The sequence below is a fragment of the Narcine bancroftii genome, chromosome 1, assembly GCF_036971445.1.
Source record: "Narcine bancroftii isolate sNarBan1 chromosome 1, sNarBan1.hap1, whole genome shotgun sequence".
In the NCBI taxonomy this organism is placed as follows: domain Eukaryota; kingdom Metazoa; phylum Chordata; class Chondrichthyes; order Torpediniformes; family Narcinidae; genus Narcine; species Narcine bancroftii.
In genome coordinates, this window is record NC_091469.1 from 216,542,045 (window position 1) to 216,614,133 (window position 72,089).

A 72,089-nucleotide genomic window follows, 5' to 3' on the forward strand; every position below is an offset into this window, starting at 1 on the left:
CAGTGTGTAACCATGTGGTATCTTAGAATAAAGGGGTCTTTTCTGACTGTCTGCTTGTGACTAGTGGTGTTTTGCAGATCATACAAAGTTAGAGGGCGAGGCAGGTAACGTCCAAGAAGTAGGGATTCGGCAGAGGGACAAAAAGGTTGGGAAAAGGGGGAAAAAGAGTGACAAATGGAATATAGCTTAGTAAAGTCTATGGTCATGCACTTTTGTAGAAGAAATAAAGAAGCAGACTATTTTCTAAATGGGGAGAAAATACTGAAAAGAGAAATAGAAAGGGATTTTGGAGACCTCGCACAGGATTTCCTTGCAGCCTGAGTCAGTAGTAAGGAAGGCAAATGTAATGTTTGCATTCATTTTTGAGAGGACTTGAATATAAAGGCAAAGATGTAAGGCTGTGGCTTTACAAGGCATTGGATAGGTCATATTTGTAATATTGTGAGCAGTTTCGGGCCCTATTTCAAAGAAAAGATGTGCTGATGTTAGAGAGGGTCCAGAGGAGGGTTAAGAGAATAATCCCAGGGTGAGTTAATGTGTAAGAATCATTCAATAGTTCCTGGCTTGAACTCACTGGAGTTTAGAAGAATGAGGGGATCTCATCGTATCATCCTGAATGTTGAGACTTCATTCATCACTTCAGCTCGCAGCTCGTTCCACACTCCCACCATTTTCTGTGCGAAGAAGTTCCCCCTCATGCCCCCCATAAACTTTTCCCCTTCACTCTTAACCAATATCCTCTAGTTTTTATCTCACCTATCCTCAGTGGAAAAAAGCTCATCTACATTTACTCTGTCTATTGTTAGGGGTCCAAAGGATCCCAAAACCAAGCAGCAATAGATATTCACGAAGACAAATGGCTATTTAAACAAAAGTTCCATTTAATTAACTTTAAACATGAAAACAGGATCAAACTTTAACTTATCACTATTAACTAACCTCATTTAACCCCCCCTTTTAATTATAAGTGCACATGTATGTAATGTGTACACAAGTTCAAAAAAACTTCTTTTGTTACAGTCCAGAGGACCCCAAAAACCATCAGCAATAGATATGCACAACACAAAGGGGTATTTAAACAAAAGTAGTTTTTAATTATATTTGAACAAGAGAACATAATGAAACTTTAACTTATTAATATCAACTTACTTAACCTACTTAATCCCCCCGCCCCAATACTAAACTCAGGTGTGTGTAATGTTTATATAGACTTAGAAAAGTTCTTTGGATCACAGTCCAATCTCACTGGTTGCAGGCAATTCTTGTACTGTGCACAGAAGTTAGCATTAATAAAGTTCACCAGGCTTTGGTGGTTAACAGGCAAATGGTTACACTCAGGAGGGTTCTGGTTGGTTTTCTGAGAGAGGTTCCTTTTGTTCCAGGACATCCACACATGATTCCTTTCCAATCAGTTTTGCTGACGAAACTGGCCCCTTTCAGGGTTCTCCAGATGATCAGGTCACCTTTCAGAAAGTTCGTCTTCTCCTTTGACCAGGCAGTCTTCCAAAGTTTGCCAGCTTGACCCTCTGGAACCAATTTCTGTGTCTCTCCTTCTCTCTCTGCTCCTTTATTCTCTGACAGAAAAGCTGTTCTCCCTTGCCTGCAAAAACCACGTGCTCTTCCAGGCATGCTATTGAATGTTGCTACTTTGTTACATTTTTACAAAAAGTACTTTGCAAAAATCCTGCAAAAATTCTGTGTTTTTAAATGTTTGTGTGCAAGTTGCTCTAATAATTCCTCCCAAACCACCTCTAAATACTCTGTCACACTTTGATTCACAGACCAATCTTGCTTCTCATTCCTCCAAGTTCGCTGGTTTCAGGCAATTCTTATACTATGCTCAGCATTTAACATTTATGAATTTCACCAGTCTTTAGTGCTTTAAAAGTAAATTGTTACTGCTCAGGAAAGTTCTTGTCGTTTTTCAGAGGGAGATTTGTTGCTCATTGGGCACCTACAACTGATTCCTTTTGATCAGCCACTTCAGTATTTTGCTGAAGAAACTTGCCCCATCAGGGTTTTCCAGATGATAACCTCTTTCTTTCAGATCACCACAGAGTTCATTTTTGTTTCCCTTATTTTGAGTGAAATGCCACACAGCTAGCCATCTCCTCTTGTATGGACCACAAGGGCTTTGACCAGGCTGAACTAAGAACTCACAACCAGTCTTCAAAATGGGGTTTTTCCACAAGCTTGCCATCTTGTCCTGTTCCAGTACCTGCTGCTACTGCTGCACTGTAGAACTGAATTCTCTCTTTCTCATTCACACACACACACACACACACACACACACACAGAGAAAACCACATGACCGCCTTAGAAGAGCAAAGTGCACTCAGACTGTGGCACTGGACCCAATCATCTGAGTTTGTTCATCTGATGCTTTCCAAAACAATAATCTTTTACTCCACAGCACGTCAAATTAACACCTGCTTGTAAAGTCCTTATAGACATTCTTCAAAGTTTTTGCAAAGACACCTGGAGCCTGGACTGTCTGGCTTGAGCAGAGCTCTGGCATTTTAAATGAGATCTGTTTGAAGTGTTTGTATGTGACCCACACTAAAACAAAACCTGTCACAATTTATCTCCCTAAAAACATATACTATATAAAATATAACATAATCTGTCACACTATCCCCCTCATAATTTTAAATACCTTTATGAAATCTCTCCTCATTCTATGCTCCAATAGATAAAGTTGAAACCTGTTTAACCTTTCCCTGTAACTTGATGTCCATGCAACATCCTAGTAAATCTTCTCTGCACTCTTCCTATCTATTGATACCTTTCCTGTAGTTAGTTGACTAAACCTGTACATCATGCTCCAAATTTGGCCTCACCAATATCATACCACTTTACCAAAACATCCCAGCTCCTATACACAATACTTTATTTATTAAGGCCAATATGCCAAAAGCATCAATTTTTTTTACAGCCCTATCCATCTGTGATGCCACTTTCAGGGAATTAAGCATCTGTATTCTCAGATCCCTTTGTTCCACCACAGTCCTCAGTGCCCAATCATTTTCAGTGTATGTCCTTTCTTGGTTTGTCCTTACAAAAACCTCACACTTGTCTGCATTGAATTCCATCTACCATTTTCCATCCTATATTTCCAGCTGGTCCAGATCCCTCTGCCAGCTTTGAAAAACTTCTCAGTCCACAATGCCAACAATCATAGTGTCATCTGCAAATTTGCTGATCTAATTTACTACATTATCATCCAAACCATTTATATAGTTGAGAAAACAACAATGGTCTCAGCTCCGATCCCTGAGGCACACCAGTAGTCACAGGTCTCCAATCTGAGAAGCAATTATTCATCACCAGTCTCTGGTTTCTCCGTCCAGCCATTGTTGAACCAAGTTTACAACTTCACCATAAATATCCTGACAAATCTCTCATGTGGGACCTTGTCAAAGGCTTTACTAAAGTCCATATAGACAACATCCACAGCCTTTCCTGGTAACTTCCTCAAAAAACTCTATAGCATTGGTTTAAAATGACCTATTTTGCACAAAGCCATGTTGACTATTGCTAATCAGTCCGTGGCTATCCAAATAATTGTATATCCAATCTCTTAGAACAGTATGAGATAATTTATCTATTAATGATATCAGGCTCACTGGCTTATAATTTTCAGGAAATTATTTGCCAGTTACTGGCAAATAATACTCCAATTATTTTTGGAGCATTTTTTTAAACAATAGAACAATGTGACCTACCCTTCAATCCTTCTGCACCACCTGTGTGGACAAGGACAATTCAAGAATTTCTGCCAGAACCCATGCAATTTCTACTCTAACCTCCCTCAAGGTCCGAGGGAATATCTTGTCAGGCCCTGGAGATTTATCCACCCTTACTTTCTTTAAGACAGCAAGCACCTCCTCCTCTTTAATTTGTATAGGTTCCATGTCCTCACTGCTTGTTTTACATACGTCCCTCAACTCTATGCCAAGTTCTGATGAAATACTGATGAAATAATTAAACATTGAAGATCTCCCCCATCTCTTTTGGCTGCATTCATAGATGACCATTTTGATCTTCGAGGGGACCAATTTTGTCTCTTACTATCCTTTTGCTCTCAATATACCTGTACAAGCCATTAGAATTTTCCTTCACATTGTTTGCCAAAGCAACCTGATGCCTTCTTTTAGTCTTCCTGATTTCTTTCTTGAGGTTTTTCATTCATTTTTTATAATCCTCAAATACTTCCTTTGCTTCATCTTGCCTACACCTGCAATACACCTCTCCTGAACCAGATCCCCAATATCCCTTGAAAACCAAGATTCACCATGCTGGCTAACTTTGTTTTTAATTCTGACAGATTACAAACTCTGTACTCTCAAAATTCCACTTACCTTACACATCTTCATTTGAAAAGAACTTATTCCAATCCACACATTTTCGATCCTTTGTCATTTCCTGAAAATTGGCCTTTCTCCAATTTATAATCTCAACCAAGGCCCAGACCTATCCTCAGAGCTAGATCTCACACATTTAAGTCCAGAGACCCAGATCACTACAGAAGAATTATGTATGAGCTGAGGAAAGCAATCTCCCAGGCAAAGTTGAGTTTGCGGACGAAAATGGAAACCACAAGGATACCTGACAGCTATGGCAAGGCCTAAATTAAATAACCTGCTCCAAAACATAATTTGGTGCAGTAGAAGATGGCAAAGCTTCACTCCATGACAAACTCAGTATCTTCTATGCCTGATTTGATCACAAGAGCAAGAGAGGACCACTACTGCTCACGCCCATGTCCCCTGATGATGCCCTCCTGTCCACATCTGAGGATGATGTGCGGGCTGCCTTCAGGAGAGTGAATCCGAGGAAATCATCTGATCCAGATGGAGTACATGGCTGAGTATTAAAACTCTGTGCAGATATCTATTACAGATATCTTCAGCATCTCACTCTGGAAGGGCATGGTAGCCACCTGTTTCAAACAGGCATCAATCATACTGGTGCCCAAGAAAAGGATGGTAAATGGCCTTAATGACTATCGATCAGTGGCACTCAAATCAATAGTGATGAAGTGTTTTGAAAGACTGGTGTTGAAGCTTATCAGCTCCAGTCTGAGCAGTGACATGGATCTGTTCCAACTTGCCTATCATCACAACAGGTCTAAGGTCTCACTGTCTCAACACAAAGCCCTGGAACACCTGGACAGCAAAGATGCATACATCAGGGTGCTCGTTATTGACTGCAGTTTGGCATTTAACACCATCATTCCCTCAAACTGATTAGCAAACCCCAAGACCTGGGACTCAACCCCCCGCTGTGTAATTGGATCATGGATTTCCTCACCTCCAGACCACAATCAGTGAAGATTGGTAAGAGCACCACAGGACTGTGTCCTTAGCCCCCTGCTCTATTTGCATTAAACCCAGGAATGTGTGGCTCAGTATGACAATAACACCACCTACAAATTTGTAGTGGGTTGTACAACAAAGATGCGATGAGTCAGCATATAGGAAGGAGATTGAAATATTGGCAAAATTGTGCACCAACAATAACCTCTCACTCAACATCAACAAATCCAAGGAAATGAATTGTTAACTTCAAGAAGGGAAAACCAGATGTGTACAATCCAGTGATCATTGGGGGATCAGAGGTGGAGAGGGTGAGCAAATTTAAATTCTTGATGGTCTCTGTGTAAAGCCAACACACCAATGGCACCATGAAGAAAGCACGTAATTGCTTCTACTTTCTCAGGTGTTTGTGGAGGTTTGGTATGATGTTGGAAACCTTGGCAATTTTTTAATGGGTGTGTGGTTGAATGTGTGCTGACTGACTGCGTCATGGTTGACACCAACACCCCCGAAGTAAATCGTTGCAAAAGGTTATGGACACCAGCCATGATAGAGCTTTTCACCATTGAGAACATCTACAGGGAACACTGCCATCAGAGAGCAGCAGCAAATTGGCTAATTGATATTTATAAAATTATAAGGGAAAAGATGGGTGAGGTAATTGAGAAACTTTTGCCTTTAACCAGAGGACATACATTTAAGTAAAGGAGAAGGAGATTCAAAGGAGATCAGAAGAATAATTTTTTTTTAACCAAGAGAGTGTTTAGATTGTGGAATGCATTGCTTGAAGTAATAGAGGAGGGAGCTACTCATACAATCTTTATTTAGATGAATCTCCAAGACACAGGTAAAAGCCAAGCTAAAAGCCAGGTATTGGAAAATGGTACTAGTATCGATCAGTGGTTCTCAACCTTTTTATTTCCACTCACATACCACTTTAAGCAATCCCTATACCATCGGTTCTCTGTGATTAGTAAGGGATTGCTTAAGGTGGTGTGTGAGTGGGAAGGGAAGATTGAGAATCAATGTTCTAGACCCAATTGTTACAGAAATATTTTGCTTGAGAAAAAATGACATTGGCCAATTTCCTTTGTAGTTATGAAACTGTGCACATAACAAGTTAATTAGGTACGATTAAAAGAGTTGTTTTCAAACTTTTCCTTCCCACTCACATACCACCGAAAGCAATCCCTTTCTAATCAAAGAGCACCAATGGGGTAGGGATTGCTTAAAGTGGTATGTGAGAGGAAAGAAAAAAGGGTGAGAACCACTGGTATAGATAGAGATTAGACAACGAGCATGGACACAGTGGGCTGGGGGCCTACTTAGATGATGCAAATCCCTGTGATTCCATGAAAGATATTCACAAACCTCCAAGTGTGTTATATAAGCTCACACTATGCTAAATAGCTCAAAGGTTGTACTGCTCAACCATCAAATTTCCCATTTTTAAATCAGCGAGCTGGGTCTCAAGGAGCAAGACCATGTTGTCAATTTTCCGGTCACAGCACAATGTGATCTTTGTGTGCAAACTGATTAGGACTTACACTGATTTTACTGGGCAGCTGCCAATCTGCCTCAATGTGTCTAATTTTAGTTTTGTTGTTATTAAATACAACTTTCCAACTCCCCAGAACTATTCCAAAATAAGGTGGGCTTCGGAATATTGCTACCCATTCATCACTTACCTCAGGATCCAACTCATCTTGAATCACCAGTAGTTTTTCTTTGCTAATGTTAGTTCATTTAAATTTGAGATTCCATTGAACTCTTGATTCCTCATTACTTCAGGTATGTTTTTCATTGAAAAGACAAATGAAAAACATACTTGCCTAACACAGTGGTTTTCAATCTGCTCCCCAAAACTCACATTCCACCTTAAATAATCCCAATCCTGTAAGTGCTCTGTGATTAGTAAGGGATTGCTTAAGGTGGGATGTGAGTGGAAAGAAAAAGTTTGAAAACCACTGTTTTAATCGTACCTCATTGACTCGTTATGTGCACAGTTTCATAACTCCAAAGAAAATGGGCCAATGACAATTTTTCTCAAGCAAAATATTTCAATAACAATTGGGTCTGGAGCAGTGATTCTCAACCTTCCCTTCTCACTCACATCACACCTTAAGCAATCTCTTACTAATCACAGAGCACCGATGGCATAGGAAATACTTAGTGATATGTGAGTTTAGGGGAGCAGTTTTAAAACCACTGGTCTAACACCATAGCTTTTCTTATTCCCAACTATATATTTTATTTGTCACAGTAATCAAAGGAATACTGTTTATTTTTATTGTTCTCTTTGTTTACTCATATCTTGGAAGCTCTGGCAAGGGCTTCTAAAATTCTCTTGATCACATATTTAACTTGATCGTACATTTTGTACTGAACTTTTTTTATTTCATTATTCACTGATATGACTGATATTCCATAACTGTGTGGCCAGGCACCATTCCAATGTCATCTAAAAATGTGCTGATGACACCACAGTTGTCAGCAGAATCACAAATCGCAATGACAAAGCAAACAGGAGGGAGATGGATCAGCTCGATGAATGGTGTAACAACAACAACCTTGTGCTCAACGTCAGAAAAACCAAGGAGATGATTATGGACACCAGAAGGAAGTCAGGGGAACATAACCCAGTCCTTATTGAGGGCTCAGTAGTGGAGAGTCAAGAACTTCAAATACCTGGGTGTCAACATCTCTGAGGATCTGTCCTTAAGCCTCCATGTTGATGCAATCACAAAGAAAGCTCACCAGCAGCTATACTTCGTGAGGTGTCTGAGGAGATTCGGTATGTTACTGAAGACTCTTCTCACTTAGTTTAATGTCTGGTTGTTTCTTCTCTCGGCCGTCACCTTCTTCTGCCCGGGTTTTAGCTCGTGTAGCTTTTCCTTCAGTCATTTCTTCAAAATTTTCAGACTCAAGTATAAATAGAGAAATAATAAAGATCTTTCTGACTTCTGTGAAGTTAGTTCAAAGGTGGATACAGGTTAAAAATAGTATATTTTATGGAGCAAAAACCAAAACGTGTTCACTCCATGAGCGCCACCTGGAGACCGGCCTGTTACTGAAGACTCTTGTCAACTTCTACAGGTGTACCATGGAGAGCATTCTGGCTGGTTGCATCACTGTCTGATATGCAAGTGTCAACTTTCAGGACAAGAATAAGCTCCAGAGGGTTGTTAACTCGGCCTGTGACATCACAGGCACCAGACTTCACTCCTTCGAGGACATCTACATGAGGCGATGTCTTAAAAAAGCAGCCTCTATCCTCAAAGACCCCACTACCCAGGCCAAGCCCTGGTCACTCTGCTACCATTAGGAAAAAGCTACAGGAGCCTAAATAAGAACATTCCGCGGGACAAGGACAGGTTCTTTCCCACTGTCATCAGTTTCCTGAATAATCAATTAACCAAAGACACTGCCTTACTTTTTGTACATTATTATGCTTTTTTTATTGTAATGTTGTAAGATGTTTATAATATGAATGTTTGCACTATAATACTGCCATAAAACACCGAATTTCTTGACAATAAATTCTGATTAAAGTTGCAACAAAGAGAACACGACCTGCAACATAATAATAATTTGCCATTTCTAAGAGAATCATGTTTATATTCAGAAGAGACGCATTCATTTATTACATCAAACATTTCTTGTAGAGTAGTGAAGGAAACTACTCCAGTTTCCTCGTCTACATAATCACAAACTCAACTTCAGCTGTTTCTTTACTGAATCATTTGTTATGTTCAGCAATGATAAACCTGCCAATAAGATGTTACTGTGCTTTGCTTCCAGCTGTACAGTAAGTCAACAGTGGGTTTGCAAGCAATGGAAGAAACAAAACCATAAGTCAAAATTACCATAAATTAATTGCATTAAATTTGACAACAGTGGCCAATGCTCCAAAGTCACAATTCAAAAAGCACCCAATCTATCACATTTTTGTCATTCTGAAATTACCATGCACTGCTTTATAATGTATGTGTATGGACCTTGAGAGGCCTTAGATTATTTGGCAAAATTACAATTCATGCCTAATTGTGAATTCCTGCCTTTTAATTTCTAGTTTATTTCCTTAGGTTTGTCCCTTTCTCTTCTCCAGCTCTTACCCTTTGCCAGTCATTCACATTACTGGTGTTTTATATTTCTCTCCATATTGCAAAGCCCAAAATGAAACAAATCACTCATGGAGACATTGCCAAAAGTTTGTCAGTTCTTGAATATTTTTGGATCAAGTAGAATGTCAGCATCAAAGCCAATGTGATTCAGCCCTAGGTGTTGATTTGAACAGATGACAGAGAAAGTAAGGTTGGGTTACCAAAGACAATTACTTAACTGACTTTAACCCGATTGACACTCAAGCTATGTTGGCTACACTTTCTTGCACCCTGTTACCTGTAAGTGTTCCATTTCATTTTCTTATTTTCTCCATCTGTTCTGATAATTCCCATTTTCTATATTAAAGCCTTCTATGTGTTCTTATTTCCTTAAATGTCCATTCTAGTTCCTGTGCATCAGGCCCAACTCCCTCACAAAGCAACGAAAGGGCTCCCTTGATCCCCACCAGTCTATAGGTCTGAGTACTTCACTAACCTCCTGTATGCGTGTGAAACATGGACTGTGTATCGAAGGTATGCAAGACAGCTCTGCGCAGAACAGCAGCTTGTCATTACAAACATCTTTTTTCAGCAAAGGGACAGCCTGAAGACTACCTGGATGCATCCCCGATCCAAACACTGGCACCTCCTGGACTACGTCCTGGTGCGAGAAAGAGACAAACGAGATGTGCTCCACACCAGGGTTATGCCCAGCGCGGAATGCCACACTGACCACCGGCTGGTTCGCTGCAAGCTCAAACTTCACTTCAAGCCAAAGCCCAGGAACAGTAAAGCCCCCAGAAAGAGGTTCAATGTTGGAAACCTGCAGTCAGACAAAGTGAGAGGAAACTTCCAGGCAAACCTCAAAGCAAAGCTGGAGGATGCAATCCGCCTCACGGACTCGTCCCCTGAAACCCTCTGGGAACAGCTGAAGACTACCATACTGCAATCCACTGAAGAGGTACTGGGTTTCTCCTCCAGGAAAAACAAGGACTGGTTCGATGAAAACAGCCAGGAAATACAGGAGCTGCTGGCAAAGAAGCGAGCAGCCCACCAGACTCACCTTACAAAGCCGTCCTGGCCAGAGAAGAAACACGCTTTCCGTTGCGCATGCAGCTATCTTCAGCGCAAACTCCGGGAGATCCAAAATGAGTGGTGGACTAGCCTCGCCAAACAAACCCAGCTCAACGCGGACATTGGCAACTTCAGGGGTTTTTACGAGGCTCTAAAGGCTGTGTACGGCCCCTCACCCCAAGTACAAAGCCCGCTGCGCAGCTCAGATGGCAAAGTCCTCCTCAGCGACAAGATCTCCATCCTCAACCGATGGTCAGAACACTTCCAATCTCTTTTCAGTGCCAACCGCTCAGTCCAAGATTCCGCCCTGCTCCAGCTCCCTCAACAGCCCCTAAGGCTAGAGCTGGATGAGGTCCTCACCCGGGAAGAGACATATAAGGCAATTGAACAACTGAAAAGTGGTAAAGCAGCAGGTATGGATGGAATACCCCTAGAGGTCTGGAAGGCTGGCGGCAAAACTCTGCATGCCAAACTGCATGAGTTTTTCAAGCTTTGCTGGGACCAAGGAAAACTGCCTCAGGACCTTCGTGATGCCATCATCATCACCCTGTTCAAAAACAAAGGCGAGAAATCAGACTGCTCAAACTACAAGGAAATCACGCTGCTCTCCATTGCAGGCAAAATCTTCGCTAGGATTCTCCTAAATAGAATAATACCTAGTGTCACCGAGAATGTTCTCCCAGAATCACAGTGCGGCTTTCGTGCAAACAGAGGAACTACTGACATGGTCTTTGCCCTCAGACAGCTCCAAGAAAAGTGCAGAGAACAAAACAAAGGACTCTACATCACCTTTGTTGACCTCACCAAAGCCTTCGACACCGTGAGCAGGAAAGGGCTTTGGCAAATACTAGAGTGTCTCAGATGCCCCCTAAAGTTCCTCAACTTGGTTATCCAACTGCACGAAAACCAACAAGGTCGGGTCAGATACAGCAATGAGCTCTCTGAACCCTTCTCCATTAACAATGGCGTGAAGCAAGGCTGCGTTCTCGCACCAACCCTCTTTTCAATCTTCTTCAGCATGATGCTGAACCAAGCCATGAAAGACCTCAACAATGAAGACGCTGTTTACATCAGGTACCGCACGGATGGCAGTCTCTTCAATCTGAGGCGCCTGAAAGCTCACACCAAGACACAAGAGCAACTTGTCCGTGAACTACTCTTTGCAGATGATGCCGCTTTAGTTGCCCATTCAGAGCCAGCTCTTCAGCGCTTGACGTCCTGTTTTGCAGAAACTGCCAAAATGTTTGGCCTGGAAGTCAGCCTGAAGAAAACTGAGGTCCTCCATCAGCCAGCTCCTCACCATGACTACCAGCCCCCCCCACGTCTCCATTGGGCACACAAAACTCAAAACGGTCAACCAGTTTACCTATCTCGGCTGCACCATTTCATCGGAAGCAAGGATCGACAACGAGATAGACAACAGACTCGCCAAGGCAAATATCGCCTTTGGAAGACGACACAAAAGAGTCTGGAAAAACAACCAACTGAAAAACCGCACAAAGATAAGCCTATACAGAGCCATTGTCATACCCACACTTCTGTTCGGCTCCGAATCATGGGTCCTCTACCGGCATCACCTACGGCTCCTAGAACGCTTCCACCAGCGTTGTCAATGCTCCATCCTCAACATCCATTGGAGCGACTTCATCCCTAACATCGAAGTACTCGAGATGGCAGAGGCCGACAGCATTGAATCCACGCTGTCGAAGATCCAACTGCGCTGGGTAGGTCACGTCTCCAGAAGGGAGGACCATCGCCTCCCCAAAATCGTGTTATATGGTGAGCTCTCCACTGGTCATCGTGTCAGAGCTGCACCAAAGAAGAGGTACAAGGACTGCCTAAAGAAATCTCTTGGTGCCTGCCACATTGACCACCGCCAGTGGGCTGATATCGCCTCAAACCGTACATCTTGGCGCCTCACAGTTCGGCGGGCAGCAACCTCCTTTGAAGAAGACCGCAGAGCCCACCTCACTGACAAAAGACAAAGGAGGAAAAACCCAACAACCAATCCCAACCAACCAATTTTCCCCTGCAACCGCTGCAACCGTGTCTGCCTGTCCCGCATCGGACTTGTCAGCCACAAACGAGCCTGCAGCTGACGTGGACATTTACCCCTCCATAAATCTTCGTCCGCGAAGCCAAGCCAAAGAAGAAGAAGGCTTCAAAAGGCAAGACAAATTACCTGACACTGAAGCCATCTCCAGAGCAAGTCTACCATCAGTCAACACATTGCTGATGAGAGCACATATCCAGTGGGCAGGTCATGCCAATCGTATGCCGGATGAGCGCATACCCAAGCAGCTCCTTTTTGCGGAACTCTGCTGGTAGAGTTATGGAGGGAAGAAGAAGAGTTACAAAGACACATTAAAGGCCTCACTGAAGCCTGGTCTTATCCATATAGGCTGTCAACCTTATGAAGCAAGACACACTTCTGAAGCACCACCTAAGTACCATCTGCGCAAGTCCAGAGCCAACAGTGCAACAACTGCAGTGCCTACACATGTCTGTTCAACACATGCCAGGACATTCCATGCCCGAATTAGCTTGACCAGTCAATCTTCGGACACACCACATCCAATTTTAAAGTAACTAATGGCGTCGAGGTCTTCATTGACGACGATGGACAAATGACAAGTCTACATGTCTCAGACCTCAAATGCGATGTATAACCAAACGTATCTGCTCTCTCCCTCGCAGCATTCTGAAGTGACTGAATGCTCCATAATGCACTGATTCATTATTCTTTCTTCATCAAATGCAGGACCTTCGCATGCAGCCACAAAAGCTGTCCTTCTGCTTCCTCCATTGCCCTTGTCCAGGGACCAAATTATTGTTTCCATGCAAAGTATCAACTGACTTAAATCTACTACACCAATGGAGAGACCAAACATGGTCCAACACACAATGGAACACATCTACTCAGTCTGCAAAGATGGCCCCAGTTTCGTCCAATTATCTTGCACCAAATCCCTAACCTCCAGCATATTGTATTGTTCGAGTGAAATTCAATAATGAAAATCTCATCTTCTGACATCACATCATTAGCCATTTTGCACGTAGTATTTCTACCATTTTCTGTCTCCAGAGACCCTGCTTCCACAGCATTTTTCTTCAGAATTCCAGACGTTGGAGATGATCGTGTGCTTCCTGGTGATCACAGGTCATCTTCTCCGGGGACATGCTACCTCTGCCGACGTGTTCTAAGCCACTCTCTTTTACTGGAGGCCTGGCTCATCAGAAAGGCCCACTCCAACAGATGGCCTCTCCCTCTCTGATGGGTCAGTTATGTGACCAGTTAAAAAAATAAGAATTTGTACAAAATGTACATAATCAAAAATTTAAATTCATTTAAAATGTAAAATTGGCACTCGATTACTTAAAAGAAACTTTTAAAAACACTTAATTAACAAAATCAAATAAAGTGCCTAGATTGGCTTCCTCATGGGATCGTTTACCAGCAGACTTCACTGTTCCAGTGCAGCTGTGCCATGGATGGCATTCTGCTGAATAGAGGGTTGCACTAGAGCCTCTGCTTAGCTCTGTTTCAACAAAGATTGGAAGATGCAGACAGATGCCCTCATGTTGTTATATTTTTATAGAGTATTATGGCATAGAATGAAGAGATATTCTGGCCCAGCACATCTACGCTGGTTCGAAGAGCAATCCCCATCAAACCCATTCTTCTTGCAGCCTATTCTGATGGAGACAGAAAGTTGTGGACAGCTAAGGCACAGGGACACACCCTACGGCCCAGCAAGTCCATGCTAGCCATGAACAATATGTTTACAGCAATCCTCCTTCAACCCCATGATTTATTCTCCTCATATTCTCATTAACCCCACAAGATCCTAACATTTGCACTCACACTAAGACCAATTTACAGTTGTCAATTAATCTGTCAACCTGCACTTCTTTGCGTTGTGCAAGGACATCAGTCTACCTGGGGGGTGACTGATGGGGGTCACAGGGAGAAGAAAGAAAACTCCCACAGATGTTCTTGGTCTCTTTTCCTGCTTTTGCCTTTTCCTGCACTCATCTTTGATGACCTTTTCAATCTTTCCAATTCAACACAGTTTGCTTGTCTTGTTTTACTTATTAACAGAAGGAGCATTTTCATGATATATTTCCCATATATCTCTAGATATTATATAACATATTAATGTTCAATTACATTCACTCATTATGCAGTGAGACCTAGATAAAGTAAGGAAGGGGATAATAAGCAGACAGTAACATTCCCAACACAAAAACACAAGGTCCAACAAAAAAAAGACGCAAATGTTTAAAAGCAGCATCAGTGCTGATTCCCCAGACATTAGGGTTTGGGGGGGGGAATGGGTCAAAAGTCGATGAATGGGACTAGCTCAGATTAACATAGAGAAGTTGGGCCTAAGGGCCTGTTTTGGTGCTGTATAACTCTGAATCGATTACTCTATTACTAGCATTCAGTGACTACAGCGAGTACCATTTCCAAAATGTCTTGCAGTTTCAAATAACTGACAGCACCTTGGACAACTCTGATCGCCAAGAACAACAAAGGCAACAGATATATAGGAACATTATAGTCACTAGGTTTCACCTGTGGGACACATACTGGTCCGAATTGGAAATACATTCTTCTTCCTTTATTGTCTTGTAACCTCACTCCCCTCCAGCAGAAGCACCACTGTTCAAGAAGGTGGCTCATCTCAATCTTCTCAAAAGATTGTAAATGAAAGCTGGTCTGACTGGTGACATTCACATCGTGAACAAGAATAGGTTAAAAAAAACACAAAAACTCGAAAGCTCTTATAACTGTGATTAGACAACTTATGTCTGCATAAAAAAAACAGAATTTGCCTGAACCCTTTTGATCACGTGCCCACACAGTAACACCAGCTGCACTCTCTTACAGATATTCCCTACGTCCCCTCATTCCAAACTCCAAATGCCTCTTGGCTGATTTAAATTTTTACCCCAGGTTCTCTCTCCAAAAGGTTATTGCAAATATTAGTCGCTCTTCTCATGAAGGAACAGTGGGATGCCTTTAAAATTGATAACTTCAATCTGTCTATTGCTGCAGAGTACAAAGCATCACGTCTCCTTCCCCCCCACCCCCCACCCTCCGCAATCCTCTGATTTTCTCACACCACTACCCGATTCTCCACCTTGCATTGTATCTAATGCATGTCAAATTCTCTATGGGACACGGCAATCAACGAATTATAGCTATGCACATCCCGATTTCTACTGGAAGCAATTATTTTCTCCAGTGTATTGAATTAATTGGTTTTTTGTTTGTAACTTCTCTCCCACTCTTCATACACCCCCACACCATGCAACAATCCCCAGAAGACAGCAGTTCTCAAGCTTTTCTGGCTTGTGCCTATGTTGGCCAAATACCGGTAGAGCATCCTGTTCTGCTTCCTTTCCTGAGGAGGACCTCAACTGAATGATGCTAGAAATCAGGAATGTACAATGAAAAATTGTCAGAACAAATTGGTATCTGACCACTACTTTAGATATTAGTTCATAGTACATACACAAAAAGAATTAATAGGCTGCAAATTGATTGATGTGCTCAATAAAGAATGAGTCAGACGACAGAAGGGAGATGGCAGGATGTCAACCTCTATCATTAACAGTAAATCTCAGGAGCTGGTCATTGACTTCCAGAAGAAAGGTGGAGCCCACTCGTCTGTCCACTTCAACAGCACTGAGGTGGAGACAGAAGACTACTTTAAGTTCTTGGGACTAAATATCTCTAAAGCCATGTTGCTAGCCCCAGCACATTGATGAGCTGAACGAGTGAGGTGAAAAATATTGTGAAATATGCCAGAGTAACAACCTGGGTCTGAATATGGACAAGATGAAGAAGATGATCTATGGACTTCAGGAGGACCAGGAACAGCCACCCTCCACTACACATCAACAAGTCTCTAGTGGAGAGTGGAGAGCAGCAAGTTCCTTGGAGTTCAATTAATTAGTGACCTTTCATTGACACTCAACAACAATGACTGCACTTCCTGAGAAGATGCAACTGAGCAAGGCTACCGGCCATCATTAGATCAACCATCTATAGGAGCTCAATTGAGATTGTCCTGGACGGCTGCGTCACAGTGTGGCACGGTTGCTGCAGAGAAATGGATCGGCGGTAAATCCACAGGACTCTAAGAGTGGCAGAGAGAATCACTGGAGTCTCCCTCCACCCACCAACTAATCTAAATCTAGTGGGATTGTTGTCTAAAGAGAACTCCTTCCTCCCAGCACACTGATTCTTTCATCTGCTCCCAGCAGGGAAGAGATATAGGAGTAGCCAGTACCACCAGGCTGAGGAACAGCTTCTTTCCATGGGCAGTGAGGATACTGAACAACCAAAGGAACGACTCACACTCACCACCCAAGACTCTCATATTCATGAAACAATATTTTTTTTATATAAAACTTGTCTTTCATTTGTATTATTTGATCTGCACGTGTATTATGTCTGGTTGTATATCTGTATGTTTTGCACCAAGGATCAGAGAACACGATTTTTCGTGTTGTACTTGTACAATCAGATCACAATAAACTTGATTTGATGGTGCCTCTCCTTCCTCAGAAGCTGGGGAAATTTATCTCTCTGTAAGTTCAACAGACGTATCATTGAAACTATGTTGACAGGATCCATCACTGGATGGTATGGGACTGCTCCACCCAAGAACGGAAGAAACTGTAGACAGTTATGAACCTGGCTCAGGCCATCAGTCCCCTCCATTGACACCTCACTCCCTCTGAAAAACAACCATTATATTCAAAAATTCATCCCACCCCAGGCCACATTCTCTTTCCCTCCTCCACACCAAGTGTGAGATCAAGCACCTCCAGCTTCAAGGACAGTTTCTCTTCTGCTTTCTTGAACAGACCTCACACCAGAAAAAAAAAATAATGCTCTCTTTGCTCTGTCCTAACTGGAAGCTTTCAGCATCTCTGAGCTCTGCACTGGCTGACAAATGAAATTTCTCACTCGAGCTTGAACTTTGTTGAAATTCAATTTTGTTCTTTTTTTTGTGAAAAGAAATTTTTTTGTGAAATTTACTGTCTTTTCCCAATTCCTCTGAACTGAGGAGACCACAACATGGACGATCTGGGACCAGAAAGATAAAGACTGCAGATCTCTAAAAAATGGATCTTTGTGACAATCTAACAGTCTCCACTTATCATTGCTGAAACTATTTTTTTTAAATTGCAGCTTCATTTCATTGGATTAATCTGTGCAGTTACTTCAGTAGAAAATGGTGAACCAATGTCTGCTGCAAAAAACCTTCTGCTCAACAGAGATAGAATACCTGATGGTGAAATAGAAACTCTTACATTGGGCACTCTCCAACCGGATGGCATTGATATATTCTTCTCTAGCTTTAATTAAATGTCATCCCACCCCACCCCCCCATTCCCCGACCTAACTTTCCCCTCCAACTCTGTATCTCCCTTCCGTTTCCTTTTCCACAAACATGACAAATTCTTATCTCACCTCTTATCATATCCAATTATCAAGTTTTGTTCATCTGGATTTCTCTCCTAAGCCAGCATTATCTGAATTCTGAGACTGAGATTTCCTGCTTCAGGCTAATTCTGTTTGTTCCTTGAAGAAGAAGAAGTATTAGCTTGTCTACTATGGACACTGAAAAGACCGGCTGAGCTCCTCCAGCATTTCAGTGTATTTCAACTACAATCACAGCATCTGCAGACTTGTATGTTTCACTCAGGCTCAGATAGGAAATTCTCAGCCATGCTGATTGCCACAATTTTCATTCCATCTTTGGTAAATGATGATGAGGCAATAAAGGAGCTTTATGGTGCCACCTGCGAAGCCCAAATGTTTCAGCCCTTATTTATATATATATAAATTTATCTATCCATCTATCTATTTATTTATTTATTCATCTATTTATCCATCTATCTATTTATTTATTATCTGTCCATCTATCTATTTATTTATTTATCTATCTATCCATCTATCGATTTATTTATTTATTCATCTATTTATCCATCTATCTATCTATCCATCTATCTATTTATTTATTTATCTATTTATTTATTTATTCATCTATTTTTATTTATATTCATGCGCACACATGTGTATGTGTATATATATATATATATATATATATATATACACATAAAGTCAACTCAACTTTATTTATCGTTCATACCATGCTCACACAGTAGGACAAGATAGTTTTTTCTCCAGGACCACAGAGCATATTTACATAGATGCAAGTTAGGAAACCAGTTAACACATTAAAATACTGTTGTGGCCCACATTTGCGGAGATCGGGCCAGCACATCGCATGGCAGCAGATGCGGACAGAGATCGCTAAAGTGACTCCCAGGACAACGGACCGGCAAGGGTAGAAGTTGGGGCAGTATCAGACCAACAGCCCTAAAATGGTCAAGCTGCCCAGCCAACTCATCAGAAACAGACTGGGGAAGAAGGACATTCATATGCAGGGATGTTCCCGCCCTCTATTGTTATTCATATGGTTAACTCAATCAATCAGCAAAAACGGCGGGAACTTGAACAGTATAAAAGCTGCCTTTCCAGCCCGAATAGTGGTTGGCTATAATTGGTGACCTTGACGGGTTTAGATGACATCTAAACCCAGCGATAGATAGTGAAGTAGCAGTCAGTGCAGTCGGCCTGAAGCTCCCGACCTTCTGGACATTTCGACCTGGCATGTGTTTAACCAGGCTAAGGCTCAGTTCCAGATTTGGGGCATCACAGCAGAGACCACACAGTACTAACATGTGGTCAGTGCCCTGGATCTGCAGACTGCAGACAGAGTGGCCAACTTTATCCACTGGCCACCATCGAAAGGCACTTACACTGCCTTCAAAGAGTTATTAACCGAGATATTTGGACTCTCGCGGCGAGAGCAAGGAGCACGTTTTCTCCATCTGGATGGGCTTGGAGACAGATCCCCATTGGCACTAATCAACGGGACACTGGCCTTCCTGGGAGATGAGCAGTCTGGCATCATGTTCGAGCAGGCGTTCCTGGAACAGATGCCTGAAGACATCCAACTGCTCCTGGTGGATGCAGATTTCACTGACCTCCGGAAAGTGGCAGCATGGGGAGACATTCTGTGGAAACAGAAATGCTCGGCTACCATGGGGCTGTTAAAGAAGTCCTGCAATCAGACCAGAGCAGTTCCAAGCAAGAAACAGCAGATGAGAGGCAGGAGTGGGTCCAGCGACAAATGGTGCTTCTACCACTGGAGATGGGGCACCGAGGCTCGCCGATCCCAGTCCCCCTGCAAGTTCAGGGAAATGACAAGGCCAAGCCATTGCTGATGGTCATGATGGCTGACCACCAAGAGAGCCTCCTTTGCGTCTGGGACCGCCTGTGTGCAGGGTGGAAGGAGCAGAGGTCAGCGTGATAACCCCAGCAGATTTGGACACTAGGCACAGGTTAGCGGGAGGCACGTTGAGGGCTGCCAACAACAGGACCTATGGCACTTGTAGGGCCGAGCTGCAATTCGGAGGCAGACACTTCTTGTGGGAGTTCATGCTGGCCACAGTGGAACAACTCCTCCTTGGAGGGGTTTCCTGCGAGCCAACAGCCTCCGAGTGGAACTGAAGGGTAAGCGACACGTCTACACCAAGACCTACCAGACTGAGGGGCGCTAGGTTTCCGGCAATACACCTGGACTCCGTCCACAGTTCGGAGGATGAGTTCTCCAAGGAGCTAGTGGGATTCCAGCAATCCTTTCCCCTCAGTTCACAGTGGAGATGCTTCGACACGGCATCAGACATCACATCCTGACCAAAGGCCCATCTCTCCATGAAAGGGCGATGACTTCCCCCAGACGAAGCCACCACCCCGGACCATTACCCTGTGCCACACAGCCAGGATTTTGTGGCAAACTTGCATGAGGAAACAGTATTCTCAAAAGTGGACCTCATGCGAGGATATCACCAGATCACGGTGCATCCTGATGACATCCCTAAGATGGCCATCACTCCACTTGGGCTGTTCGAGTTCCTGGGAATGCCACTCAGGCTCAAAAATGCAGCACAGACATTGCAGCGACTGATGGACGTAGTGGGCCGAGACCTGGACGTTACTTTCATGGTAACAAGAACACCTTCAGCACCTCCGAAATCTCTGTAGTCATCTGCCAGGAGTTTGGCCTCATCATCAAACTGGCCAAATGCCAGTTTGGCCTGAACACCATCGATTTCCTGGGCCACAGGATTACAAAGGACGGGGCCACACCACTGCCCGAAAAGGTAGAGGCCATCCGCAGCTTCCCAAAGCCCAGTACAACCAAAGGTCTGCAAGAGTTTGTAGAGATGACAAACTTTTATCTCAGGTTTATCCCAGCTGCTGCTCGAGTAATGCGCCCTCTTTTTATGCGCCCTCTTTTTATCCTGATGTCCGGCAAGGAGAAGGACCTGACCTGGGATGTGAATCTGCATGTGCATTTGTAGAAACCAAAGAAGCCCTGGCCAAAGCTGCACGCCTGACCCATCTCAGACCAGATGCACCATGGCCCTCACAGTTGATGCCTCAGGAACAGCAATTGGTGGAGTCCTGGAGCAGCAGATGGAAGGAAGTTGGAACCCACTACCTTTTTTCACCAAACATCTGCGGCCCCCTGAACGAAAGTACAGTGCATTCAATAGAGAGCTGCTGGCACTGTACTTAGCCATCTGTCACTTCTGATATTTTCTTGAGGGAAGGGCTTTCATGGAACACAAACCACTGACTTTCACCCTGGCTAAGATCTCCAATCCCTGGTTAGACCTCCAACAGAGACACTTGTCTTACATCTCGGAGTACACCACCAATGTCCAGCACATCTCAGGCAAAGACAACGTGATTGCAGACGCCTTGTCAAGACACACCATCCACTCCCTGGTCAACAGTCTGGACTTCACAGCACTGGTAGAGGCACAGCAGCAAGATGACGAGATCCCGCAGTACAGGACTGCTGTCACAGGCCTTCAGCTTCAGGACATTCCCATCGGCACAGGTACTACCACCCACCTGTGTGAGGTGGCCACCGGACAGGTTCGACCTATTGTCCCAACAGCATGGAGGCGACGAGTTTTTGACTCCATTCATGGGCTGGCACACCCATCCATCAGGACTACGGTCCAGCTGGTAGATGGCAAGTACGTGTGGCATGAATTGCAGAAACAAATCCGGAAGTAGGCCAAGGCCTGTATGCAGTGCCAAACAGCCACGACACACCAAGGTCCCCCCATAGCCTTTTGAGCCAAAGGAATGCAGGTTTCACCACATTCACGTGGGCATAGTGGGACCCTTGCCAGTCTCTCAGGATTTCCATTACCTGTTCAGTGGTCAACTACTTCACCCGGTGAGCAGAAGCAATTCTCCTGCCCAACACAGCCACCAGGTCCTGTGCCAAAGCACTCCTTTTATCCTGGATTGCAAGATTCGGACCACCACAGCACATCACTTCTGACCAAGGAGCACAGTTCACTTCCAGTTTGTGGACCGACATTGCCAACCTGTGGGACGCTCAGCTACACCATATGATGGCATACCACCCGCAAACCATCATCATGGTGGAGTGTTTCCACAGGCACCTCAAGACGGCCCTCATGACCAGTCTCAAGGGCTCCAACTGGGTGGACGAGCTACCATGGGCACTAATGGGCATCCAAACAGTGCCGAAAGGAGAACTCCACGGATCCTCCGCTGAACTCGTCTATGGAGCCCCACTCATGTTTCCCAGGGATTTCGTTTCACAGGCCAGAGGACAGCAGGAGGAGACAACCACCTTCCTAGACAGGCTGTGCGAAAAGTTTGGTAACCTGTCTCTGATCCCACCCACCAGACACAGACAAGCCAAGTCCAACATCCCCAAAGAACTCAAGGTCTGTGATTACGTGTTTGTATACTACAGAGGACCCTACCATTCACCACTGCAGAAGCCATACAAAGGTCCCTTTCAAGTCATCCGGAGCTGGACATCAGTGGTAAACCAAAGGTCTTCACTTCAGATAAACTCAAGCCTCCCGACACAGACCCAGCAGAACCTGTGGAGACACCAACACCTCGACGTAGAGGCAGACCACAAAAGTTTTTGGGGACTATACCTATGGACACTATAGATTGTAACGCCTGTTCTGTTGGTGGGGGGGGATCATGTGGCGGTCCGCAATTGCGGAAATTGGGCCGGCACATTGAGCAACAGCAGATGCGGACAGAGATTACTAAAGCAACTCCCAGGACACCGAACTGGCGGTGGTAGAAGCCTTAAAATGGCATTGGTCAAGCTGCCCAGCTAACTTATCAGAAAATGTCTGGGGAAGAAGGGGATTCATATGTAGGGATGTTCCCGCCTTCTATTGTTATTCATATGGGTGACTCAGCCAATCAGCAAAAACGGCGGGAACTTGAACAGTATAAAAGCAGCCTTTCCAGCCCTAATAAAGAAGTGAGTTTAACCTGCCACACTGTGTGTGTGTGTGTGTGTGTGTGTGTGTGTGTGTGTGTGTGTGTGTGTGTTTCTTTGTAGCGGTCGGCTACAGTACTAAAATATATATATCTTAAAAGTCCATGGTACGCTATCCATATCTGTACTGGAAGTTCGGTACCTCCTGTCAGATGAGGGGTGTGTGGAGTCTTTCACAATGTTTATTGCTTTCCACCTGCATCGAGTGTAGTAGATGTCCTCCATGCTAGGAAGAGGTTCCCCAATTATTTTTTCTGCTGAATTCACTATCCTCTGCAAGGTCTTGCGGTCCGAGATGGTACAGCTTCCAAATCAGGCAGTGATGCAGTTGCATCTGTGGAATGTAGTGAGGACGGAGGGTGGGAGATGGACTTTGCTCAGACTTCACAGGAAGTAAAGGCGCTGCTGGGATATCTTGGCTATGGAGCTGGTGTTAAGGGTCCAGGTGAGATTCTCCGCCAAGTGCACGCCGAGCAACTTGATACCTTTGACGACCTCAGTGGTGGAGCCGTCAATGGTCGGGGGTGTGTGATCCCCCTGGGCCCTCCTGAAGTTGACAACCATCTCTTTTGTTTTTTTTAAACATTCAGATACAGGTTGTTGAATCTGCACCAGTTCGTTAGTGTCTGCTCTTCGTCTCTGCATGCTGCCTCCTCATTCTTACTGATCAGGCCCACCACTATTGTATCGTCACCAAACTTGATGAACGTGTTTGGCTGCACAATCCTGAGTCAGCTGAGTAAACAATAGTGGACTAAGCACTGCTGCCCTGGGAGGCCCCCGTGCTCAATGTGATGGTCTTGGAGGTGGTGTTCCAATCCAGTGCGCCTGAGGTCTCCCCGTCAGGATGTCAAGAATCCAATTGCAGAGGGAGGTGCTTAGACCCAGCAGGCTCAGCTTCCTTATCAGGTATGATTGTGTTGAATGCCAAATTGAAGTCAATAAACAGTATTTGAATATATGAGTCTTCACTTTTCAGATGGGTGAGGGTTAGATGTGGAAGGATGTCAATAGCATCATCTGTAGAGCGATTGAATCTATATGTGAACTTCAGGGGTCCAGTGAGGGGGCTGCAGGTGCTTGATGTGCGCCATGATAAGCATCTCAAAGCTCTTCATATATGGGTGGGTGGGTGTGTGTGTAATATCTGTATATGTATTTACACTTTTCTGTGAACATTTTTTCACCAGGTTGTACCGGTACAATCTGATGACAAATAAACTTGAACAAACTTAAATGTCCAAATTGAATTCCATCCATATCTCAGGACTAAACTCCAGAATTCTGACTGTAGTTACTGCCTTTCCAGGCCAATATTTGTTTGTTTGAAATCTCAGATTGCATGCAAGTGCACTCACATGCACCCAAGTGGCAGAGTTGTCTGTGGTGGCGTTTGCAAACTGCAAATGTTTCAAACAATATCATTTGTGTTATTGGAAGATTACTTTACCATTCTGACCCAACAAAACAGCATGAATTTTTGGAGAAATTTAAGAAAAGGAAATAAACATAAGCTGGTAGCAAAATAGGAGCCTACAAATAAAGTAATAGAGAATGACAAACAATTTCAGAAGGTCACAAGTATCATTCAATTGTATTCTACTATTACATGATCTAAAGACTGCTGATCAATGCAGTACTTTTCAATCAAAGATTTAGTTAAGTCTACTAACGAACATAATGCATGTGTGGGCTGCGGGGGTGGTAATGTTCCACAGGTACTTTCACACATTGCAGTCAGTGCTCCACAAGCTTTAAACCCCAAGCCACAAGACACAGCCATCTTCTAAAGTATTTCCCAAGTCCAGGGTAAGAGAAAGAGGTGCAGCAAACCCATGTTCTGACTTCTGCATTTAAACCTGACAAAACACACTGTGTTTGTTGGAAACTTCGCCATCTAATTTAGAAAAGTCTTTTTTCAGAATCTAAGACATATGTGATATGAATAGACTGGCGGTTGAGTCTAAATAAACCACATTGTCAATTCCGTCAATCTTCATAGCTCCGATAACTGAACAATAATTTCTGTTGTGAACCAAATAACATCCACCATCATCAGTCTTTAGTCCAGTAAAACACAAACATTTGCAGACACCTTTGATGAAGTAAAAACACAATGCTGGAGAAACTCAGGCGGTCAAACAGTGTACTTTATACAGCAAAGATAAAAATACAAAACCAGTCTTTACTATACTCTTAGCTGAGGAATTGAATATAGATGTTACAATCATTCACATTCTCAAAGAAATGTGAAAACCTGCCTATCGCAGGTTTGTGCTTTGTCAAAAGCTTGTGCCACTTTGCTGACCTTCCAACTAAACTGCTTCCTTTTAAAATAATCCAATCTTCCTATTAGAACCATAGAACACTCCAGCACAAAAACAGGCCCCATCGGCCCTTCTAGTCTTGGCCAAATCATCCCTTCTGCCTAGTCACACTGAACTGCATTGAGACCTCCATACCTCTCTCATCCATGTACCTGTCCAAATTCCTCTTAAATGTTAAAATTGAGCCCGCATTCACCACTTCAGCTGGCAGCTCATTCCATACTCCCACCACTCTCTGTGTGAAGAAGTTCCCACTCACATTCACCCTAAGCTTTTCTCCTTTTACTCTTAACTTATGTCTGTAGAGCGCGTCGAATGAATCAAAGGCTTGTTGATCCAAACCAAGGCTTTTATTAACTAGAAGACTAGAGCGTATCACAGCGTAGGTCAACCAGTCCAGAATGACCTGGTCTGGCTAGGAAAAACCCTTTAAGACCTGCCAGTAGGCTCTCAGCCAATCACAGTCATCCTACACTACAATCTGTACATATACACATTGGTGATAGAATCTGTACTTCACAATGTCCTCTGGTTTGTATCTCACCTACCCTCAGTGGAAAAAGCCTACCTCCATTTACTCTGTCTATCCCCCTCATAATTTTAAATACCTCGATCAAATCTCCTCTCATTCTTCTATACACAAAGGAATAATGCCCTACCCTGTTTAACCTTTTCCTGTAACTCTGTTTCTCAAGACAACAACTTCAGGAAAGAGAGACATACAGCACAAAAAATAGGACCTTTATCTCACTGTTCACACCAACCATCAAACACCCATTTACAAAAATCCTATTCAATTCTCTCCATATTCCCATCAACACCTACCAATTTCTGCTATCCCCTGACATGCTAGGGGCAACTTATAGAAGCCAGTTGGAGGTAAACAAGAAAAATTCCAGATGCTGAGATTGAGGGCTCAGGCCCAAAACATTTTTACTTTCCATGCATGCTGCATGTCCTGTTGAGTTTCTCCAGCACTTCTGTGTTTACAATAGCCAGTTAGAATAGGAGAGGAGGGAAGAAAGGGAAGGGGATGAGCATAGGGCGACAGCATCATAACTCAATGCCTTTTTGACCACCTTGGTCCAGTCCCTTCCACCAACATTTGGGATTCTTCACATGGTCTCCATCACTTTGATAACTTCCAGTTTTCACCATGGATGTCCAGCCCCATTATATTTCCATCCCCCATGAAGAAAGTCTCAAGGCTCTCCATTATTCCTTAATGAGACCTTATCAGCCCCCTTCCATCTCCAACCTCCTCCACCTGGCAGAACCTCAATAACCTCCTTTGTCTCATCACACTTTCTCCAAGTCAATGGACGAAGGGTGTCCTTTTTGTTTGATCTGTGAGGCAATCCATGCTGAAAGCCTAAACAAGCAAGGATCCTCAACTATGCCTCCGTTACATTGACAACTACATTGGCGTTGCCTCCTGTACCTGCGATGAGCTCATCAACTATTTCCACTCTGCTACCAACTCCCACCCTGACCTTAAATTCACTCATTTCATCTCTGGCAACTCTCTCCCTTTCTTGATCTCTTTGCCTCCATTTCAGGAGTCAAACTATCTACAGACATCTTCCATAAACCCACAAACTCCCAAAGTTACTTTGACTACATCTCTTCACATTATGTATCCTGTAAGGACTTTATTCCTTTCTCTCCATTCCTCCATCTCTGCAGCATCTGCTCCCAGGATGAGGCCTTCCATTCCAGACACAAGATTTCCTCCTTCTTCAAATAACTTAGCTTTCCCTCTACTATCATCAACTCATCACCTCCCCGAATTCCTGCAAAACTGACGTGGCATCTTCCCCCATCCAATTGCAACAAGGACAAAGTTCCCATCCTTCCCACCTACCACATCACCGCGTGCAACAGATTATTGTCTGCAATTTCCACTACCTACAATAGAATCCCACCACCAGATACATCTTCCCCTCCCCACCTCTCTCTGCTTTCTGTAGGGATCACTTCTTCAATGATTCCCTTCTCCACTCTACCCTTCCCATAAATTACCCCCATTGCATTTACCCATGTGACTGCTAGAAGTGCTACACTTGCACTGACATCTCCTCCCTCATCACTATTTGAGGCCCCAAACAGTCCTTCCAACTGAAGCAACAATTCACCCGTGAATCTGTAATTTACTGCATCCAGTATTCCCAAAGTAGCCTTCTCTGAATCAAGGAGACTGGATACAGACTGGGAGACCTTTGCACTCTCTGCTGTAACAGCAGGGACTCAGTGGCTAACTACTTTGAATCCACATACCATTGCCATACTGGCATGAATGTCCATGGCCTTATGCACTGCCAAATTGAACCACCCACAAATTGGAGGAAAAACACCATGTATTCTGTTTTTGGTAGTCTCCAACCAGTTGGCACCAATATTGATTTCTCCAATTTCTGTTAACCCCTTGCTTCAGTCTCTCTCTTTCCCTACCCTATGGTCTCCTTCCTCCATCTCCCTTATTTTTCTCCTATCAGAAAGTTACCGTCCTTTGCCCTTTCCCCATCATTTCTCAGTTTCTTCCCTCCCACCTGCATCCACCTATGGTCTCTTGTATTTTAGCCTCTGCTCACCCACTTCTTCCATCCTTCTCTCCCCTCCTCCTCCCCCTTACCTACCATTTTATTCAAGCGTCTGCCTGATTTCCCACATTCCTGATTAAGGGCTCTGCATAATCTGCTGAGCTTCTCCAGCCCACCTTTCTGTGCTCTTTGCCTTCAAGCACATGCACATCTGGCCATCATGAGGCCTTGCTCAGCAATAATATTCGTACAGTTGAATTGACTCCCAGTATTCATTATCTAGGCACACTCTTGGGCAAGATATCAAAGGATTGTTTTCTTTTTGTGCAGAACTTTGCACCTCTCTCCCTTGAGAAACAGTGAAATATAACTTGCATAATAAAGATAAGGATTTTTAGAGATTTGAATTGGTCATATTTTTGTTCACATTATTGCTTGATTTATGTTATCAAAATAAAAACTTGCAAATGTTGGCACAGCACAATGATTAGATAAAGGATGACTTGATTTCTTGAATTGTTCAGGCAGAGCAGCACCAGGTAGATTACATGTACATCATGGTAACAGGCCCACGAGTCGTGCCACCCAATTTACACCCAATTTACCAACACCCCCGGTACATTTCGGACAATGGGCGGAAACTGGAGCCTCTGGGGAAAACCCACACAGACACGAGGAGAATGTAGAAACACCTTACAGACGGCACGGGATTTGAACTCGGGACCTGATCGCTGGAGCTGTAAAGGCATTGCGCTAACCACTACACCAACCATGTCACCCTCTGACTATGTTTTAATGGAACCACAAGCAGACAATTCAGCATTCCTAGCATTCTATTCCACTTGTACCATAACTCCTTTTCTCCTTACCTAAGAAAATTATTGGCTTTAACATGAACTATCCCAATTGACCCAGCTTTCATAGCTTCTTGAAGACAAAGTTTGGATTGTCACACCCTTTGTGTAAGAAGTTGCCTCACTAATATTTTTTAGACTGCAATGCCAGGAAAAATCGCTGAAAAAATTAACATAACTACTGTCCATGTGGTCGTTCACACTAGGCACCTTTTTAGACTGCAACGACGTGAGTGCACCAGTCCAGATGGTTGGACGTGCAGTAGAGTGGATGACCATCAATGAATTTTTCTGCAAGATAAATTGAGGTGCAGGAATTGACTCAAAATTCCTCCACATTCCTTTTCAGACTGCCTGTGGAGCGGGAAAATTCCTTGATTATGCCATTACATGGCTGCAGTCTAAAAATCATAATTAACTTCTTTAATAAATGATCTTGCTCAATTTTGTTATCTTATTTGTCAACTGGAAAGTTTGCCAATCAAGGTACTCAGAATTAAACAGAACTCGGTGTTGCTTACCTTAATTAGCGCAAGACAAAACTTATAATTTATAAATTTTCTGCTGGGAAGTCCTTCAGGGCTCTTCTGATTAACCACTGAAGCATTGGCAGAACCTTCATTTATACATGTGAATCGGGTTTCTTTCAAAACAATTCTCAAAATGCAATTTGTGTAAAAAAAATTGCCTAAATGTCTAACACACATGATTTAAAAACTTCTATCTTTTTCTCTTGTAATTTTGGATGTTACTTAAAAACAGTGAATGTAGAATTAAGTAAAATTGTTGATGATATATTATTGATAGTTGCCCGAATGTTTTGCAAAAATCTCACTCTAAATTTGCATTTGAGGGAAACACTATTTCTTATAGGGATAATGTAATTTTTTGAAGAGACAATAATTTGCTGTCTTCGTATTATTTTATTTTTAATTATTTGTGAATTTGGGTACCATTATCAAAGTGAAAATTTACTACCTGCCTTGTCTATCCTTGAGAGGTGGTGGGTCATTGTTATTTTGAACAACGGCAATCATCCTGAAGAAGTCATATACATTGTGCTGTTAAGTGGAGAATTATTGGATGTAGATGCAAGTTCATTATCTAACTATAGATACACAGCCAGTTGAAACAGTGATTCACTAGATCATAATGTGCATGCGCGTGCACACACACTCTCTCTCACACACACACACACACAAACACAGACACACACACAGACACACACAGACACACAGAGACACACAGAGACACACAGAGACAGACACGCACACAGACACACACACAGACACACACAGACACACACACAGACACACACACAGACACACACACAGACACACAGAGACAGGCACACACAGACACACAGACAGACACACACACAGACACACACGCATACAGACACACACACAGAGACGCACACAGAGACACACACAGACAGACACACACAGACAGACAGACAGACACACACACACACACACACACACACACACAAATACACACAAACACACGCAACATTTTTTTACACAGCACATAATAATCACACGGATACACAAAAATATAACAAAATATACACAAATATTCTGAAATAATTTAATCAATTTCATTTGTAAGGTTCAAGATTCCTTTTATAGTCATGTAATGATACAAGAAAATCTAATAGTACACAATATGTCCTTTTGATCATCGTAAGCCAAAAAAAGAGTCACCATTAACATTGCCCAACTCCCTTTTCCACCAGAGAAAGAGCAAAAGAAAGTTCCCCCAGAGTCACTGAATGGCTGTGGATTTCCCTCCAATGCTCCTGCAGCCTCTGAAGCTGCATTGACCTCTATTCAAACTTTTGGCAACCCAAGCTCCAGATCCAAAGCTCTGAGGACGTTTTCAGCACCCAAGGCCTCCAGGAGCACTTCTTACCCTCAGCATCCTCTCAAATCCCTGTTCCAATAACTGGTTGCCATGACCAAGTCTTCAGCAACCCACAGACTGTGCGAGTCCTTCAACCCCAAGTTGCCAACAGTCTGTGTGGGTCCATCAGCCACTGGACCCCTCGCTGGTCTACTACTGTAGTCACCCTCCATGTCCTATGCGTCTCCTTCTTAATGGGGGGGGGGGGGTGGGGAGAGAAGTCTTCGCTTGCTTCTGGTGCCCTGCTGCACCAGTCCGCAACTCCCCAGAGTGTGCAACTCTATGTGGTGTGCTGCTTAGCACAGATACCACCAACTTTGTTGCAGACCCCACAGCTGTAGGATTTGAAGCAGAAAGAACAGTCAGCTCCTTTAACAGGCCACTTAAAGCCTGTAGGGAACTATTGGGGTTAGCACTTGGCAGTTGAACCCTGCAGAGCAGCGCAGTATCTCCGGTTCCCACTCTCCCGAGTCTGAACCAGCCATATTACACCATATTACAGCAGCTCCAGGTGCTATTATTCAATTTTATAAGAGACTCAAGGTTGCAGGATACCATTCATCAATCTCACAGTCTGCGAGAAGGTGTTATATCCCAGCCTGGCAGTCCCAATTCAGATGCTCCAGTATCTCCTACCTGATGATAGTAGATCAAAGATATTGTGTGATAGATGCTAGGGAATCATCTATAAATTTTGAGCCTTATTTAACCAACACTCCTGTTGAATGTCATCAGTAGACGAAGAGGAGACCCCAGTGATCTTCTCAGCCGTTTTGATGATCCTCTGTATTGACTTACAGTCCAATGCTTTGCAGCTACCAAACCACACAATGATACACTCAGAGGGGGCATCCTCAATTGTGCCCCTGTAAAATGTTGTCAAGTTGGGGGCCCAATAACCTTGCCTTCTGTGACTAGCTTAATAGACCTATGCCAAGGACAGGCATCTTCCTTTGAAGTAGAAGTCCAGCCATTGGATAGTTTTTCCCTTGATTTTGTGGAATATCCCATTTTACCATGTCGCCTTGATGCCACACTTGGCCCAATGTCGCCTTGATGCCATTCTTGTCTCCCCTGTGCTGTTCAGCCATTTTGCTAGACAATAGTAGTACAGAAATTTGAGCCTCATTGATGCTGAAACTTGAATAAATGCCGTTTGATATTGCAATCAACATCAGAGATCATGACTGAGGGTGGGCCAATAGGATGCACCATGTTCGTTGCAGACGTGTGTGTTGAGGGACCCATTCTTGTGCGGTGCTATTCCATGTACCCCAGAGCATTACATCACCCATCAACCACTCTGTACTCACTGCTACCTTCAGGAAAGAGGTGCAGGTGCCACAAGACTCGCACCACCAGGTTCAGGAACAGCTGCTGCCCCTCAACCGTCAGACCCCTCAAGCACAAACTCAATCAGGGACTCATTTAAGGACTCTTACTTTTGCACGTTAATTATTTTCTCTCTCTCTCTGTTTTGCAGTTTCTTTTTATTGATTTATTTGTGTATGTTGAGTACAGTTTTTTTTTTGCAGTTTTTAATCCTGCCTCACCTGCAAAAGAAAGAATCTTAGGATTGTATATGATGTCATGCATATACTCTGACAATATATCTGAAATCTGGATTTTGCCACTTTTTCCACATAGGGCTTACCTGGGTATTTTACCACATTCTCAGGTAGATACTAGTGTTGTCATTGCTTTAGAATAGCTCGACCAGAGATAAGGCCAGATTTGGAGCTATTCCTGGATTTCAGCAGTATGAGTTATGGACCGGTCCCACAGCTCTGCTGGATCCAGTGCACCAAGACATCAAACAGACAAGAATTGAACTTATTGAGGTTTCTATAATGACAGGGACCTCAGACCTAAGCCAAAATGGATTATTCTTGGTGCTTCTGAGTCGACATTACTCTGTAAATGTAATACTATCTATATAAAAAGGGTATGTTTAACTGGTACCTCATCCCCTAGTCACATCCTCCAGTGGGCCTCATGACTGCAGTGTGCACCATATTTAAGGGCAAGGCAGCAATTTTCCGATGCTTGTTTGATTGCATGTTCCAACTGTAAACCTCTTCCATTCTTAGCAACAGAGCAAAGGGGATTTTTGAGAGCAATTCAAAGGAAGAGGAACCAATCACCTGAATGGGCTGGAGAAGCTGTCTTTGTGTCACTAGAACAGAGGAGGTTAAGACTGAGGTGGGCATTATAAACCATGAATAATCTCGACATTGTAGAAAGAGAGAAATTGTTCCCATTGACCAAGGGGGTCAGGAACCAGAAGCACAAAATTAAGGTCATTTGCAGAAGAAAAGGTGATTGGCTCAGAGGAGAAAGGCAGCAAGCGAGTTTACCTTTTCAATAGAGATTTGAAAGGTTGAATAACTTCCTTTTCATGATTTTTTTCAAATACTTTAATTGGAAATACTGTCCTAAATTATTAACCAGGGCTCTGAAGTAGCCCTGATGCTGAATTTTAATCTCATTTTATACTTTTTTAACTAAATAAAATCTTGTGTGATTTATATATTTGTACATATGTATAGCTGTAAACTTGAACGAGTTAAATGTATGCAAATTTTAAGATACCATTGCTGTTGACAATCTTGAAGAATTGAAAATTAGAACTGAATTTTTGTCAAATTGCACTGAGTTGGTACGTTTCCCTCATCCTCTTGCTCTGTTTTATAACGACTATACTGAGATTTTACAAAATTAATGTTCTAAATTAGACAATTATGTGTTGCTAGGCTGCAAGCTTGTTTCTGAAAAGATTAACTTATTAAGTGTTAAAAAAATCTGTTACTATGGTGCACGTTAAAGAGAAACATTTCAAAGGAGAGAACGGAACATATTGTGCAAAGCTGGTTGCTAAGCTTCCAGATTCAAAAGGAAATGCTAGCACTTAAAAGGATGCAGTTACAGTAAATCAGTTGCCATGAAGCAAGTAGGCAGAGAAAAAGACAGAATGACAGATCGACAGGTAAAGCAAATGGATGATTCATAGATTTTCTTTATACAATGCATTAAAGCTTATACATTCAAGACTGTTTATTGAAACAAATCCACCATGATCTAATGGAATGGAGGTTCAGGCATGAGGGGCTGGCCTTCTTCACTTGCTAAAAGTCACTAATACATTTTAGATTCTTTCTCATCCTTGAGATCTATGTTTATCTGATTAGTTCTCTCTCCCACTGCGACTTTCCCCACAGCAAAGTTTATAGCTTCATTTTAATCTTTTCTTCCTTCAAGTTCCTGCATTCATGCAAAAACTTGGGTCATTTCTATCCCAGAATGCAAATGCCCATTCTATACTTGCCTGATTACAACGCTGGTGTCTGCAGACTAGGGGTTGAGAATGTTTATCCCTGGTGTGAGATGATACCGGTGTTGAAAAGATTTTCTTTTCACATTAGACCCTGGGTCGACTTGCAAGTGTGAAAGGGGCTCATGTGTACACCAGAAGTGAATGACATTCTAGCCCTTGCACGCGAAAATCCTGATGTTTAAGTTGCTTTTTGGTGACAATCAAAGTCACTTATCATTTGAGTGAGATATGGCAAAGAGCCAAGCAAAATTCAATTTCAACAAACAACTCCATTACCGATTCTACCATGGTCTGTAATTTTTCTTTCTTAGTTCTTTTTACCTTTTCTCCACATTATGAAGGATTTATGGCATGTTAACAGATGAAAACTACAATTGACATAATGCACTTAGAATTATAGAATAATTATATCAGAATCCTACAGCGGTTGGGATAGGAGATGAACTGCTTTATAATCTGAAGTGATTGAGAATTCATTTCATTGGGAGGCATTTCCCTTATTACTTATTTGCAAGTAAATCAAAACCACATGTGTAAAGAATATATTTACAACACATCTTCCAAAGTGAGCATCAACAATTTTTCAGTGAGGAACTTCAGCATTTAATTCCCTTAATAATTATTACGAGCACTGGCAGAAATCTTACAATGTGTGTTACTATTAAAATCAAGTTTTGAGCTCCCATTGTTTAAAATGCAAATATTCAAACTCTAATGTACTGCATTCAGACCACTTGGAATTCGATTTATGCCTTCAATTCCCCACACTCTATCTTGTGTTCTCAATTTCAGGCAAAGAGAGGAGGCTACAGTCAGAGGAAAATCACTAGGGATTTTTGCATGGATTTCTTGTCATTTACAAGACAGCACTGGCAAATTTTACTCTCACCTTTCTTTTGGATTTGCTCAATCATTTACTTCGATGAAGTATTCCAAAATAGTATGTATACTTTAAATGACCAGCCAAGCAATCATTTACTGTATCTATTATTATTTACAAGAAGAAAAACACCCAGATAGCAACATGTGCATACTTTTGAACAAAGCTAGTTCACGTTTTAGCTGAATAATGTCTTTTCTTTTGAACATTATAATTCATCTTTAATGTTATGAGGCACAAATAAAAGTCAGACCTACGTATCATTTTGAATCTAGCATTAAAGAAGAACAAGTTATAATCTAGACCATTTGCATTAGTTTCCTTCACTAGCAATTATATCAAAATCTGAACATTTGAAATTAAGAGACAAAACAGGAATAAAACACAAAGTCTGTGGACACTGTGACTGAAGTAAAAACACAATGCTGGAGTAGGTCAAACAGTGTCCTTTATATAGCAAAGATAAAGGTACGTACCAACGTTTTGGGCTTGAGCCCTTCATCAAGATAGGGACAAAATATGGGCAGACATCTGAACAAAATCCTTTTGTGAAGAGAAAAACTTTTCCTTACAGGATTTCTGATTTATTTTAGTACAAGGGGTTTCCAAATGGGCTTAAAGCCTAACGTTGTCACAAATGAGAGGGGATATTAACTGATATTGCTTAATTCTATCCATAACTCCACGACCAACGATATTTTCAGCAAAAAGGGGCACAACGCCTTTATACCACCAGCAATCAGGACCGGGGCTTGAATCCCGGACTATCTGTAATGAATTTATACGTTCTCCCTGGTTTTCCCTGGGAGCTCCAGTTTCATCAGGTTATGGCCTCCCATCAAGATTTCTGGGGGAGTTATAGAATAGAACGCTGTTGCATCTGTCCATGTTGAGGTTCACAAGGAAGACCCGATTCAGGTCTCATCACAGCCCTATTCCCAACACAGAGCAAAGAGCTGAATTTGAAAGGCAAAGTCATAATGGTACCTTGGCAATAAAGCAGTTGAGTACGAGTCATACAAAGGCATCCTGGCAAAACTGAAGTCAATGAGTATCATGGGGACAATGTTTCCATGGATGGAGTCACATATTGTGCAAAGGAGGATGTTAGCGCTTGTTATAAGCCAATTATCCCTGTTCCAAACATCACTGAAGGAGCTGCTGAAGGCACTGATCCAGGCTCATCAATAGCCCTTCTTCATTCACAAGGTCAGAAGTGGGGATATGCACTGATATTGCATGTTCTATTCACAACTCCCCAGCCAATGAAGCAACTTGTGCTTGAATCTAGACAAGGTCTATAGCAGGGGTATCAAACTCAAATTCACGGAGGGCCAAAATTAAAAACTTGGACTAAGTCGAGGGCCGAACTAAATATTTATTGAAAATTTTCAACAACATCTGCATGTTTTCTCTTCTTTCAACATATGTAATGTTAAACTTTTTCTTCTTAAAATAAATGTTTAATAATAGTTTTGGATAAACTCTTTCCAGAAGCATTAACAAATGAGAAATAAAATATTCAATAAATAATATTTCTCTATAGAGGATTTGTCAAATGTTGCTAGTGTGCTGTCGAATAGTAAAATCTGAGGGCTATTGAGAATGTGGGAGAATAACATGATTCCTGAAACAATCAAATGGGTGACTGATTGTGGGCATGAACTCTAGCAGGGTTATTTGCCATGCCCTTTTTCCATTGGTACAGATATCCTTTGATTGACACACTTTTCAAGTTTTATGCCTAATGAGCTTGTATCCAGGTGCAGGACCATTTTTAACCAGGAATATATTTATCACTGTGACATGAAACTATTGGAAGATTGTTTTATCCTGAGATTAAAGTTCATAATACTTACTCAGGCCTGTGTATGGGAGGGTGGGGTTTGCGGGCGATCGGGTTGGACAACGACAGTGTGGGGGCATCGGTTCTCGCTGCAGGGCGGCATCTCGGCGGATCAGCGGCCCCGTCACCGTGAGTCGCGGGTCGGCCTGCGGCAGGGAGGGGGAGTGGGCAACGGTCCTGGCGAGGTCAGGCTCCCCTGAGTTTCTGCCGGACCACCCTTGACCTGCTAAGTTTCTCCCGGACCTCCCTTGACCTGCTGAGTTTCTCTCGGACCCCCCTTTGACCTGCTGAGTTTCTCCCGGATCCCCCTTTGACCTGCTGAGTTTCTCCCAGATCCCCCTTTGACTGCTGAGTTTCTCCCGGACCCCCCTTGACCTGCTGAGTTTCTCCCAGACCTCCCTTTTGACCTGCTGAGTTTCTCCCGGACCCCCCTTGACTTGCTGAGTTTCTCCCGGACCCCCTTTTGTTTCTGTGCCGGTGTCCCAGGACCTTTCCAGGGCAGTCTCCGCGCTCAGGACCTCGCTGGGATCCCGGTTAGCGGTGGAGGAGGAGCAGGTGAGCGCGGCTAATCCCGATTCAGCCCATGCCACTCCCGAGATTGGCGGGAGGTTCCACCCTATCTGCCTGACCAGCCTCGCTCTCCACGTGTACTCCGGGCACCCGCCGCTGGTCCGGTGGGAAGGCGCAGGGCGGCCGGCGCCCCCATCGCCCGGCGGGGAGCCCCAATCTTCCCTCCGGCATCCCGACTCCATCTGCAGCTCCAGGAAAAGCTGTGCCACTGGGGTTCCGGGCACTGGGAAGCAGCCTTGGCTTCCCCTGACACCAGCCAGGCCGCGCTGCGGTGGGAGGGGGTGGGAGGGGGGACACGACAGCATGTTTATAAAACCACCCACCACTACTTTTCAAGGACCAGGATTTTTCTCTCTCTCTCTCTCACCCTGGGATACACCAGTTACTGTGGATGCGCTATACTGGCGCGGCGGCTAGCGGGCCACCTCTAATACATTTTTGATATGATCTTGCGGGCCAAATATAATTATATCGCGGGCCAAATTTGGCCCGCAGGCCAGAGTTTGACATGTGTGGTCTATAGGATAAGCAACAACCTGCCAAGAAACATTCACACCACAAAGGTGCTAGGCATTCACCATTTCCAATGGGGGAGACTTGAAACAACTGCTTGTCACACTTAGTGACGTTAACATCACCAACTTCCCCATCATCACTCTCCTAGAAGTCACCATTGGTCAGAAACTCAAATGGACTTGATCATTGGGCTGATGGGCAAGAAACAGAGAGTGGAAATAAAATTCAGATTGGCTACCTGTTATCAGTGGTGTTCCGCAGGGGTCAGTGTGGGGGCCCCTTCTTTTTAAGTTTTATGTTAATGATTTCAATTGCAGAATAAATGGCTTCATGGCTAAGTTTGCAGATGGTACATAGATAGGGGGAGGGTCAGGTAGTTTCAAGAAAATTAAAGGCTGCAGGGACACTAGAATAGATTCAGTGAAGGGCAAAGATGTGGCAAATGGTATACAATGTCGGGAAGTGTAATGGTCATGCACTTTGGTAGAAGGAATTAAAGGACAGACTATGATTTGAAAGGGAAGAAAATTCAAAATTTGGGACTGGGAGTTTTCACGCAGGATACCATAAAGGTTAACCTTCAGGTTGGTGGTGAAGAAGGTGAATGCAATGTTTGCATTCCGATCAAGAGGAAAAGGATACAAGAGCAGGGATTTGATGCTGAAGCTTTATAAGTGAGGCCTCACTTGAAATACATGGTAAAGTTTTGGGCTTTTTACTTATGAGAGGATGCACTGGTATTGAGAGGGTTCAGAGAAGATTCACATAAATGATACCTGGATTGAAAGAATTAGCATATGAGGAATGTTTGACAGCTCTTGAGCTATACTCCTTGGAATTCAAAAGAATGAGGAGGAACTCAGAGAAGCATTTTGAATGTTGGAAGGACTGGACAAAGTAGATGTGGCAAAGTTGTTTTCCATTGTAGGAAAGCCAAGGGGAAGAAGGGACAATTTCAGGATGGAAAAGCATCCATTAAGACGGAGATGCAGAGGAATTTCTTTAGGCAAAGAGTGGTGAACCTCTAGAATTTGCAGCTGCGGAGTGGAGGTTGGGTGTATTTAAGGCAGAGATTGATAGGCATCTGAATAGTTAGGGTATCAAAGGTTATGGAGAGAAGGCAGGGGAATGGGGCTGAGTGGGATAAATGAATCAGTTCATGAATGGAAGAGTGGACTTGATGGGCTGAATGGCTTACTTCTGCTCCTATATTTTATGGTCTTATAGATCACCCACATAAATACTATCGCCAAAAAGAGACATTCACTGTCCTGCAGCAAACGGTCCATTTTTTCCACACTATCATTCTCTCTCATATCAGCCCATACATAGAATGTACCATTTAAAATTGCACTGCAGTTATTCACCCAGATTACTCTAGCAGCTCCTCTATCACTTGTGACATCTACCACCATGTGGGAAAAAGGCAGCAGGTGCATCACCAAGAGGTACATGATTTCGATACTGAGAATTGCCACTATCACTAGGCCTAAATCCTGGAATTTTTGACCCAAAGCACCGTGAAAGTACCTTTAGGAATGCAGTTTGACAGCACCTTATCAAGAGCAAATTGATACAGCAAGGCAAAGACCAACACTAAAAATAAATTAAAAAAAACAAAACTGTATCAATCAGCCTGAAGAGACTAGGCATACAGATTTTGTGACCATGAATTCCTACAGGCAGGCTTGATGGATTTGGTATGGTAGTTAAATTACTGGACTAGCAAAGTTCTGGTCCATTATTTAAATCATGGAAGGTGGAGAATTTTAAAGTAAATAAATACGTCTGGAATTAAAAATAAACTGTTCTCAGCAACAGCAAACACAAAACTACTGAATTGTCATTGAAGTCCATCTGGTACATGAAAGATTTCAGGGAAGAAAATCTGTTGTTCTCATCTGCTGTCGAACTAATGTAATGGCACACTCTGCCTCCTCGGTTCAGAGACTGCTGGAGAATGAAATTACACGCTAGCATTGCAAATTGCACCCAAGTTCTTTGAAGGAATAAATAATGAAATACAGACCTCAGAATAGATATCTAACTCATGGAGGTTAGGGAAGACAGTGGCTTGGAAGGGAAATTAGTTTTTTGGAAATCAGTATAGGAAATTTTATTTCTCTTTTACGATAATGTTGTTTCCAACCACACCCCATCTTATCCTTTTGCTGGATAGATGCTCCTTGAATCACCCAGGTACAGAAGAAGGACTAATTATGCAGGTGGAGCTATCTCTGACAAATCCTGACTTCTGAAACAGGATAAGCATCTGACCTCCCAGGTATATAGATCTTGTAACAATTGCATTGAATTTGCAGTTGTTAATGTTCTTTTTTAAAACACTAAAATATTCAGATGGTATGATTGTAGTGAAAAATCACACCAAAATGCTGGAGGAACTCAGCCAGTCTTTTCAGAGTCCATAAAAAAACAAAGATACATTGCCGACATTTCGGGCCTGAGCCATTCCCCAAGGAATAAGTAGAATGAGCCAGAAGTAGGAAATCTCAGAAAGACTCAGAATTCAGATGGTGCCAGCTGGGGGAGGAATCCAGACCAACCCAAGGCGTTCATTGGATACAATAAAGGACGAGGGAAGAATTTATCGTTTGTGCAAAAGGAGACAGGGAAGGGAGAGAAAGAGCTTGGGTACGATGATGGGGAAAGAAGTGAGGGGGTTGGGGATTTTAATGAAACCCAGAGAATTCGATAATAATGCCATCCGGTTGGAGGGTGCCCAGTTGGAAGATGAGGTGTTGTTCCTCCAATTTGCAGGTGGTTTCAGTCTTGCAGTGTTCTTTTTTTAAAAAAAACTCAAAGCATATGCAGCTACAATCAGTATCAATTTCATGTACTAATTGATTTTTTTGCATGGAGTGCAAAATCCAGAAATGACAAAATAAAAATGGCCTGCTGAATATGTCAATTCCCATTATTGGAGAAAGGCTAAATGAATGGTTCAGGTCGAAAACCTTCCATCAAGACATGGACACTCCAATCACACCATTCACCTGAAAGATTTGGCCTAATCTTGCTGGGTACTGCTAACATTTCTGATCAGAAACACCAGCGTTCTGCCTCTTCAATCCTATACCAGAATCTGAGAGGCGGCTGCCCAGCTTAACGTTGACTGAGGACCTTTACTGGATATCAAAGAGAGACAAGTGGTAGAGTAAGAACAGATATGGCCTCCTTCAAGTCCAGCCTTCAAGGACTTAGTAGATGATATACAAGGCCCCATTGATTTCAGAGGGATCTGTAGAACAAATGATCAGGATGTACAACTTTAAAATTATTTTCATTCAATTTGATTTTTAGCTAACATTATTATTTTTAAAATACTTTTTAGAATTTTTAGTTCACCTTTTTCCAGTGCCTCAAAATATGCAGCATTTTGCAAAAGTACCTTGGCAGATACTCACAAGGAATTGTGAAATTGGCCAAAAATATATTAGAAATAGTATTTTGGTTATGGTTTATTTTACATCACAATTAAGTACAAAGACAGGTGCTGTACAGACCCCGACAGCGCCAGGACCAATTTAGTGTCGTTGGAAACTCCACTGTTCAGCATCCAAAGAAGGGCATTTAAAGCCACTCTTTCCATATCAACTAGGATTTGTAATAGTTTGAGGGCAGAAAGAGAGAAGCACTGAAGGAGCAAGGACAGGAGAAAAGGGAGAGGGGTTAAAACAGAAGGCATGGTTGGTGTAGTGGTTAGCACAATGCCTTTACAGCATGACCAATTGAGACCGGGATTCGGATTCTGCACTGTCTGTAAAGAATTTTTACGTTCTCCCTGTGTCTGTGTGAGTTTTTGCTGGGGGCTCTGGTTTCCTCCCACCATTCAAAATGTACTGGGGGTGTAGGTTAATTGGGTGTAAATTAGGCAGTACAGGCTCATGGGCTGAAATGGTCTGTTACTGTGCTGTATGTCTATATGGTTGCGAAGAGACCTGCTAAAAGCTATTGTTAGAACGCAGATGGAGGCTACAGCAATGAGAATTCCCACATTATGGAAAAATGTCTGCAGACATTTCATTATCTCACAATATATTAAAGTGAGATGTAGATCAACAAGAATACTGCTTTAATTCTGATGCAATCTCTCTCTTTCACACACATGCACAAAAGTTAATTATATCTATTGTAACTCCAACCACATCCACAGTTTGCTATGCCAAGCCAAACCACATACTAATATCAACATTCTACCCACAAAAACAGAGGCCAAGCTTTCAAAGGGACAGAAATGGTTACATAATATCCTTCATCTACTTCTTTTTACCAAAGACTGGGAGAAGATAGAGACCTCCTCCATGGGAGGGCACAAAAGAGCAACATGTCCTGCTCCAAGATACTCCATGTGTCTCAAGTCTGGAAAATGCAAGGCAAGTGAGAGAGGCCCTCCATATCTGGAAAATCTGGGAGGACTGAGGAATGATAACACCATGAGGGAAATAATGGAGAAGTTCAAAATCTGGTCAATTTTTGGTTTCTTTTCATTTTTAAAAAATCTTGTGCCTTTAGAGCAGTGGTTTTCAAACTGCCGGCCTAAACGCACATTCCACGTTAAGTAATCCCTTTGCCATAAGTGCTCTGTGATTAGTCAGGGATTGCTTAACGTGGCATGTGAGTGGGAAGGGAAGGTTGAGAATCACTGCTCTAGACCCAATTGTTACTGAAATAAGTTGCTTAAGAAAAATTGTCTTTGGCGCATTTCCTTTGGAGTTATGAAACCATGCACATAACAAGTCAATGAGGTATAATTAAAACAATGGTTTTCAAACTTTTTGCTTTCCACCCACATATATAAACAATCTCTTACTTGTCATAGGAACTGCTGAAGGTGGAATGAGGAATGGAGGCAGCTTAAAAAACACTGCTTTAGACCCATCCTCATTGAGAACATTAAATGTATTGGACATAGAAGATTTTTTTTAACCTCAGCGTACTGCAATGATTATTAGACCCAGGGCCACTTTTACCTTTACTTATCTATCACTAAATCACTAACCACAAGCACACACTCACAAACAGAACCTTACAAATTGCAATATTTTACTCATTATCTTCATTGCTGTAATATAAAATTGTGCACCACCTTAACTGTTTGTGAGATGACTTAGTGAAGAAAATAGCTGCACAAAGCAGATTTAAGCCTCGGTAACATTTCCATTCCATCAGCATTAAAAAGAAAATGACAACATTCAAGAGGAAAGAAATAATCGTCATTTGATGAATATCCATCCAGACAGCACCTCCTCAGGACTTTATAGAGGGCTTCAAAGCCCACTGCATGATGTCGAAATATTGATTTTATTTTACTAATTTTCACAAAGTTTGGCAAGAAGTAAGTGCACCTAAATGCCAAAATATTGACCTAAACACTTGGATAAGGTCTGCACTTGATGAAACAAAAGGATGCTAAGAAAAAATGTACAAACTCTCTGCTGGTATGTGACTTGATGCTCATTATCAGAAGGCCCCTTTATGCCCAACCTGTACTCTTCACTGACAGCAACAGTGAAGGTCTACAGAGCTGTGGTACTCACTGCCCACCTGTATGCCTGTTAAACATGGACTCTGCATTGAAGGCAAGCAAGACAGCTCAACCATTTTCACTTGACTTGTCTTCGCAGAATATTAAGCATTAGATTGCAAGTCAAAGTACCAGACACTGACATTCTCTCCAGAGCAAGTCTACCATCAGTCCACACATTGCTGATGAGAGAACAGACCCACGTGCAGGTCGTGTCATCCACATGCCGGACAAGCGCATACCCAAGCAGCTCCTCTTTGTGGAACCCTGCTGGTAGATGCTCACATGATTGGCATTAAAAACATTACAAAGATGCATTACAAAGACTGAAGTTGCTTGACATAGTAACAAACACCTGGGAAACTCTGGCTCAAAATCATTCTACCTGGTTCAGCCTTATCCACACAGGCTGTCAAGCTTATGAAGCAAGGAGCACTGCTGAAGCACAACATAAGCGTGAGCTGCACAATTCTAAAGCCACCAGCGCATTAACTGCAGGGCCTTCATGTTTGCCCAACATACAACGGGACATTCCGTGTCCAAATTAGCTTGATCAGTCATCTTGGGACATTGACAATGACGGACAAATGACACACAATATATGCTTTGAACAATTGAGCAATTGACAATGCAACTGCATGGCACTGCCAATTTCACTATACACGTTTAAAATGCATGGTTTCTGGAGTATACCAAAACCACATAGCTTTCCAGGTTGAAGTGCACCACTCCAGCAATTCAACCAGGCAAATTCCATGACAAATTTTACTTGCATGGATGAGAGGAAACATACTTACACCGGCTGCAATAGTTTTGAAGAATTTAGTTCATGGTGATCTAAAGTTCATCTGTCATTGGTCACTTGCAACTCAGGGGAGAGTTATTCATAGTACTGTGGTCTTTCTGCATAGGTCCCAACTCTGCATAGGGAATTGCACATCAGGTAAAATCTCCTTTATGTAATTAACTTCTTTCTGCCCTCCAAAAACACCACTGACCCGTCCTAAAAAGCAATGATCACTTAAGCTCTTGCTCCATCTATTGCTCTCTTTCAAACATGTGACCAAATGCTGATCATTGCTTTTCCCCAATTCATTTCAATCAATCCATCCTCTAGCCATTAATTGTCTAACCCACCCAGCCTTCACCATCGACCTGATCCACCACTAATCTGCCCAAACATCTAATCAATTGTCAACACCCCTATCATCCTCCAGAGCCAATTCCTGTCCCCAATTCCCTAGCCCACGACACATCATGTATCCAAATTATGAGGCTTCTCTCTGCTGTGGAATCTGCAGGATGAGGATTTGGCTCTAAATATTCAACTGTGCTTTCTACAGCTAAATTACATTTGAAAGAAATACCCATCATGGCGTACAGCTGATTCCGTAGGCGTGCCTTTGATTTTGGGAACAACTGAATTTTCAAATGAATAAATGTCACTGCAAGGCTATGCAATGACCAATCTTCTTCTGAGACTATCACACAAGGACTGAGAGTCACTTGCTTCCTCACCTTTTTTCGAGTTTCTGGAGCCAGTATAAGACTCACAAAAGTGCCACAGGTGCAGCAGAAGATACTTGATCTGGTGGGCAGTATGCGAGCTGCTGCATTACTTCCACTGTTTATACTAGACTCTTGTGTATTCTTTCCTGAATGTCCTTCCTTGTCTTGAGCAGACAGGGTTATACCTTTTATTAAGGAGAATCTGAGAACATCCTTCAACAGTTCCTCTTTTTACCAAGCAATCAGTAGTTGTGACAGAGCTCTGAATGTAGTGTCTGTTTCAGGAGTCTGCTGTTCACACACTAATAACCTGGTCTCCCCACTGGAGCAAAATGAGTGTAGTTCGAGCCTTGATGTTGTCTTAGGAGAGGATACAGAAATTGGTTCATTTATCCTGCCAGTAGATTTGGAAATTTTGTTGAGACTGTGTTGGTGAGACCAGCGGACTATTGTAATTTGTCCATTTTCCTTAAAGAATACAGGACATTAAGTGGTTCTAGGGAGTTACAACACTTATTAGCAGTATGGATCCTTTGCAGGTAGTTCATGTCCTTGAAGCTGAGTTTGATACGATGGTGGACCATTTGTTAATAATCTCACCTTGTATGTCATCATGCAGCAGATTTCTTAGACCAGCTACATTTCAGAAGGATTCTGTAGACCCTCTCAAATGACAGAGAAAAATATGAGATTAAAAAAAGGGCTATGTTTCATGGCTGATGCTGCATTTATCTTGGAGTTAATACAGGCTATATAGAACATAGAACAGGACCGAGCAAAATAAGTCTATTAAGAAGCCTCCTAAACATAAATACTATCTGCTTCCACAACTTGTTCTGCCAGCCAATTCCAGGCACTTTCCACTCTCAATATTTGCCTGGCACTTCTCTCTTGAATTTCTTCCCTTCATCTTAAATGCACGTCCCCTGGTGTGAGATGCTTTTGTCATGGAGAAAAGATGCTGTCTGTTCACCCTATCAATGCCTCCTGATTTTATAAACCACCATCAGGTTGCCGCCTCATTTTCCTATGCTCCAGAGAAAACAATCTTTCCCCATAACACATATTCTCTGAACAAAGCAACATCCTGGTAAACCTTTTCTGTATCGGTTCCAAAGCCTTCACATCCTTCCTGCAATGATACGACCAGAATTGCACACAGTATTCCTAGAGTGGCCAAAGCAAAATTTAGTATAACTACGATATGACCTCCTTACTTCTGTACCCATCCAATGAAGCCAAGCACACCACCTGCCTTCTTTACCACCCTACCAACTTGCATGAGCAATTTCAATGAGCTATGGACCTGGACCAACAGATCCCTCTGGACAAAAAGAAATGGCAGTGCTGCCAGAGCTGTGACAGCAGCTTTGCCACTGGTGTAGACCAGGGAAGGTGGGAGCAGAGATGCACTGCTCTGCAGGCTCCTACAGTCTGGTCCTAATGCCAATGTCTCCATACAGGCTTTAAACAGGTTGTTAGAGGAGCCAAAGGTTTTTAATTTCATAACATCCTGTAACCACAGAGTCTGTAACCAAAATGGAAGTTTATGTGTTGGGCAGTGCACCACGAGGAGTTGCAGAGACCGGGGGAGCAGTGGACCATTGCAGGGCACCAGAAGTGGCTGCCAATGTTTGGATTCATTCAGGCTGTGGGCTACTGGTGACGGATAGTTGAAGGAACCACTCAGGCTGCATGCTGCTGGAGACTGGCTCATGGAAACTAGGTATTAGCATCAGGATTCATGAGGGTCTGAGGGCTTCCCAAATGGTCTTGGGCATTGAAGGTTTCCTCATCATATCTGAGGTTTCAATCTGGATCTTGGATTGCTGATGGTTTGACCTGGAGCTTGTGTGGATGCAGAGGCTGCAGAAGCACTGGAGAGGAATCGATGTACGTTCTGTTACTGAAAGGACTTTGCTTCTCTTTTTCCTATTAGACACACTGGATAATGCTCATGGAAACTCTGTCTTATGGCAGACAAATATTTAAGTATGTCATGCATATTTTATATGTATTATTACATGACGATAAAAAGGAATTTGAAACTTTGAAAATCAATGTGTTTATTAGCCCTACCATTAACTATATATATTTCCCTTATATTTATTCTCCCAAAGTGCAACACCTGACATTTGTCCATATTAAATGCCATCTACTGTTTCTCTCTCACGTCTGTAATGGATCTCCAGTATATCCTGTGGTATTCTTTGATAACTCTTTGTCCACAACCTCACCAAATTTTGTACCTGCCAACTAACTGATTACACTCACTTACTTTCGGATAAATTTATATCTATTGCAAACAATTGGGTTCCAAACACAAAACTGTGAAACACCTCCACTCACAAACTTATAGTCTGAATAACAGCCTTTCAAAATTACCCTCTATCTTCTATGGTGCAGCCAATTATGCATGGAAACTATTAACTCATATATATCTGCACCTTTGAAATAGCGTACCATGAGGGACTTTCTAACATCCACTGCCCGAACTTAGAACCATAGAACCAGAGAACATTACAGCCCAGAAACAGGCCTTTTCGTCCCTTCTTGTCTTTGCCAAATCAGTCCCAATGACCTGCAAAGTCCATAGCTTTCTGTATCTCTCCCATCCATTTACCTGTCCAAATGCTTCTTAAATTTTAAAATTGATCCCACATTCACCACTTCAGATGGCAGATTGTTCCACACCCCATCACTCTCTGTGTGAAGAAGTTCCCCTTCACATTCTCCCTAAACTTTTCCCCTCTCACTCTTAACCCATGTCCTTTGGTTTGCATCTCACCTACCCTCAGTGAAAAAAGTCTATCTACATTTACTCTGCCTTTCCATATACCATATAATAATTACAGTACGGAAACAGGCCATCTCGGCTCCTCTAGTCCGCACCAATTTAAGAGATCTTTCCCTTTCATAATTTTAAATATCAAATCTCCCCTCATTCTTCTACACTCCAGGGAATAAACCTTTCCCTGTAATTCAGTTCCTGAAGTCCGGGCAACATCCTAATAAATCTTCTCTGCAATCTTTCTATCTTATTGATATCTTTCCTGTAGTTCGGTGACCAAAATTCAGAGTTGGTGCCAAGGAGAGCATCTGTGGGCATTGACCCTCAAAATGAGGTAGTGTGACACCCATCTGCTCGCAGGCATTGCTCCCTGATCTGCAGTCCAGTGTCACTAGCATGTAGCATCACTAGTCCGCAATGTAAGCAGACTGGTGGGAGAGCGAGAGGGACGGCTGCAGTGCACGGAGGAGGTTCATGGTAAGCAGGTAGGCAGCACCCCTGCCCCCACCCCTGAATGAGTTTTCGAACATCAGATTGTGTCCCCCGCGGTTACACTAATGTCCTCTGCTAAGACTTGTTCCAGTGCCATCCCTGCCAAAACTGCACACAATCCTCCAAATATGACACCAATGTCCTACACAACTTTAACATATCTGTTTGCTTTTAATATACTTGTAGAAGCCCTTAAGATTTCCCTTCCCATTGCAGCCTCATGTCTTCTTTGAGCCTTCCTGCTTTCTTTCCTGAAGTTTTCTTTTCATTTTCTCTACTCCTCAAGTACTCCTCATTTGCTCCAAGCTGTCAATACCTGTAATACACCTCTCTCGCCTTCCAAACCAGATCCCCAATATCCATCGACAACCAAAGTTCCCTATGCCTGTTAACCTTGCCTTTGATCCTGATTGGAACATACAAACTCTGTACTATAGATAACAATCAACAACATTGTTGTAGATAAACTTCGCCAACAGGGAAGTGTTTCCAAAAGGAGGATTAGCATTTTTATCAAAAACGGATCCATGACAATTTTCCTCTATTATCTATTAGCCATATGGACACCCGCTCACAGCCACAAAATAAGGCCACACCACTTTAAAAAAATATACCTGAACTGTGAACAGAGTTCTAAGTTGATAATTCCTACATTTTCTGTCAAGTAATATATATTATCAAGCAGACTTTTTGAAAACTTACGATATTCAAGAAAATTTAACATAGTTGTAAAAATAAGAAATTTGGCAAGCATATTTGTTATTGAAATAATATTGTTCTTTACGCAGGCAGAATACTAGCTGGCCACAAAATTCACTTTGATACGATGGATTTTTTTTGGCGCACAGCATATGTTAAACTGGTTCTAGAAAGCAATGTGGATGTGCATATTTATGGAGTAAGTCGCACCGGATGGCACATTGGAGAGGTATTAGCACATATGCTGCTAATAAAGCCAGAAATATGCAGATTGAGGCAGACGATGATGTCAATTACTGTTCAGTGCTGATTTAATGCTAATGCTGCCGTTTTAGAACTCAATGCCTCGGTTAACGCCCTTTCTTAATCACACAGAGTTGAATATGTTTTCAGCAGCAGGAAAGGCCCCACATTAATTTCAATTAAAGGAATTATTAACTATTTTGTGGTTAGTTATTTGTGGTTTCTGATTCATTCTAATTTATAATTGCTTCTCTTCTTTTTCTTTGGCTTGGCTTCGCGGACGAAGATTTATGGAGGGGGTAAATGTCCACGTCAGCTGCAGGCTCGTTTGTGGCTGACAAGTCCGATGCGGGACAGGCAGACACGGTTGCAGCGGTTGCAAGGGAAAATTGGTTGGTTGGGGTTGGGTGTTGGGTTTTTCCTCCTTTGCCTTTTGTCAGTGAGGTGGGCTCTGCGGTCTTCTTCAAAGGAGGTTGCTGCCCGCCAAACTGTGAGGCGCCAAGATGCACCGTTTGAGGCGATATCAGCCCACTGGCGGTGGTCAATGTGGCAGGCACCAAGAGATTTCTTTAGGCAGTCCTTGTACCTTTTCTTTGGTGCACCTCTGTCACGGTGGCCAGTGGAGAGCTCGCCATATAACACGATCTTGGGAAGGCGATGGTCCTCCATTCTGGAGACGTGATCCACCCAGCGCAGCTGGATCTTCAGCAGCGTGGACTCGATGCTGTCGACCTCTGCCATCTCGAGTACTTCGACGTTAGGGATGAAAGCGCTCCAATGAATGTTGAGGATGGATGGAGCTTCTACTCATATTCTAAATGTCATTAATGCATTCAGGTTTGCTATATAACAGCATAAACTTCAGTGATACGTAGATGAATATTTGCTTGGAATACAGCATGACTAGGAATATGTACGGAGGGCTCAGAGAGCAAGACTGGCCAGTGAAAGAAGAGGAGTAGGGGGTCTTAGTTTGTTAAACCAATCCAGGGTCCTTCAAGACCAACTTTCCTCACGGAATCTCAGGAAATAACAGTATTTTCTTTTAAATTTAGACATCCAGCACGGTAGCAGGCCATGCTGCAAATTTACACCGAATTAATCTACACCCAGCTACGTTAGGAAAAGTAAGTAAACTATTTATGTGTTAGAAGTTTTCCTTTCTGTAACATGCCTGGTGATCCAGTGTTGACTATAAACAGACCAACATTGCCAATGTGTGTCATCGCTCACCGATCTTCCCCTCCAGGCAGCAACTGGGAATATTTGCAAGGGCTCACTATTTGTTGACCACGGATAAGGAAAGTCACCAATAACTGACATTCAAAATGAACTGATTACATTTCATTTGCAATAGAGTAGCAAAGAACATAACCATCATTCTTCTTAAGGATTACATACATTTTAATGTTATAATAACATTGACTCAGCATTTATCCTTTTCTCAGGCATCATATAATAAACATGAACAACATGGCAAGAGATTTCAGTGGACATGCAATATATCAGTATGAAACTTTTTTGTGATTGTTGACAAATTTTTCATGAAAATTTATGTTTTAAGTTCACTAATATTACACTTAAATCAAAAGAGGATGGTAATGTCACATATTCACTGTATTTTTAATAAAGGCATTCACTGAGCCATTGAAAGAATGGAGTTCCTTTTCAAATTAGTGTTTGTCTTCTTTCTTTCTTTCTTTCTTTGGCTTGGCTTCGCGGACGAAGATTTATGGAGGGGGTAAAAGTCCACGTCAGCTGCAGGCTCGTTTGTGGCTGACAAGTCCGATGCAGGACAGGCAGACACGGTTGCAGCGGTTGCAGGGGAAAATGGTTGGTTGGGGTTGGGTGTTGGGTTTTTCCTCCTTTGCCTTTTGTCAGTGAGGTGTGCTCTGCGGTCTTCTTCAAAGGAGGTTGCTGCCCGCCGAACTGTGAGGCGCCAAGATGCACGGTTTGAGGCGATATCGGCCCACTGGCGGTGGTCAATGTGGCAGGCACCAAGAGATTTCTTTAGGAGACACAGGAAATGCAGCTTTACCCCTTTCCATATGGGCTTCTGTCCGGGCACAGGGAGAGCTGTTATAAATCAAAAGGAAGTCAAGGGTTGTCAGGGATAGCATGGCTTGGGACAACCAGTTTGCAGCCTGCACACACAGTCAATGTGCAAACAATGAAAGTTATATTGTCACACGGAACGTCTAAGAACAGGTTACTGGAACACTGATTGGAGGAAAGCTGTAGTTTACAGCACAGTGGGTTTCAGAAGGTGTTTTTAGTGTGGCCTTAGACACCATTTTCTGGACTTTCCCACCATCAGTAGCATTCTTCCTGCATCTAACCTCTCTAGTCCTGTCAGAATTTTATATATCTCTATGAGATCTTCACTCTATCACAGTACAAAAAAAAATTGTCAAACAAAATAAACATTGAGTCAAATTTAAAAATCAATGAATGTCAGACTGTAAGGAACTGCACAACTTTCAAACTCTGTATTCAGAACCAACTGTACACTAGTGCTTCACTTGAAGATTCAAAGTTGTACTGCATTACCATGGCAGTGGGTACATCCTGGTTTTTAACTGGTGAAGGCTTTGAAAGGAGACCTTTAAGAAGGCCAGCTTTACCCCTTTCCATATCGGCTTCTGTCCGGGCACAGGGAGAGCTGCGGCGGCCTCGGCCCCGGTCCGGGCAGTATGGACCGACCTAGGAGGGGAGGCAGGCCCCTCCAGCCCGGGTAAGAAACCTGCATAGGAGAAGGCCACTCCGATATAAAACCTACGACCCAAGGACCTCGCTGCCACGTCCCAGCTTGCTTGGCCACGGCACACGAACCATGGGTGTAAAGGGTGGGGCCAGTACTGCGCGCACTGCACTCCACCTAAAAGCTCCTTTGCGCAGGCCCGAGGACAGGTCCACGTCCTCCCCCTCAAAAGATGCTCACAAACTCAAGCTAGCATGCTGGAACATCAGAACCATGCTAGACAAGGCTGACAGCCACCGACCTGAACGTCGGTCTGCCCTCATTGCACATGAACTCCTCAGACTTGACATCGACATAGCCGCTCTCAGTGAAGTCCGCCTGGCAGATGTAGGCAGCCTCCAAGAACGCGGCGCGGGCTACACACTCTACTGGTCTGGCAAGCCTTCGGATGAACGACGCCTATCTGGTGTAGGCTTCATGGTCAAGAGCTTCATTGCCTCCAAACTCGAAAACATTCCGACAGGCCTCTCGGACCGAATCATGTCCATGCGACCCCCCCCATCAAAACAAGCGTGGCATCACCCTCATCAGTGTCTATGCTCCAACCCTCCAGGCGGAACCAGCAGAAAAGGACAAGTTCTACACTGACCTGCGCAACCTCATCCAACGCACCCCTACAGCCGACAAGGTTGTCATCCTGGGCGACTTCAACGCTCGTGTCGGCAAAGACTCAGAAACCTAGCCAGGAATCCTGGGTAAGCATGGTGTCGGCAAGTGCAATGACAATGGGCGCCTCCTGTTGGAGCTCTACGCAGAACAGCGGCTTGTCATTACAAACACCCTTTTTCAGCAGAGGGACAGCCTTAAGACCACCTGGATGCATCCCCAATCCAAACACTGGCACCTCCTGGACTACATCCTGGTGCGAGAAAGTGACAAACGAGATGTGCTCCACACCAGGGTCATGCCTAGCGCGGAATGCCACACTGACCACCGGCTGGTTCGCTGCAAGCTCAACCTTCAATTCAAGCCAAAGCCCAGGAACAGTAAAGTCCCCAGAAAGAGGTTCAATGTTGGAAACCTGCAGTCAGACGAAGCAAGAGGAAACTTCCAGGCAAACCTCAAAGCAAAGCTCGACGATGCAACCCGCCTCACGGACCCGTCCCCTGAAACCCTCTGGGATCAGTTGAAGACTACCATACTGCAATCCTCCAGGAAAAACAAGGACTGGTTTGACAAAAACAGCCAGGAAATCCAGGAGCTGCTGGCAAAGAAGCGAGCTGCCCACCAGGCTCACCTTACAAAGCCGTCCTGTCCAGAGAAGAAACAAGCCTTCCGTCGCGCATGCAGCCATCTTCAGCGCAAACTCCGGGAGATCCAAAATGAGTGGTGGACTAGCCTCGCCAAATGAACCCAGCTCAGCGCGGACATTGGCGACTTCAGGGGTTTCTACGAGGCTCTAAAGGCTGTGTACGGCCCCTCACCCCAAGTCCAAAGCCTGCTGCGCAGCTCAGACGGCAAAGTCCTCCTCAGCGACAAGATCTCCATCCTCAACCGATGGTCAGAACACTTCCAATCTCTTTTCAGTGCCAACCGCTCAGTCCAAGATTCCGCCCTGCTCCAGCTCCCTCAACAGCCCCTAAGGCAAGAGCTGGATGAGGTCCTCACCCTGGATGAGACATATAAGGCAATCGAACAACTGAAAAGTGGCAAAGCAGCAGGTATGGATGGAATCCCCCCAGAGGTCTGGAAGGCTGGCGGCAAAACTCTGCATGCCAAACTGCATGAGTTTTTCAAGCTTTGTTGGGACCAAAGAAAACTGCCTCAGGATCTTCGTGATGCCACCATCATCACCCTGTACAAAAACAAAGGCGAGAAATCAGACTGCTCAAACTACAGGGGAATCACGCTGCTCTCCATTGCAGGCAAAATCTTCGCTAGGATTCTACTAAATAGAATAATACCTAGTGTCGCCGAGAATATTCTCCCAGAATCACAGTGTGGCTTTCGCGCAAACAGAGGAACTACTGACATGGTCTTTGCCCTCAGACAGCTCCAAGAAAAGTGCAGAGAACAAAATAAAGGACTCTACATCACCTTTGTTGACCTCACCAAAGCCTTCGACACCGTGAGCAGGAAAGGGCTTTGGCAAATACTAGAGCGCATCGGATGTCCCCCAAAGTTCCTCAACATGATTATCCAACTGCAAGAAAACCAACAAGGTCGGGTCAGATACAGCAATGAGCTCTCTGAACCCTTCTCCATTAACAATGGCGTGAAGCAAGGCTGTGTTCCCGCACCAACCCTCTTTTCAATCTTCTTCAGCATGATGCTGAACCAAGCCATGAAAGACCCCAACAATGAAGACGCTGTTTACATCCGGTACCGCACGGATGGCAGTCTCTTCAATCTGAGGCGCCTGCAAGCTCACACCAAGACACAAGAGAAACTTGTCCGTGAACTACTCTTTGCAGACGATGCCGCTTTAGTTGCCCATTCAGAGCCAGCTCTTCAGCGCTTGACGTCCTGCTTTGCTGAAACTGCCAAAATGTTTGGCCTGGAAGTCAGCCTGAAGAAAACTGAGGTCCTCCATCATCCAGCTCCCCACCATGACTACCAGCCCCTCCACATCTCCATCGGGCACTCAAAACTCAAAACGGTCAACCAGTTTACCTATCTCAGCTGCACCATTTCATCAGATGCAAGGATCGACAATGAGATAGACAACAGACTCGCCAAGGCAAATAGCGCCTTTGGAAGACTACACAAAAGAGTCTGGAAAAACAACCAACTGAAAAACCTCACAAAGATAAGCGTATACAGAGCCGTTGTCATACCCACACTCCTGTTCGGCTCCGAATCATGGGTCCTCTACCGGCATCACCTACGGCTCCTAGAACGCTTCCACCAGTGTTGTCTCCGCTCCATCCTCAATATCCATTGGAGCGCTTTCATCCCTAACGTCGAAGTACTCGAGATGGCAGAGGTCGACAGCATCGAGTCCACGCTGCTGAAGATCCAGCTGCGCTGGGTGGGTCATGTTTCCAGAATGGAGGACCATCGCCTTCCCAAGATCGTGTTATATGGCGAGCTCTCCACTGGCCACCGTGACAGAGGTGCACCAAAGAAAAGGTACAAGTACTGCCTAAAGAAATCTCTTGGTGCCTGCCACATTGACCACTGCCAGTGGGCTGATATCGCCTCAAACCGTGCATCTTGGCGCCTCACAGTTTGGCGGGCAGCAACCTCCTTTGAAGAAGACCGCAGAGCCCACCTCACTGACAAAAGGCAAAGGAGGAAAAACCCAACACCCAACCCCAACCAACCAATTTTCCCCTGCAGCCGCTGCAACCGTGTCTGCCTGTCCCGCATCGGACTTGTCAGCCACAAACGAGCCTGCAGCTGACATGGACTTTTACCCCCTCCATAAATCTTCGTCCGCGAAGCCAAGCCAAAGAAAGAAATCGGCTTCTGTCGAGGAACGTAGACATTCATTGGCACAGCAAGCTACGTCTACAATCGTGCAAATTAGCAGAACTAGAAAACGGACATAATTAAAACAAGAGACGGATTGATCTCATTAGCTTTGCCTATTTCGATTGGATGGGGGGGGGGGGGCTTATTCAACTTAGCCCCACTAACAAGCAGACACATTTTTTCCAAAAAAAAAATTCAAGGACACATTCATAGAGCTGCAGGGAATACTTTCTGGTTTCTCTATAAGAGATTCATTTGGTTCATGTCCATGAAGCAAATGACTATATAGTCTTTCGGAATTTATTGTATTATCTAACAAGCAAACTTAAATTGCTTTTATAGGTACTAAAGGCCAAACACTGTAGAGCAAAAATAGTGACACAGAAATAGACTTGTAAATGACCAGTAAATAGCTAAATGCAAACATGAACTTTATGTTTGCATTGTTGAATATAACACAAACTGTGAGGAAAATGGTCTACATTGGTGCTTTTTTGCCAAAGATCAGTTAAATATCAAGAGATTAGGATCCTGCTAACAGATGTAAATAATATTACTTCTTCACTTTAAACGGAAGAAAATATTCCACCAGAAACATAAATTTGAATATATCTGTTTCTTGCAAGCCTAGATACAGTATTAAAATGCAAATTTTAGAAAATAAATGATATTGCTCCCCTGTTTGTTTCTATGGAAACTTGTTCTATTAATGGCTATCTGCCACACAAAGTTTGCAAAGTCGTACATTACACAGCAGCATTTATATTTACACATGATGATGTCACTGTATTATCTATTGTATACACAGCAGTTAACTTTTTCAAATCCATTTTGTTTTAATTTTTTTCAGCTGAAGCCACTGGAAAATCAATCAGTATAAATCAGTGTGCTGCAGACTTCATCTGCTGGCACAGGCATCAAGAAGTGTTCATGGTGTAAAACACAGACTCAGATAAAAGATGCTTGGAATACAGCATGACTACCAATATGTACAGAGAGCTCAGAGCCAAGACAGGCCAGTGAAAGAAGAGGAGTAGGAGGTCTCAGTTTGTTAAACCAATCCAGGGTCCTTCAAGAGCAATTTTCCTCATGGAATCTCAGGAAATAACAGTATTTTCTTTTAAATTTAGACATTCAGCATGGTAGCAGGCCATTTCGGCCCATGAGCCCATGCTGCAAATTTACACCCAATTAACCTACACCCATCTACGTTAGGAAAAGTAAACTATTTATGTGTTGGAAGTTTTCCTTGCTGTTTCATGCCTGGTGATCCAGCATTGACCAACATTGCTGTGTCATCGCTCACATATCTTGTCTGTGTCGGTTCCCCTCCAGGCAGCAACTGGGAATATTTGTAAGGGCTCACTATTTGTTGACCACGCATAAGGAAAGTCACTAATAACCATCATTCAAAATGAACTGATTACATTTCACTTACAATAGAGTAGCAAGGAACATAACCATCTATCTTCTACCTTCACTGACAGACTTTAAAAGATGAATAAGAGCAATTTGTTTTCTTTTTATTTTCAGTCGATCATGGCACATAGTCCTGCCCTGAGCAATTTTCATCTTTGCATATCACATTCAGTTAATTGTTCAAGAAACAAGTAGCAGGAGGAGAACCAAATATCAGTGGGCATTATTATTTAATTGTCGCATGTGGTCAGCATCATGTTCGTTCAACTATTTTTATACTGGATGGCACAGTTAGTGTAGCTGTTAGTGCAACACTGTTAAAGCACCAGTATTTGAGACTGGGCTTCGAATCCCCAAGACTGTGTGGGCTTCCCCCTGGTGCACCAGGTTCCTCCCACCATTCGAAATGTACTGGAGGTTCTAGATTAATTGGGCGCATGGACTTGTGGGCCGAAATGGCCTCTTACCATGCTGCATTAAATTTAACATTTTTAATTTAAATTCAAATGAATTTAAAATTGAATCTAAAATTTCTTTAAATAACTGAAATAAAACTGTAAATTGCAAAAAAAATATAATGCAGATAAATCTGTAAGCGAAGGACAGGTTGAAATTTTGCATCCAAAATGCTTCCTCCCAGTAGCCAACCATTTCAGTTCTGTGTCACACTCCCATACTCACATCTGTCCATGGTCTTATGTACAGTCCCAACCAAGATCACCTGCAAATTGGAGGAACAATACCTGATTTTCCATCTGGGCACTCCCCAGTGAGATGGTATGAGCATCAACTTTTCTGGTTTCTGCTAACCTGCTCTCCTCTTCCCCCTCTATTCACCTAGCCATCCCTCCTCCCCTAATTGGTGCTATCCCTTCTCCACCCATCTCCTCCTGCCTTGGCAACTACGCCTTCCCCCTCCCCTCTCTTTTGTTCTGACACCTGCCTACATTTTTCCATACCTTGAAGGATTCAAGCCCAAAACATCAGTTATGTATGTTTGCCTTTGCGTCTATCAAGGACACTGTTTGACCTGCTGAGTTTCTCCAGCATTGTGTTTTGATAAAAAATGTAGACATACAGCACGCTAACAGGACATTTCAAGCCATGAGTCCATGCCGCCCAATTTACACCCAATTAAACTACACCCTTGGTACCTTTCAAAACGTGACATGATTGGCATAGCAGTTAGTGCAAGACTTTTACAGCGCCAGCAATTGGTACCAGGGTTCAAATCCTGTGTTGTCTGTAAGGAATTTGTACATTCTCCCCATATCTGTGTGGGTTTTCTCCGGGGGCTCTGGTTTCCTCCCATTATTCCATATGTATGGTGTAGGTTAATTGGGTGGAAATTTGGCGGTTCGGGCTAGTGGGCCGAAATGGCCTGTAACTGTGCTGTATGTCTACATTTAAAAATTAAAATGTCATGTTTTACTTCATTCCCTACATATTTCCTTTTAGGTTTCATATGTTCAGTATTTTCTGCCCTGCACAGATGACTAAAATATATTTATTTAATTTTTTTGCTCCATTTAAGTCTTCATGGATTGTCTGGTAAGTGAGTTCAAAATTGTGGGAAAATAGTTTATCAACTTGCAAAGCATGCTCTATGGTATGTAACTATAATAATCCCATTTGCTGGAAGTTAAAGCTATGCATTTACTACAGTGTCACCTAAGTGCCCATAGTAACACAGATGAAACCTCAAGTTCATGGGAATGGCCAGTGTTAACAATCCCTGAACTGTTTCCCACAGTCAAGTGACTGCTGTCGGCCTGTAACCCGGTTCTGGCTTTCAGGCCAGTTCAGGAGTAAATTTATGGCACTTCCTCTACAGAGTTCCACACCAGCCCAGGGCATTCATCACTGAGGCAGGGAATGGAAAGATGCATGTGCTGACTGTCACAGCAATACAGCCCCAAGAGCTTTGAGATGGCACATGAAAACAGGAACTACTGGGATGTGTGTTTACCAGGGACAAGCAGCCATGAATGAGACTTCCTGTTGATCTTATTTCTGCAGCTATATCCAATCATAAACTGTGACTTCTCAGCAATCAGTTTTATTTGTGTTCTGTGTTGCATGAACAAATTATTAAATCATGAAATGTCACATAATAAAAAAAAGAAAATTATAATGCCAAATTGATAACACTTCATCATAAGAATTTCTATTTTATGATCAGCAGGGTAAAAGGGATTACACATATGAATGAGTTTCTCTTGGTCTCTGCTCCAGTCAGAAAACAGAACCCAGACCATCACACACTCCGGATGAAGAGAGGGCAATAAATACTGGAAGAAGAATCCTTAGTCCGTATATTGATACAGAACAGTTAAAGTTTATGCAAGAATAACAATTCTTACCCAAATATCTCATATTTTAGCTGCTCAATAAACTGTCAATCAACAACAGTTCAATGGATCTTCTGCCCATCTTCTTCATCTCTCCTGACAGTGTTCTTTCATGGATGCTAGACATTCTCACTAGCTCTGATCAGTGGCTTGTAGACACATATGAGGAAGAGGGGAAGCAATCGCAAATGACAGGGGCTACATCCAATGGATTTGCCTGAATTTCATAAATAATCGTTAAAACTTGCTTTTCTGGTGACATCGGATGTCAGGCCCCCGTTTAGATCAAGAAAACCTGACCTGAGTAGGCCCATCATCTGCACCAGTCATGGCAAACCATTGGTCAAGATGTAGTCTGGAACCTCCTTGGTGGAGGCCTAGTCTTTACTTGCATCCTTTCCAAATGGGCTGACAGGGAAGGTCAAACCTATCTTGATTCAAAATGTACATTTGCAACTCTGCGATGTTATGGTTATAAGAAACAGAGAAAAAAATTATCATTTTTAACTAAGAATGTAAGTATGCCCATTGTTAGACTTCAAAGTTTACAACAATCTGAGTGTGGCATTTTTATTATTAATTCTTATTCCACCAAAGAATGAATTTGCTCAAAACTGGAATCTGGTTTTCAGTCTGCAGGAGTAAGTAAGTAAATAAGATGTTGGTCATGCTCAATAGGTCAAGCAGTATTTGGAGACAGAGATAAAAGAAATAGCTGTGGTGAACCTATGAAAGGGAATTAACAGTGATGTTAATTTTGTTATTCTCTCTACATATATATCACCTGCCTTGCCTAGCATTTTCAATATTCTCTGTTTTGACCATCTGACATCAACAATCTAATTATTCCTGCTGTCAATGGCTTTAAGAGATGCGAAAATATTATTCTAATGAAATTCTGATGAATTGCGTGATTATATTTTCAAAATAAAAGGTAGATTATTTAAATGGACGTGCCACTAACTCACTACCATTAACCTCTAACACAAACTGGTCTTAAGGAGCAGGGAATGGTTTGTAACCTGGCATACATTCTGTTGAACTGATAAGTGTGTCTGGCTCATAAGCACATCCCTTCCTATAGTGCAGTAGTTTTCAAACTTTTTCCTTCCACTCACTTACTGCCTTAAGTAATCCCTGTGCCATTGGTGCTGTGATTAGTAAGGGATTGCTTAAGGTGCTCTGCGGATGGGTCAAAAAGGTGGAGAACCACTGCTCTAGACCCAATTGTCACTGAAATATTTTGCTTGAGAAAAATTGTCTTTGGCCCATTTCCTTTGGTGTTATGAAACCGTGCACATAACGAGTCAATTAGGCATGATTAAAACTTTTTCTTTCCACTCACATAACACTCTAAGTATTTCCTATGCCAAAGGTGCTCTGTGATTAGTAAGGGATTGCTTAAGGTGGTATCTGAGTGGAAAGTTTGAAAATCACTGCTATAGTCAAATATAACGATTGCATCTGTTTTGTGCTCTCCAGCTTCATCATCATTAGCTATTTTTCTGGATCTCTGAAAATGTCATTTAAAAATATTTAACAAAAGGCAATGGTAATTGAAAAGGTGGAAGCTCTTTTAAGAAATGTAACAGAAAAAGCACTGAAGGAAGGGAGATGTGAATTAAACAGAAGTATGCACAATTATGCAAATTGTAAGGCAGAAACGTGTGTTTGTTTCTTCACACAAAAGATGGGGGCAAAAACAATCAGTTACAAAGGGAAAGCTACTCATTCCAATGAAATGCATCCAAATATATATTAATCTGGAACAATTTTTAGTTTGTTGAAGCTCTTGCTTAAAAGAGTAATAATGGGCCTGACGGCAGTTCCAGTCTACATCTCGGCAATTGGCTTGCCCTAATTGGTGCAGATGATAGGCCTGCTCAGCTCAGGTTTTCTTGAACTTCACAGGGCCTGACATCCGATGTCACCAGAAAAGCAAGTTTTAATGATTATTTATGAAATTCAGGCAAATCCACTCGATGTAACGCCCTTGCAGGCCCCACTCATTTGCAATTGCTTCCTCGACATTCCTTTCCTCTCTTTCTAATACGTGCTGCTCAGAAGTAATCATGGTAAAAGCTCACACAAGTTAGATGGATGCTGGAGCTCAACTAAGTTATTATAAGGTCCTTTAACATTCAAGTTTGATCTTGCTTAGTACCTATGATTGGGTTTGCGTGATCAAACCTGGTTTTAAGAATGGAACCGATTGAATACGTGTCTAAAAAAACAATCAGTGGAAAATTTAGCGCAGAGGTGTTACAGAGCTTTTAAAAATCTGGTTGTTATAGTCCCTATTAAGCATTGAAGAAATGTGCTGAAACTATCCTGAACTAACCTTTTGTAAGTTTCCCCCACCCTAGATTTCAAACCTCACGTGTCAAAGGGGTTAAAAGCTACTAGAGGATCGGTTAGTCTTTGTGCCCCAGTGGTTGAAATTCTCGGCAATGAATTGACAATAATTAAAAACAACCACACAGTTTCTCCATCTATTTGGTTTAAGCTAAATTTAAAAGTTGGTTAATGTTTTTTTGAAAAAGGTATACAGGAAAACAGCGAGCAAAGCAATTCAAAGCTGCCAATAGCGCAAAAAAGAGAGTTTATTGACTAGAAACTGAGTAGTGTCTGTTTAGATGTAGAAATGGGTCATTCCTTTTTTTTTTAAACCCAAGAGCTAGCCACAGCAAATTTCAAGCTCATGGAATTATGTTCTACTGAGTGGACCCTACACTTAAACATGCCTGAGCTGTGTATATTCTACCATATATATGTAGGGAAACAATGAAGAGAGGCACTGGGTGTGTATCAAAAAGTATACTGACAAGCCAAGACAGGCAGTTAGAATACGAGGTTAATTCAAAGATGCAAACAGAATAACAGGACAAGGGGTTGGTGCAGGATGGTTGATGGATCAATAATCAGTTACTAGATTAGTATCAGACTGATGGTCATGAGGAGGATTGGAAGATGTGTAATTATTTTACGGGAGGGTTTGGGATATAATCCTGCAAGGATTGTGTTGAGGACAGCAGTAAAATGGTTAGAAGCAAGGAATATGCATATAATTACATTACTTAATAGACATCTATCTGAATTGGGTTCCCAGCATCAAGTTGTTCAGACTCTGACCTGCTCATCCTGGCTCCCTCTTTTTCAATATTTGTATTAACATTGAAATTTCACATCCAAAATTACAGAGTACATGTTAAAAGTCAAAAAGATACATTACACTTGAATCATATCATTACATCCAAGGTACTCCACATTTTAATCAAACAGATTATATTATATTAATATTTTATTATTAATGAAATAAAATCTAAACCCACTACCAAGAAAGAGCTGTTTGGTCAAAACTAAAAGGCGGCAGAATTCTTATCAGAGTGGTAAATTATCTCATTAATCAACATTGTTACCTTCATTAAAAAAATCAAAGATTATAAAAGTAATTTATAAAGGGTCCCCACAATGTTTGAAAATTTACATTGAAATTGAGCATCTAATCTTTAAGTTTTAACATGATGTGACATGATGTAGCCATTGAGCATGATCAGGCGGGGTAATGTCCCTCCATCTAAGCAACACTGCTCGCCTAGCAGCAAGAGAAATAAATCGAATACCTGTAGCTCAGATGTCGTTAATATTATGTCACTCTCTCCAATAATATCAAATAAAGCAGTTAAGGGATTTGGTTTAAAATTAACTTTAAAAAGTGCAAAGAACATTTGAAGTACTCCAATCCAATATTTCTCAAGACTCTGGCATGTCAGGACACATGAAGCATCTCCATTGTCATCCTGGCTCTCTCCATGTAATGTTAAGGATGAACTCTTGCCGCCATGAAGATTTGCTTCTGTAAGTGTAACCCAGACCAACAACTGGCTACATGGGTATGGATAAAGTTTCTGGAAGTGGAATCACCTATGTGTCATATGCTTCTCCACATATCCTCCAGCTATTGAATATAATATTTATTTTAATACCTGTACATATAAATAATGTAAATGTATCTTTTGACTGTATGTGTGTTATATCTGTATGTGTTTTGCACCGTTCTGCACCATGGACCAGAGAACACTCTTTCATTGGGTTGGACAGGTACAATCGGATGATAAACTTGAACTTGATGTCTGGCCTCAGTCAGAGAGAGGATTCAAGAGAAATCGTAAACTTCCACAATATTCAATAAGTTGTTAAATTTTCAATAAAATGCTCCCACAGTGCATAAAAAAATGTGGTTTCTGATTTGAGTTTTATTCATTTAGTGGCTTTATTTACTGAAATACAGAATCTAATACACCACTGTCTCTTTCAGTTACAATTTTAGTTTATTTCTAGACATTCATTTCAAGTAAATGCAAATTAAATCAACTTACTCATTTGGTAACTGCACAAAACAATAGAAGAGGTGTAGTTTAAAAATGAAATCTGATTTGAACATTAAGAAACAAAATGAAAAAAAAAAAGATTTAAACATACAAAGGGAGAAGATTCTGCTGGCTCTTTAACAGCTAGGATGATTCACTCCCCCGTGGAAGGAAGAGAAATTCCAATGTATATGTGCGTTATTTATGTTTTTCATGTCATCTCTAATTTGTAGAGATTGCAGAAGTCAATGTCTTCATTGATCTCTTTGCATCCCAGAGGATCTTCACTGTTTGGATGGCAGCAGGACATGGATTTTTCAGCAACTTCTTTGACATAATAGAAACCATTTATAGATGTTTATTCAAGCCTCTCAGTCATGTTGCACTGCTCTATATGTTTAGACTGAACAAATATAAATGAGATAGAAACAGAATATGTGTTCTGCAAGTCATTGCAGAAACAGCCACATCTTGAAATCTCTGTCAACAAAAAGAAAATTGGCATTTGGCAGGATAGATTAAAAAAAACTAATTCGATTGAGCAGACCCAAAGTGATTATAACAGATCTGTGCATTGCTGCCATAACTTGCTTCCAGGCATTTGTTATTATTTATCTTTTTAATTCACTATTAAATCAGAGATTAAAAGAGGCATATGATTTTGAATTTCCCTCCTTCAGTCCCATTAGGGGTATTACATTGGGCACATTAATGACAGAATCTAGTCATTAACAATTTAGTCGGGAGATGCAGTTCCAATGCCAGCATTTTGAATAGAACTCGCCCCTCCCCACCAACATGCATGGTCTATCACCTATTAGGTCGAGGGCAGCAACCAAAGAAGAATGCCAGTACGTGCAATTTTCTCTGAAAGACAGCCCTTACTTGAAGACATGAATTGAGATGCATTCCTTAATAATTACGGAGTCTAAATTCTAGAATTGAACAATTATCCTCATTTGGTCAGCAGTAGTTCAAGAATGCACATCTTCATCAATTCTTAAGAAAATTATGGATGGACAGTAAATTATGGCATGCCAGCAATGCCTTGAACTATTAAATGTATAAAATAAATACTAATAATGGTCAGGGAGATTAGGACTAGACATTGCAAGTAACAGAAAATGCTAAGATGATATTATATGAAGTAGTATTAATTTGTCCATTTCCATTAGTTCATTAATACATGATTTACATGCATGCACCCCATACACAGAAGATGATAATCACATTATTTCACCTAGCAGGTTCTGGGTGATCTATTGTATGGCCTACTGAACCTACCCTGCACCCCTAGGCATCATTCCTGCATCTCTTAAAGAAAAGCACTGATAATTATATTGGCAACACAGAAACTGTATTGAACAACAGATTTCATTAATGTTGACCTTGACATTGTGGAACAGATGGCTTTAGGGAAGAAAGATCTACACACCAGTACACACTGCACCCTGGGAAAGTGCGCCAAGAAATAGCAGATCGAATTCAACTTGGACAAATAAAATATGTTGCATTTTAGAAAGTTAAACCAAGGGAGAAGTGATGCCACAGGGAGTGTTGTAAATCAGAGAGACCAAAGGGTTCAAGTACATAGTTCCCTGAAAGTGGTGACATAAGTAGGCAGGGTATTGAACATTTGGTATGCTTGCATTCATTGGTCAAGGTATTGAGCATAGGAGTTGGGATGTCATATTACATCTATAGAAGACATTAGTGACATCACTTAGAATTCTGTGCGCATTTGTGGTCGCTCTCAGTTAGAGGAAGGATGGCATTTAACTGGAGAGGGGTCAGAGATGATTCAAATAAGATGAGAAGGCTTATGTTATAAGGAGAGACTGGATAGGTTGGGTTTATTTTCCTGGAAGCAAAGATGACCGAGGGCTGATCAGAATCAGAATTTATTGTCATAAACATGTGTCACGAAATTGGTTGCTTTGCAGCAACTGCAAAGGTGGAAAATCTGCTATAAATTACACTAGTGCAAACGAAAAAAGTGGTGTCTGTGTTTTCAGTGTCCATTCAGGAATCTGACGACACCCTCTCTCATCTCTGTTCCCCTTCAACTATCTAGAGCAAGTGTGAGTCCTTTGACCATAGTCTCCAGCAGCGCGCAGCCTGCATGTATTCCCCACCGAAGTAACAAGCAGCCTGCTGCCTGTGTGTTCCTCAGCTGTAGAGCCCCTTGCTGGACCATTGCCATGGTCACCATACCGGAGTCACCTTCTCTGCTCTCCAACGGGGTCAGTCTTCCCATTTTCTGGTGCCCTGCTTCCTGGAGTCTGCAACCCCCCGTGGCCGCTGCCATTTATAGGCACCATCCAAAGTCATTTTAAAATAAACAACATTGTCTCCTTTAGCAGGCTATTTAAAGTCTGTACAGAGCCAGTGGTAGTTAGGCATGGAGGTCAGACCCTGCAGGTGTGTGCTGTCTGTTCCCTGCAGGTTTGCAGGAATGGCAGTGCTGCCATCTTCAGGCTCCTGTACCCCCTTCCTGATGATAGTGGTGAGAAGATGGCATGGCCTTGATCTTATTGTATACAAGATTATGAGGGGCATTGGTCAGGTGAATGGTCACAGTTTTTCACAGGGTAGGGAAGTCAAAAACTGGAGAGCACGGATTTAAGGTGAGGGGGAAGGATTTAAATGGGATCTGAGGGGAAAGTCTTTAGACCCTCAGTGAAAATTAGGCATTTGTAAAGACTGGATTTCTCTGCCTTTGAGATGTTCCACTTGCTTGCATAAAAGATCCAAAGGTGATCCAACGAGCTCCAGGTTCCCTCCACCAAGGGTGGAGGTGGAGGTTGCTCCACCTCTTGCGTAAAAGGATTACCACTGAAAGTGGCTACAAAGGGAGAAGGCTGATGATGTTGTCAGCTCACATCCCAAATGCAAATTTTAAAGTAAAAACACACAATGCTGGAGAAATTCAGCAGGTCAAATACTGTCAAAACACACAATGCTGGACCCATCTGCAAACTCGGTGCTTCCACTCCCCTCCCTCCCCCGGTGCGCATGTTCCACGTCATGGTGGCGGTTGGTGCCACTGCACTACACACCCCGCATCCTTCACCTTCAGAAGCTGGCTTGGGAATCTCCCTGCGTTAAAGGACCACATGATCAGTCTTTTCTGTCCTCTGCATAAAAGGTAAATAAGCCTTTTTAAAAAAAACTTGGAGGCAATAACGCGACTTTTGTGCATAAGAACCTCTTCACACAAAAGGTGACAGGTTTGTGGAATGAGTTGCCAGAAGAAGTGTAGGAGATGAGTAAAATTACAATGTTTAAAGGACAGTGACATGTATAGGAAAGGTGTAAGAAGGATATGAGGGAAAATCAGGCAACTAGTACAGCTCAAGCAGGCTATTTGGTTGGCATGGCTATGTTGGACTGAAGGGGCTCTTTCCATTCTCTATAATGACCAGGGAGTCACAAATCACCAAGGACAGAGATAAAGTGTCACTAAGAGGCCATGGCAAAAGACTTCAGTGCCGAGAGTAGCCCTTGATCCCTGTGGCATGTCCAAGGCCCTCACAGATATGTTGTTTCATGTAAATAGCAACAAATCATACATGTTAAGGTGTTCATTGCATCATTCAAATACTCCCACATCTCATACCTAAAATATAATGTTGATTCTCCAGTCCAATGCACAGCATTGGCACACAGGTGTTCCAGTTTGTTTACAAGATGTATGTGAAGGTGGTCTCTTATAATCTTAATCTTTAACCACAAAATTCCCTATACACACCCATGCTGATTATCCTTGATCATTCCAAATTTTAATTTAAAAAAAAATTTAGATAGGCCCAGCTGCCCAATTACACCCAAAGCCCCCATACATTTTGAAGGGTGGGAGTAAATCTGAGCACCTGAGGGAGCCCATACAGACACAGGGAGAACATGCAAACAGCACCAGACTCGAACCCCAGTCGCTGGCGCTGTAACAGAATTGCACAAACCGCAATGCTAACCGTGTCACCGCGCGTCTTTCCAAATCTTAATATAAAGCATCATCGGAATATTTCCCAATGATCTTCCCACCATCAGCGGTAGACTGTCAGGTTTGCAATTACTCAGTCTTTCCCTTCTTTCCATCACATTTTTGTTTGCCTACAGCATTGTAAGCATCAAATGTAAAGCTTGGGCAACAAACAGACAGGAATTGGTCTCTCTTGCATTTATAGTGCTGCTTTCTTTGGTATTTTTACTTCTCAATCCCAAAATAGGTTCCAAAAATTCATTAACTTAATTAAGCTATTTCAAGCTTCATGCACACTGATTATTCTATTCCAGGCTGAGATTCAGCACTTTGTAGCATCTTTCATGCCAGCATTAACATAAGGTTGGGGGTGGAATTGAATCAGTTAATGGAAATATTCTGCATCATCGTGTGATGGGAGGAGAAAACAAAATTCCCACAAGAAGCATATAGAAATTTGCAAATTATGTTGCCGTTGAATGATACAAATGAGTTTAGTATCATACTGTTTTTCAATGAAAATGCCAAAATGTTGTATCTAGGTCATAAATGGTGACATTTTAGAATAATTTGAGACTGCCAAAACTCCCACACCTTCTGAAATATGACATGGGAACAACATTCACATTTTTACTAGTTTCAGGAATGTCCTGGCCTTTCGTTAAAGTAAGCAAATCAAAGAATTATGAGAGATGTCAGGATAAAGATCTGAAACAGAGCGGACTGCAGTGATTCAGGCTGAGAAAAATATAAAATCGCAGTGAACCTTTGCAACAACCATCCTCTTCCTAAGTTGTTCTCCCTGCCCTCTTTGCTCCTTCACTTCAGGAATTTTACATCACACATCTCCATCCCTTCTGAAATCTTACTCAATCTAATATTTTCCTTTGTGTCTATGGTACACAATGTAAAGATGAACTTCACTATTGCGGTGTGCTATCGGTCAGAAGCAAACACACAAAACCAAAAGACTGTGCAAAGGTAGCATCAAAATGCAGTTTGAATGCCAGACTCCAGATGGATCTGACTATGGCTCTGAACAGTGTGAGCAGAACTTTCTTCCCTTTATTTCCCAATTTCTTCCCATTGTAAACCAACAAAGACATAATGACCAATTGTATTTCTGGAAGCTAGTACAGTGAATGAATGGAGGCACGTCGCTATAGAAATAGTTAATAATTGTGGTGGTACACCACTGGCCTACTGCAGGGGCCAACCTCTGTACCTGCAGAAGAGCGTGAGTCAACACCTGGCCAGTTGTCAATCAGCCAACCTGAATGAACCAAGCCCCACCTGGTCGGGTGTCAATCATCCTCCGGGATATAAGCCTGAGATGGCCCTTCGAAGTTACTTTCAGAGTTTAGAGCAGCACAATGTCACAGCTGACTCTGTGGAGTTTTACATCGAATAAAGCCTGTTGTACAGTCTTTTGGTTTTGTGTGTTTGCTTCTGACCGATAGCACCCTGCAATAGTGAAGTTCATCTTTACATTGTGTGCCAGGATGAGGCCTACAGCCTCTTAAAAATGGGTATATTTTAGTAAATTAACAACATATCCCAATCTCCACCCACTGTAACCATCAATATGCAAATGAGGACAGCTTGAATGATGCTGTGGCAGCGTCCCACTAGTAAACCCAAAATCACGTGGCCAGCGGAATTTCCGATAACATTGTGCCAGAGGGGTGACCAGATAGATTCTTGCAACACTCGACTCATGCACCTCCCATGACCCCCAAGAAAGTGTCTTCACATCTACTTAGATTTTGTTTCCTGGAGATAATGGGATTTGAATTAGATATACCTATACTTCAAATTTATGCTTAGTCCATTTGTATCTGAACAATTTGAGGCAGTGGTTTTGAAACTTTTTCTTTCCACTCACGTACCACTAATTAATCCCTATGCCATCGGTGTTCTGTGATTAGTAAGCGATTGCTTAAGGTGGGATGTGGGTGGAAAGAAAAAGGGTGAAAACGACTGTTTTAATCATACCTAATTGACTCGTTATGTGCACGGTTTCAGGACTCCAAAGGAAATGGGCCAATGACAAGTTTTCTCAAGTAAAATATTTCAGTGACAATTGGGTCTAGAGCAGTGTTTATCCACCTTTTTGTCTCACCCACAGACCACCTTAAGCAATCCCTTAGTAATCACAGAGCACCAGTGGCACAGGTATTACTTAAGGTAATATGTCAGTGGAAAGAAAAAGTTTGAAAACCACTGGCTTAAGGTAACTTTCTGAGACTAAGAGCCAGCAGCCACTGGTGTATGTATTGTGTGTAACAAGAGAATTTCATGAATAGATAGCACAGGTGCAACTAGGTGTCAGCAGGTCAACACAGCAATTACCCACATTTGCAAGCAAACTGGTAACATCCACTCTTCTGAAATAAGGAAAGTATGGGAGCTAAATAGCTATATAATGATATCAGCATATAATACCAGCAGAGCTTCATGCAAATTGCAACAAATCATATATGTCATTCATTGAAATACTACAATTCTCACACATTATGCATTGGCATGATGACACAAAGATTGGAGGCGTTCTGGAGAGTGAGGAGGGTTTTCAAAACTTGCAGAGAGATCTGGACCAGTTAAAAAAAATGGGCTGAAAAATGGCAGATTACTGCAGATGCTGTATTTTGGAAGCTCAAACCAAGTGAAAGACTACACAGTAAATGGTAGGGCACTGAGGAGTGTGGTAGAACAAAGGGATCTAGGAATACGGATACATAACATCAGCCAAGCAGATATTATATTAGAATCAGAAATTATTGTCATGAACAAGTCACAAAATGTTATTTTGCATCAGCAAACCAGTGCAAACATTTTTTTAAATCTAAGTAAGACAGCATCTTTCGTTCATTGATCATTCAGAAATTTGATGGCAGTGGGGAAGAAGCCGACCTTGTGCCACTGAGTGCTCAAATTTAGGCTCCTGTACTTTTTTCCCCAATTGTAGCAGAGTGAAGAGGGCATAGCCTGGATGGTGAGGATCCTTTAGGATAGAGGCTGCTTTCTTAAGACACCGTCTCTTGTAGGTGTCCTCAGTGGAGTGGTCTGGTGCCTGTGATGTCGCCTGCTGAGTTAACAATCCCCTAGAATTTTTTTTATTGTGCTGAGCATTGGCACTTCTGTACCATACAGTGATGCAACCAGCCAGAATGCTCTCCACGGTATGCCTGTAAAGTTTGAGTCTTCTGTGACATATCGAATCTGCTCCAACACTCACAAAGTATAGTCACTGGAGAGTCTTCTACGTTATAGCATTGAAATGGAGGCCCCAGGACAGATCCTTAAAGATGTTGACAGCCAGGAATTTAAAGTTCTTCACCCTCTCCAATACTGAGCCTTCGATGATGACTGCATCATATTCCTTGTCTTCCTTCTGAAGACCATAATCATCTCCTTAGTTTTTCAAACATTGAGCGCAAGGTTGTTGTTGTGACACCACTCAATGAGTTGACCTATCTCCCTCCTGTATGCTTCCTCATTGTCATGGCGTTGTTGGAAAATTTATTATATTACTTTACTTGCTTCAAACATCCTTGAAAGATCAGTGAAACTCTTCTTCACAGAGAGAGTGTATTTTTTTTTGGAGTGGAGATTATCTTTATTGCCTTTGTCATCTCCCTTCATATACAGTGCACTGCTCTCAGGTGGCTTTAACTCCACTTCTGATATCAAGATTTCTTCGAACTGATTTAGAAATACTTAGGATGTGTTACTTCTCAATTTTTTTTTAGTTCACTAGATATGGTTATTTCTATTTACATATGGCAGGGGAAGAAACCACATATAAACAAAACCCATCTTCAAAAGACAACAAGGAATGGAGGATTATTACTTCCAGATTTTAGATTCTATTATTGGGAGATTAACATACATAATTTACTTCTATTATTACATTTGGATGTCAGTAAATCACCCCTTCTGGGTAGAACAAAAAAAAACTTGTATGTTGGCAATTTTAGGATCCTTTTTACCATTTTTCTTCTCTACATTGATATATAATTCGATAATGAGAAATAAGTTGAGAATATGGGCTAAATTTAAGAAAATATTTTGGGCTTATGGTTTTTCCTTGGCAATAGCCATCTTTTTCAGTTGTCCTTGCTGGATGCAAGTTTCAAGGAAGGGCATGGATTAGGTATCGAAAATTTTAACAATCTCTTTATTTGAGATAATTTTGTCTCTTTTGAACAATTATCAGCCAAATTTAATCTTTCTAACAGACCTCTTTTAAAAAAAAATTACAAATTAGACATTTTGTGCAGTCCAAGCTTTCTGGTTTCCCACAAATTTCATATCCTAATATTCTTGATCGATGTTTTAATTTACAGTTTTATTTTCATGGTGGTTTGATATCATGTATTTATAATAGTTTATTGAATTTAAAATCAGTCTCCAAGAGTGATTGGGAATGAGATTTGAACATAATATTTTCAGAATGAAGATTATTTTCCACTCCCAGCTTGATTAATGCAAGGCACTGCTTATTACAATTTAAGTTTATACATAGAACACACATGTCCAAACTTAAATTAGCTCATTTTTGTGCAGATATTGATCCACTATACAAGAAATGTAAAATTTTTGAAGCTTCTCTCAACCAAATGTTTTGGGAGTGACCAAATTTAGGGACATTCTGGAAAGACATTTTCCAAACTTTATCAATGATTCTTAAGATTAATTTAGAACCTTGTCTGTGAAATGCTCTGTTTGTTTTTCTCTCATGACTCAGATAAATCTCTGTCTCAGGGGAAAGTTTTAGCTTTTACCACA

The 72,089-nt window shown here is 42.4% G+C and overlaps 1 long non-coding RNA gene across 1 annotated transcript; it reads left to right on the forward strand.

Moving 5' to 3' along the window:
- Window positions 1-33,487: 33,487 nt before the first annotated feature.
- On the forward strand, window positions 33,488-59,062 carry LOC138748994 (uncharacterized). Its single transcript, XR_011348365.1, has 3 exons — window positions 33,488-33,559; window positions 50,054-50,125; window positions 58,778-59,062. It is a non-coding gene; the product is annotated as an uncharacterized lncRNA (long non-coding RNA).
- The last annotated feature ends 13,027 nt before the right edge of the window (window positions 59,063-72,089 follow it).